Source organism: Apium graveolens, unplaced genomic scaffold (genome assembly GCF_009905375.1).
Source record: "Apium graveolens cultivar Ventura unplaced genomic scaffold, ASM990537v1 ctg8071, whole genome shotgun sequence".
NCBI classification, from domain to species: domain Eukaryota; kingdom Viridiplantae; phylum Streptophyta; class Magnoliopsida; order Apiales; family Apiaceae; genus Apium; species Apium graveolens.
The window spans coordinates 39,349-111,437 of NW_027420864.1; the positions used below are offsets into that span (position 1 = coordinate 39,349).

General features: G+C 32.6%; 5 protein-coding genes across 5 annotated transcripts; all 5 read right to left on the reverse strand.

Annotated features, from left to right (window-relative positions):
* Positions 1-4,862: 4,862 nt before the first annotated feature.
* LOC141704637 (cyclin-D2-1-like) lies at positions 4,863-5,406 on the reverse strand. The gene is made up of 3 exons (XM_074507842.1): positions 5,400-5,406; positions 5,181-5,302; positions 4,863-5,093 (listed from the first exon to the last, which is right to left on the reverse strand). Exons 1-3 carry the CDS (start codon positions 5,404-5,406, stop codon positions 4,863-4,865), a joined length of 360 nt encoding a protein of 119 aa, XP_074363943.1.
* A 9,685-nt stretch (positions 5,407-15,091) lies between these two features.
* On the reverse strand, positions 15,092-16,948 carry LOC141704638 (cyclin-D2-1-like). Its single transcript, XM_074507844.1, has 6 exons — positions 16,652-16,948; positions 16,219-16,305; positions 16,011-16,109; positions 15,629-15,848; positions 15,410-15,531; positions 15,092-15,322 (listed from the first exon to the last, which is right to left on the reverse strand). The coding sequence occupies exons 1-6, from the start codon at positions 16,946-16,948 to the stop codon at positions 15,092-15,094; spliced, it is 1,056 nt and encodes a 351-aa protein (XP_074363945.1).
* A 15,143-nt stretch (positions 16,949-32,091) lies between these two features.
* LOC141704639 (cyclin-D2-1-like) lies at positions 32,092-33,942 on the reverse strand. The gene is made up of 6 exons (XM_074507845.1): positions 33,652-33,942; positions 33,219-33,305; positions 33,011-33,109; positions 32,629-32,848; positions 32,410-32,531; positions 32,092-32,322 (listed from the first exon to the last, which is right to left on the reverse strand). The coding sequence occupies exons 1-6, from the start codon at positions 33,940-33,942 to the stop codon at positions 32,092-32,094; spliced, it is 1,050 nt and encodes a 349-aa protein (XP_074363946.1).
* A 9,708-nt stretch (positions 33,943-43,650) lies between these two features.
* Positions 43,651-51,722, reverse strand: LOC141704640 (uncharacterized). Its single transcript, XM_074507846.1, has 3 exons — positions 51,426-51,722; positions 50,785-50,883; positions 43,651-43,881 (listed from the first exon to the last, which is right to left on the reverse strand). The coding sequence occupies exons 1-3, from the start codon at positions 51,720-51,722 to the stop codon at positions 43,651-43,653; spliced, it is 627 nt and encodes a 208-aa protein (XP_074363947.1).
* A 13,702-nt stretch (positions 51,723-65,424) lies between these two features.
* LOC141704641 (cyclin-D2-1-like) lies at positions 65,425-67,194 on the reverse strand. The gene is made up of 6 exons (XM_074507847.1): positions 67,027-67,194; positions 66,552-66,638; positions 66,344-66,442; positions 65,962-66,181; positions 65,743-65,864; positions 65,425-65,655 (listed from the first exon to the last, which is right to left on the reverse strand). Exons 1-6 carry the CDS (start codon positions 67,192-67,194, stop codon positions 65,425-65,427), a joined length of 927 nt encoding a protein of 308 aa, XP_074363948.1.
* Positions 67,195-72,089: the final 4,895 nt, after the last annotated feature.

Genomic DNA, 72,089 nt, shown 5'->3' on the forward strand with positions numbered 1-72,089 from the left:
TGCTAAAAAAAACGAGAGAATGTCAAAAAATTTCTCACACTTCCGGTGCCACTTCCTTTTAGCGTGTGGTTGGGTATGACAACTTACATTTAAACTTGTTAATTTAATATGACATTAAGATATCAACAGTGAATTTATTTTGTATATGCTTTCATCTTGAATTTGTACTCGATAGGATATAGAAGAAAAAACTTGCATGGAACCAAAATTAATTGACCTCTTTGTTCACTTGCACACCAAGGATAAGGAGAATAAGGAATTCACATCGGAGGTTGTTCGTTTATTAGTGGTATATTTTTATATTGTTCCGTGCTTCGGTTTCTTATATTTTTAGTTTTGAACCTCGTTCTGACAGTTTATTTTAAAAACGTATTTGTCTATAAAATTGTATATGTACACATGGGTAATATTTGGTATTTGGCAGGTTAAAAATTCAACCTTTATACTTTATAAAATCATATGTTCCTTGTTTTTTTATTTAGCATTAATCTGAACTCTTTTTTTATGGTTTTATTTTTTTTCCATTTTAGAAATTTTGTTTACAGATAATGCCTTTTTTATTTCCAGTTTAATTTGACTTTACATTTTTATTGTTTGTAATTTTTTACACATGCATCTAGGAACACTATCTAGTAAAGTGTGGAGAGCACAACGAGAATCCTTTGGAAGCACCAATTGATACATGAGTAGAAGTTGTGGGTGTTCGAAAAAATGCCATCATCGATATTCCACGCACGAGTGCTTCCAAACTTATACGTATGTTTATTAATTATATAATATGCACTGCATTTGTATTCTTATCATTCTATTTATATCGTTCATTATGTCATTTTTTTCTAATCTACTTATATATATGTATTTGTTTGTGTGTGCCCGTGTAGCTCTTTCTCCTGAATCTGGTAAAAGGAGTCGTCGACGATATGTTGATGATGAGTCAGGTGCTTCCACTGGAAGATTTTTTGTTGAGCACATGGCAGACAATCTTGTCATGCAAGAAGTGGACCGCATTGTAGCATTTGCACGTACACATTCTGATTAATTTGACCTCGCACCAGAGCAAGTCAATATTTTGACACAATCTGTGGTGGCGAGATTAAGTGACCTCCCATCGGACCACCCAATCGACAATTATGAGGGAACTTGTGCAGGCGATGGTGTCAGTGTTAAACGATGTCCAGAAAAGTAACCCTGCTACTAGAAACTGCCAAAAGGTATATTGTGGTCCAATCATTTCGTAAACATTATATTTTGTTTATTGTTCTAATATTATTCAGAAAAAGCAAAAAAAAAGACAATTAAATGAGAGTCACTATTTTAAGTTATCTAGAAATTAGTAACTTGGGTAAGACGAGATGCACCAAATTGAGAGATAAATAAAAATCGGTAATTATGGGGTAAGAGTCACCAATTTTAGTTGTCAAGCTATACTAGTGACTTATATTTAAATATTTTGGTTTACTGAGGTACGACATAATATGTTAGTAAACTGAAATTTGTCAAAGGAGATAAATTATATAAAATAGCACCAAAACTGGCCAGGTCATATTCGTGGACCCTGGACAGTCTATAGGTTGTAGCTACTAATCACTTTCACCCTTTCTGCCATCTTGTTATTTATGGGCAAGTCTAGCAGGCTCAAGTATGGTTCAGACCGTATTTAGAACATCAATTACTCTATAATATTTATATAGAATGCCTCAAGTTAATATTTCAGTTAGGTGTATTGTGATCGAAATCTACTATACTCTAGTTCTTATTCTTAATTAAGTTGGTCTGTTATAAATTTTAGTGCGAGATAAGTTAATTACAAATATTAGACACATGTGGAATTTTGTATATATATTCATGCAACTTTTTTATTTTATATCCTAACTACTATCAGAACAATATAGTTGGTAACTTCGTAACAGTCTTTCACTTTATCATTTATCATTTCACATCCTGGTCATCCTTAGTGTAAAGTTTACTTTATGTCTAATTCTGTTGGGGGTTTGAGGAAATCAAATTTATATAACTTTTTTTAATATTGCAGGGTAAGAGGATCGCTCTTGAGACTGAGTATCATTCTGATGAAGATGATAATGGAAATCAATCACGTTCTCCACGTCAAAGTCGTAGTCGAAGTGGTAACTCTAATGGGATTTGGATCAGTTTGGAGATTGACATACCAGTTGGGTTCCAGTTATAGGGCTGGTTTATGTTAACTTCGAATATATTAGTTTAGTGGCTAACTTTTGCAGCTTGGGGGCGACTTATGCCTTCTTTTGGATATTAGCTGACTAATGGGTTTAGGCAGAATTATGCTTTCATTTGCTATAACTCTGTGACATATGCCTTAAGTGTGACATATATTTGAGGACAATGGTAAAAACATAGGTATACTATAAACTAGCCACAGAATCTTTCACAACATGTGATTAAAACGATGAATTCCGTCGTAGTACTGAGCTTATTTGAGAATTTTAGGTCGGATTTCGTCGCTACCGTAGGCATATGAGCGTACTTACTGGGCATATTTATGTTGGTACCTGTCACAAAAAAGGGGACTATATGACGGATTTCGTCATAATTTCTGTGCAATTTTATGACCGATTGTGTCACAATTCTAAAAATTATGCGATGGATAATGTCGTAATTCTGGGAATAGTTATGACGAATTACGCCACAAATTTAAAAACAATTATGACTGATTTCGTCGCACTTTGTGTTTTTTTCTTTTTTTAATGATTGTTTTTATTTAGTATAAGACCCACAAATAACTTGCGACTGAATAAGATAGTACGACAGAATAAGAACTTATGACACATGTATTTATGACAGTTTTTTTCCGTCACAAAGTCGGTCAATTGCGACAGATTCTTTGTATTTATTCTATCGCAAAACCCCTTCCTCTTGTAGTGTGAACTCAATGTTCCCATGGTTCCAACATTTAGGGATGTTTATGCATGCTAATCTTGGAGTAAAGATAAAAACATTATGTATGTGCATATAAGAATGTAAACATTTATCGTAAATAAATTTTAATGAATCTATAATACAAATTCCAAACTTCACATATGAGATAGAGTGATACAAGAAATTCAAACAAAATGATAATATATGTAGTACATATTTCCTGAGGAAAAAAGATCAATAAAATCTTCTCAGGTGAAGCCTAGTTAATTGGATGGTGGTGGTGAGAAGAAAGGAATTGAAGGAATTGCGGGCATAGTAGTTGGTTTAGAAGTAGGGATGGAAGGAAGATGAGGTAGTGTTAGTTTTGGGAGGGTCGGCATCGTGGGGATTGGCATAGATGGAACCTGTGCGCTTGGCAAAGTTGGGATCGTAGGCATCGAAACAGCGGGAAGAGGTGGAAATGCGACCTTGGGTAGCGTAGGCATGGCTGGTAACGGAGGTAATGCAGTATTGGGTGGGGACGAGATTGTAATCATTGGGGGAAAGGTAGCGGAGGGACTATTCTGCAAGAGATGCCTTGTTCCTAGACTTTATGGAGAGACTTATATTTTAGAGGAAGTTATGATGAACTTTGCACTTCAGTTGGTTTATAAAAGGGAAAATATTGATTTGATGACAGGTTGTTGAACAAACTATAAAGATTGCATGAGTTTATTTAGCTTTCTAATTGACTGATCAATTTTTTTGACAGCATAAATTGTCAAAACATAAAATTGGATACGGCTGACTACCTACCAACTCACACAAAGTATTCAATTATACACACATGACCGCTAAAGGGCTTCAAATTGGGGCTATAGACTGTAATTCGTGTCCGGCAATGCTGCTCGCAAGCACCTCTAACTCGAATTTGCGAGCACCTTGAACTCGGACTCTTTTAACTGAACTCAACTTGACTCGAACTTCTATACAAGTCGGTCTATACATTCACATTTATTTAGTTAAAATGAGTCACAATGAGTGCATACCAAGTGTGACTAGAACTCGACTCGAATTTGAGAACTCGGCTCCATTCTAACTCGAACTCAATATCTAGTAATATCTCAATAAAAAATTGAACATATATGATAATATATATATCTGTATAAAATTTAAAATCATGGTATTTAATTTAATTGTTTAAAATATTTTTGTTATGAAAAAATTATATTAATATGGTTTAATTGTTTTTCTATTTCAAGGACTATTAATATAAATTTAAATTTTAAGATAAAAAATTTATACTTCAAAAAATACGTTGAAGTGAATTTTTCGGAAGAGGAGTGCATAAGTAAATTAATTATTCAATTTAATTTCAAAAAATTTGAAATACTAATATCTGCTCTTTATTCAAAAAATATAAGTAAATTCAATAATAAATATAAATATTTATTTAGAAAACGAATTAAAATATTATCTAAAAATATTAATGATATCTAGATTCGGATTCCAATATTTTCTTTTATGTTAGGTCAGGAAAGAATCTTTTGATCTCACACAACACTGTAAGCTTCAAAATGGTTAATTATTTTAAATTTTGATATATATTCTAAAATATGCGTTTGAATAACACAATCTATATGAAATAATTTTTTTCATAACTTTTAGTATCTTAAAAACTAAATATAACTTCCAGTATCTTATAGATCAAATAGAAGTAATATTCAAAAGACCACGCAGTTTATAGCAAAATGCTTCCGTAAAACATTAAAACAATTGTCTGAATCACAACTAAGAAATAAAAAGAATAACTAACAATCCTATTCATATCCTAACATGTAACTCCTATTCTGTCATCTGTGTTTATATATTTCTATGCGGGCACTTGCATGAAGCCAGCCACACCAAAACCACGATTCAATCGAAACTGTTGGGACTTGAGTAATGCATCAGAGGTCCATATTAAATGACTTGATCTCTTGAAATGATCAATCAAGCCTTCTCCTTTTCGGATCTTGATTAGCAGCGTTTGATGAACTAGGATCTGAAACAACTGTTCTCCCGTAGATTCTATAGCTCAAGAATGCTGCATCCAACACCCCATCAGGACTCCCGGACCCTGCTCGAGCTGCTACTGATACAGTACCATCAGGTAGATCAGTACTCGCTGCTATCTCTGTCAAATCTTCAATCATTTGAACACACTTCAGCAGCCTATCCTGCAAAGTCCAACAAATCATATGTTTAAGAAAAATACAAGAAGGTTTGTCCTGTCTTTTATTACAGTGGACACCGCAATTGTTTACCTTCTCAAAATGCATGACACCAGATATTGCCTTGTCAATCTCTGATTCCTGTGTTTCTCTCGTAACACAGATTGCAACAGCAGCTGAGATTTCCGAGGGCCTAAATTCTAGGAAATCAACACCTGCATTTTATTCCACCAAAATCTGTATCAAACACTTGGAACATCATAGTACCAAAATCAGTTAAGAAACTTTATTTGAATATTTTAACTGTGAGACCTTTCATTGTGTTCACAATGAACTGGCATGATTTATAGATCAATGATCCATACATCAGAGACTCTGATGGAATCATATCTTCACTTTTGAGCTTTCTAATGAATAAATCTATATACGAAAACGGAGTACACGCATGCATCTGTTAGAAGTCAAACTCTCTCTAGAAGATATCACAACAGCTGGTTCGAATAAATATTTTAAATATCTAACATGATAGGAAGTCAAACATCAATATCAGCAGCTAGCTAAACCCATGATAAATGGTGGGCAAAATAAATGTTACAGTATGCAAGATTGATGGTCAAATATGTGTAAGCACAAATGGAAAAGGTGTCACCCTTAGAAGTGTACACGCAGTAGCTAAATAAATATGATGGCGTAGAACATGGTAGGCTGGCAGATTACAAGACTTCATCTAGGTTTGAAGTAATACAATGTTAGCTTAAAGTCCTCATGTATTAACTAGACAGTAAATGTCAAAGAAAGCATGCATGCAGCTGGCTAAGTTTCACGCGGTATCATCAAGTAGTATAAATATAGGTTAAGTATTTGTTTGTAAGAAAACACACCTGAAAAGAAAAAAACAGAGAATAGTTGTTAACAAAGCTGAAGCTCTTTGTTGAGAAAAATAGCCAGCAGCCTTGTGTTTATGTCAAGAGTGAAAAAGTTGTAGCTTATTATTGTTATTAATATATACAATTGTGTGTTTGGTTTATTATCAAAAATATAAATATTTGTGAGGTCCATTTTTTCGTTTCCAACAAGTGGTATCCGAGCCAAGGTTACGTTCGTGAAAAATGGCAAATATGGTGCAACCCAACATTCCAAAATTGACGTCCACAAATTACGGGAACTGGAGTATTCAAATGAAGGTATTACTCGGTTCCTACGATAATTGGGATATTGTCGAAAGCGGGTATGACGAGCCCACAGATGCAGCCGCTGAAGCAGCCCTGTCAAATGCTGAGAAGATGATTTTGAAAGAGACCCGGAAAAAAGATAAAAAGGCGTTATATACAATTATTCAAGGAGTTGACGAATCAACCTTTGAAAAAATTTCAAATGCAAAAACGGCGAAAGACGCGTGGGAGATTCTGCAGAAATCATTCCAGGGTGTCGAGAAAGTCAAAAAGGTTCGTCTCCAAGTACTACGTGGGGAGTTCGAAAATTTGAAGATGAAGAGTTCTGAAAATATTGGTGAATTTGTTACGCGTTTAAAAACGGTGACAAATGAGATGAAAAGAAATGGTGAAAGTCTCGACGATGTTCGGGTCATAGAAAAGTTGCTCCGTTCATTAACAAGAAAATTTGATTATGTTGTTACTTCTATCGAAGAATCAAAAGACTTGTCCACGATTTCTATTGATGAGCTCGTAGGTTCTCTTCAAGCCCACGAGCAGCGAATGAACCAGTATGATGATGTAAGCCATTTGGAAAAGGCGTTGCAAAGTAAGGTGTCCATTGGTGACAGTTCTGGCAGTAGCAGTTATGCACGTGGCAGAGGTGGCTTTAGAGGTGGCTACCGTGGTGGACGAGGACGAGGAAGGCAGTCTTTCAATAGAGGCCAGACATCTGAAGGATATCATCCATCTGGTCATAGTCAAAATTTTAGAGGCCAAGGACGAGGCGGATATCAACAACGAGGTGATAAGTCTCAATATCAGTGCTATAACTGTAATAAATATGGTCATTTCAGTTATGAGTGTAGAGCACCAAAGGTGGAAGAAAGAAGCCATTTTGCAGCAACAAAAGAAGACAAAGATGTTGGCACTGCTATGTTCCTCACTTACAAAGGAGACGAGGAAAGCAAGAAGAATGTTTGGTATCTTGACTCAGGGGCTAGTAATCACATGACTGGTCACAAGGAATTATTCACGGAGATTGACGATACCATCAGCGGAGAAGTTACTTTTGGTGACTCGTCAAAGATTCCGGTGAAAGGAAAAGGTACTGTCACGATCATGTCAAAGAAAGGTGAAAAGAAATATATAAATGATGTTTATTATATTCCTGCATTGAAAAATAATATTATCAGTCTTGGCCAACTTGTGGAGAAAGGATATAATATACAGATGCAGGACAATTCCCTCATCATCAGAAATCAAGTTGAGGAATTGATTGCAAATGTGGAGATGTCAAAGAATCGATTGTTTACGCTTGATATGCAAACGAATATGCAGAAGTGCTTAAAGTCGGTCATTAAAAATGACTCGTGGTTGTGGCATTTGAGATATGGTGATCTTGGATTTTCTGGCCTGAAATTATTGTTAAAAACAAAAATGGTGGACGGTTTGCCAGAAATCAATGAACCAGAAAATTTGTGTGAAGCATGTGTAAAGGGAAAACAACATCGACAAAGTTTTCCTGTTGGAAAATCATGGAGAGCCAGGAGGCCATTGGAGATTGTTCACACAGATATTGCTGGTCCATTTGATATCTCATCACTTGGAGGTAATAGATATTACCTAACATTTATCGATGATTTTAGCAGGAAAAGTTGGGTGTATATCATCAAAGAAAAGTCAGAAGCTCTTGATAAATTCAAGGAGTTCAAAGCACTGGCAGAAAAGCAAAGTGGTCATTATTTGAAGGTACTCAGATCAGATAGAGGAGGCGAGTATACTTCTAATCTGTTCAGAAGCTTTTGTAGAGCATATGGAATCAATCATCAGTTAACAACGGCCTATACTCCTCAACAAAATGGCGTTGCAGAAAGAAAGAATCGCACTATTCTTGACATGGCAAGGAGCATGGTGAAAGCAAAGCACATGCCAAGAACTTTCTGGGCGGAAGCCGTTCAATGTGCTGTTTATTTGTTGAATCGTTGTCCAACAAAAAGTGTCAGAAACAAAACTCCGAATGAAGCATGGAGTGGTAGCAAACCATCAGTTGGACATCTCAGAATTTTTGGATGTATTGCATATGCCCATGTTCCTGATCAGAAAAGAAAGAAGTTGGATGATAAATGCGAGAAATGCATCTTTACCGGATATGACAAAAGAAGCAAGGCATACAGACTCTACAATCCCCTAACGAAAAAATTAATCATTTCTCGAGATGTTGAGTTCGATGAATCAGATTACTGGAGATGGAGCGAAGAAGAAAGAAAAGTTGTCGGCTTATTCTTTAATGGTGATGATGATGACGGTGACAACCTCAATAATGAAGATGACGGAGATGATGATCAAACTCCTCCCCCAAGTCCAAATCAACAAACACCTAGATCGACACCATCCACGGGAGGAAGCAGCAGTTCAGGGGGAGCACCGAGAAAGATGCGGAGTCTGGATAATATTTATGAAGCAACAAGTCCGGTACAAACAACCTTTGATTATTCCTTATTTTGCTTAATGGCTGAATGTGACCCAGTTACATTTGAGGAAGCTTCTGAAGAAAGCAAATGGAACAAAGCCATGGATGAGGAAATTGGCGCAATCAAGAAAAATGATACATGGAAGCTCACAGATCTTCCAGAAGGACATAAAGCAATTGGCGTCAAGTGGGTCTACAAGACAAAGACAAATCAGGACGGTGAAGTGGAAAAGCACAAGGCGAGGCTAGTGGCTAAAGGCTACAAGCAGCGATATGGCATTGACTATGATGAGGTGTTTGCTCCAGTTGCACGAGTTGACACCATCAGACTTCTTACAGCAATTGCCGGTCAAAATCAATGGAAGATTATTCAGATGGACATGAAGTCGGCATTTCTGAATGGTTATCTTGAAGAAGAAGTCTATATTGAGCAGCCTCCCGGATATGTTCATAAAGGCAAGGAAGATAAAGTCTATCGGCTGAAAAAAGCATTATATGGTTTGAAGCAAGCTCCGCGAGCATGGAATACAAGGGTTGATGAATATTTTCAGAAAAATGGTTTCGTGAAGAGTCCATACGAGCATGCCCTCTATACAAAGACAAATTCAGGGGGAGATATTATGATCGTGTGCTTGTACGTGGATGACATGATCTTTACAGGAGACAACCCTGGTATGTTTGATGATTTTAAGAAAGTTATGACTAACGAATTTGAGATGACAGATATTGGTCAAATGTCATACTTTCTTGGAGTCGAGGTGAAGCAAAAGAAAGATGGGATTTTTATGTCTCAGAAAAAATATGCGGAGCAAATTTTAAAGAAGTTCAAAATGGAGGAATACAAGCCAGTAAGCACGCCAGCAGAACCGAGCATAAAGCTCAGAGTTGATTCAACAAGGGATTCGGTAAATCCGACGTTGTTCAAAAGTTTGGTTGGAAGTCTGAGGTACCTAACTTTTACTCGTCCAGATATAATGTATGCAGTTGGATTGGTCAGTAGGTACATGGAAAAGCCGAAACAAGATCACTTCATGGCAGCTAAAAGGATTTTGAGGTACATAAAAGGTACACTTGATCAAGGTCTGTTTTACACGCATTCTCAAAATTCAAAATTAGTTAGCTACTCAGACAGTGACTATGGCGGTGACTTGGATGACGGGAAAAGCACTTCAGGCTATGTTTTTCATATTGGTTCAGCGATATTTTCGTGGTCATCAAAAAAGCAGCAGACAGTTGCCCTCTCAACATGTGAGGCGGAGTACATGGCAGCAACAGCATGCGCATGTCAGGCTATGTGGCTAGGCTACATATTGGGCGAGTTAAATATTGCGAAGGAAGGTCCGGTTCAAATTTATGTGGATAATAAATCCACTATTTCTCTCGCGAAAAATCCAGTGCCACACAGTCGCAGCAAACACATCAACATAAAATATCATTTTCTTCGCGAACAAGTAAATGATAAAATTGTGGAACTGGTACACTGCAAGATCGAAGAAAATTTAGCGGATATCTTTACGAAGCCATTAAAGCCGGACGTGTTTGCAAAAGTAAAAGAAAAGCTCGGGATGGAAAGTCGAGTTTGAGGGGGAGTGTTAGAAGTCAAACTCTCTCTAGAAGATATCACAACAGCTGGTTCGAATAAATATTTTAAATATCTAACATGATAGGAAGTCAAGCATCAATATCAGCAGCTAGCTAAACCCATGATAAATGGTGGGCAAAATAAATGTTACAGTATGCAAGATTGATGGTCAAATATGTGAAAGCACAAATAAAAAAGGTGTCACCCTTAGAAGTGTACACGCAGTAGCTAAATAAATATGATGGCGTAGAACATGGTAGGCTGGCAGATTACAAGACTTCATCTAGGTTTGAAGTAATACAATGTTAGCTTAAAGTCCTCATGTATTAACTAGACAGTAAATGTCAAAGAAAGCATGCATGCAACTGGCTAAGTTTCACGTGGTATCATCAAGTAGTATAAATATAGGTTAAGTATTTGTTTGTAAAAAAACACACCTGAAAAGAAAAAAACACACAATAGTTGTTAACAAAGCTGAAGCTCTTTGTTGAGAAAAATAGCCAGCAGCCTTGTGTTTATGTCAAGAGTGAAAAAGTTGTAGCTTATTATTGTTATTAATATATACAATTGTGTGTTTGGTTTATTATCAAAAATATAAATATTTGTGAGGTCCATTTTTTCGTTTCCAACAGCATCCTCCATTTCAAGCTGGCCAACACATTAAGCTCCATCGATTTTAATGACTGATATTCAAAAATAAAGCTAGGATCTGCCACCTGAATTAAAAAAAATGACATCTTCTTATAACTATCAAAGATTCGGACCAAGCTTTGATCATTAAATTAAAGCAGAGTATGTCACACAGGCCACAGCTAGCATTAACATCACATGCACACACGATACAGGCATGTCATAATCTTTAGAAGAATTTCGCTTGCCTGCAAATCAACAGTAGATGGCACTCCAACATCTTCCAATTTTGCTGCTAACAATAAGCAGGCCACAGCTACCAATTGAACACTCCAAAATTTTTCAACCTATGCAATGCATATAAAGAAGAGACAATTAGCAATTTAGCATGTTAATACACACAGAAAAACTAAATTACGCTAAAAGCATTGACTTTAATTAATTTCATAGACTTACTAGATGTTCATAAACAGAAAGATAGTGATTCAAGTAATTAATCGCTAAGCAAATAGTCGGCGCTCCAGAACAAAAATGCCCATGAGCCTATTAATAAAAAACACAAAAACCCGAATCAGAAATTCCACATTGGCATCACTTCTAATTAGGCATCATTCACAAGGGCATAAGCAAAAAATGCAATAAAGATTATAAATTCATGTAAAGCATTTATCAAACAACAATGGTGACTGAAGGGGTATAAAATCCACCACTTTTTTCTCTCAAACACAAAAAATTTAACAAAAATCGAAGAATGTCCTTTACTCAATTTAAAAAAACAACAAAACTCAAGAAAGACACAAAGACAACCTTATACATCCAATCAACAGCTTCTTCTAATATCACATAATTCAAGTTCCTCATTAGCCAATCTTTCTAAATAATCACTAGCTGGGAGAAAATCTTTTTCTTTGTCAAACAAAGAACACACAACTTGTTCACTCTGCATTGGAATAAGACCAATTAACGGCTCTGATCCATTGTCCACGAGATTATTAGAATCTACAAGATGGTTAAGATCATCAATGGCCTCAAGGTCATCAAAATGCAGGCTATCAGTTTCAGTACAAAGCAGGTTTTCAAGACTAAAAGGGTCTGAGGCCGCCATTAAAACAAACAACAAAGGAGATTTTTAAAACAATTAAAATAAAGAATGAATGATTAAAGAGCTGATGATACAGAAAGAAATTAAATGAGCTCCGAGAGATAGAGAAGTGAGCTGGGGTATATATAGGTATTGTGGTAGGGTGAGGGTCCAAGTGAGACCTGTGTACTAGTGCATTTTGATAAAAAAACGGCTGAAAAGAAAAATATCTGAGATATTATTTTTTTTTCTTATAAATATATGAGATATTACTTTAATCCTATAAATATATTCTTTTGATACATATATTTTAATTTTTTAAAAAAAGATTGAATATATTTTATTTTTTGAAGAAAAATAAAACAACATATATTTAATCTTTTTTATTAAAAAGGAAGAAAACTAAGTCAAGTTTAATTTATACTAATAATAATAACATATAGTGATGATTGTGTATAATTTTTTCCTAAAGAAATATTTCGGTTAATTTTCATAGTTTATCAGTAAAAGGATTTTCGAAAAAGGTATATAATTTGACTTTCACTACGAGCAAATTCAACGATGAATTTAATTACACTTTCATATAATTATGACAAACACTTTTTAGATCGAACCTACTTTTTTGTCATTTACTTAACAATTTATGAAAAAATAACGTATCTTGTATTCATATTTTTTTTGAAATATTCATATTTGCTTTTTGAAGTTTAATATTTTTTTTTAATTTTTCATCTCTCACTTTAAGATTTGGCCCATACGGATCTAGGGTATAAATATTGATAATTTTAACACTCTTGTTAAATAAAATTAAATGAATGATTTGATAGATTTAAATTTCCGCGTACACAATATTAAAATAATTTACCTAATATCACATTCCAACAATAAATATAAATTTAAATGTTCAATATAGTAACTCGTGCTAAAAATGTAAAGAATTTGAAATATATGTTTAATTTAATTCATAAAAAGTGTGAAAAAAAAACTGGGCTAACTCATAACCTAGACACGGCGTATTTATTAATAAAATCGTAACCATATAGACGAAAACAGGAAAGCTCAAATTTAACTTCGATTTTAAAAAAATTAGAATCTTAGTCATCGTACATGATGTCCATCTACTTCTAATTTTATTCGTTTTTCTTTGTTCAAAACTCGGAAAATCATAAGTTATGAATAAAGTCTATATAATATGAATAAAGTCTTACATAGAACCCATAAGTCTCAATATATTATAAAAAAATTAGAAATATGTTTTTTAATTTTTTACAAAATGTTAAAAAATTAATGTTATAATATCGATTAGTTGTTGCATACTTAATATATATATTTATTTATAACTAATTATTATAGAGATACATAATACATCATATAATACATAAGCTACTTAGTAATACCGATTAGTTATTGCATACTTAATATATATATACATAACTAATTATTATATAAATACATGCACGCATGCATGTATCCATATATACATACATACATACATATATCTATACAAACATATGTACATATGATACGTACATGTGTATATATATAACAATTTAGTCACAGATGTTAAAGTTTCAGAGCATGTTCTTAATTATCAGAGCAAAAAAATAAAAATATTATATTACCCTGAGTTTGTTTTTCTATTTGGCATGTGGCAGTCATGTCTTATCCTTTTTATTTGCTTAGAAAATTAAAAACCTAATATTCAAATGAAATTTCTCTTTTAGTTAATGATTCAATTTTTTTTTGTCTACAAAAAATAAAATTGTACTTATTTTTAACGTAAGTTAAATTCTAAAGACGAGAATACATAAATTATTAATTATCAAATTATAATATAAATAAGTGAATTTTAAATATAAAGTAAAAATAATTATTAATAGTAATAGTAATAATTTTAAATTTTATTAAAAAATAAAAAATATTTAATTTGAATAGCAGGTCTATAAAACATATATATTAAAAATTCTAATAATAATAATAATAATTATTTTTATTATAGTAATAATAATAATAATTATTATTATTAATATTATTATTATAAAAAAATAAACAATATTAATACATGAGAAACTTGAGTACAAAATTATGTTATTTATAAAAAAAGTGGTAGTACATTTAAATTATAAAAAAATTTATTTTTACAAAATATTATTGTTCGTCGTTAATCTTAATGACAAAAAATATATAGATAAAAAGATATGCGAAAATCGTACAAAATCTTACTATTAAAATAAAATTTATTTATTTATATTAATTGGTCAAACATGAGTAAAGAATACTTCGTCTCTCTTCGCCCGTCCCCGAAAAACAGCACAGCCCCATTCGCTTCGCACCCCAATTACGACATCCCTCCTCTCCCACTTCACACCCACCTTTAATCACAGTTGACTGGCATATACCATATTTATCACATTGTAGTCTACTACAAATATTTGTGAATTAAATATTAAAAATAAATCAACTAGAGAAACTTATATATTAAATATGATTATGTGGATCACAACCATTTATACCTCTAACTGAATAAATATTTATATTTAATCATGTCATAATTTAAGTGTTATATTCTTATATTTACACAAAAAAATTAAATTCAGGACTTTCATATATATATATATATATATAGACACACACACATATATGTATATATAATATATATACATATATATATATATATATATATTCTTATATTTACACAAAAAAATTAAATTCAAGACTTTCATATATATATATAGACACACACATATATATGTATATATAATATATATATATATATATGTTAATTTATGCAAAAAACCTTTAACTAAGAAATAGAAGTAATATTCAAAAGACCACACAGTTTATAGCAAAATGCTTCGGTAAAACATTAAAACAATTGTCTGAATCACAACTAAGAAATAAAAAGAATAACTAACAATCCTATTCATATCCTAACATGTAACTCCTATTCTGTCATCTGTGTTTATATATTTCTATGCGGGCACTTGCATGAAGCCAGCCACACCAAAACCACGATTCAATCGAAACTGTTGGGACTTGAGTAATGCATCAGAGGTCCATATTAAATGACTTGATCTCTTGAAATGATCAATCAAGCCTTCTCCTTTTCGGATCTTGATTAGCAGCGTTTGATGAACTAGGATCTGAAACAACTGTTCTCCCGTAGATTCTATAGCTCAAGAATGCTGCATCCAACACCCCATCAGGACTCCCGGACCCTGCTCGAGCTGCTACTGATACAGTACCATCAGGTAGATCAGTACTCGCTGCTATCTCTGTCAAATCTTCAATCATTTGAACACACTTCAGCAGCCTATCCTGCAAAGTCCAACAAATCATATGTTTAAGAAAAATACAAGAAGGTTTGTCCTGTCTTTTATTACAGTGGACACCGCAATTGTTTACCTTCTCAAAATGCATGACACCAGATATTGCCTTGTCAATCTCTGATTCCTGTGTTTCTCTCGTAACACAGATTGCAACAGCAGCTGAGATTTCCGAGGGCCTAAATTCTAGGAAATCAACACCTGCATTTTATTCCACCAAAATCTGTATCAAACACTTGGAACATCATAGTACCAAAATCAGTTAAGAAACTTTATTTTAATATTTTAACTGTGAGACCTTTCATTGTGTTCACAATGAACTGGCATGATTTATAGATCAATGATCCATACATCAGAGACTCTGATGGAATCATATCTTCACTTTTGAGCTTTCTAATGAAGAAATCTATATACGAAAACCGAGTACAAGCATACATCCTCCATTTCAAGCTGGCCAACACATTAAGCTCCATCGATTTTAATGACTGATATTCAAAAATAAAGCTAGGATCTGCCACCTGAATTAAAAAAAATGACATCTTCTTATAACTATCAAAGATTCGGACCAAGCTTTGATCATTAAATTAAAGCAGAGTATGTCACACAGGCCACAGCTAGCATAAACATCACATGCACACACGATACAGGCATGTCATAATCTTTAGAAGAATTTCGCTTGCCTGCAAATCAACAGTAGATGGCACTCCAACATCTTCCAATTTTGCTGCTAACAATAAGCAGGCCACAGCTACCAATTGAACACTCCAAAATTTTTCAACCTATGCAATGCATATAAAGAAGAGACAATTAGCAATTTAGCATGTTAATACACACAGAAAAACTAAATTACGCTAAAAGCATCGACTTCAATTAATTTCATGGACTTACTAGACGTTCATAAACAGAAAGATAGCGATTCAAGTAATTAATCGCTAAGTAAATAGTCGGCGCTCCAAAACAAAAATGCCCATGAGCCTATTAATCAAAAACACAAAAACCCGAATCAGAAATTCCACATCGGCATCACTTCTAATTAGGCATCATTCACAAGGGCATACGCAAAAAATGCAATAAAGATTATAAATTCATGTAAAGCATTTATCAAACAACAATGGTGACTAAAGGGGTATAAACTGATACCCCGTTAACTTTGATGATTAAACTGATATATGGCGTTCAGTTGAGTGACCACTTTGATATTTAACCGGTATAAAATCCACCACTTTTTTCTCCCAAACACCAAAAAATTTAACAAAAATCGAAGAATGTCCTTTACTCAATTTAAAAAAACAACAAAACTCAAGAAAGACACAAAGACAACCTTATACATCCAATCAACAGCTTCTTCTAATATCACAAATTCAAGTTCCTCATTAGCCAATCTTTCTAAATAATCACTAGCTGGGAGAAAATCTTTTTCTTTGTCAAACAAAGAACACACAACTTGATCACTCTGCATTGGAATAAGACCAATTAACGGCTCTGATCCATTGTCCACGAGATTATTAGAATCTACAAGATGGTTAAGATCATCAATGGCCTCAAGGTCATCAAAATGCAGGGTATCAGTTTCAGTACAAAGCAGGTTTTCAAGACTAAAAGGGTCTGAGGCCGCCATTAAAACAAACAACAAAGGAGATTTTTAAAACAATTAAAATAAAGAATGAATGATTAAAGAGCTGATGATACAGAAAGAAATTAAGGAAAAAATGACAAAAATAGTCGATTTTTGAAAAATTTAACAAAAATAGCCATTCTGAAAAAAGTGGCCACTTTTGGCTGATTGAATACTCCACTGTCAGTTGGGTATCCCAATTTGTATAAGATACTCCACTGGTAGTTGGGTATTTCATATATGGGATACTCCACTGCCAGTTGGGTATTTTGTATAAAGTGGATACTCCACTGACAGTTGGTATCCCATCGGCTAAAGTTGGCCAACTTTTCAGAAATTCGTTATTTTTGTCAATTTTCGGTAAAAATAGGCTAAATTTGTCCTTCACCCGAAATTAAATGAGCTCCGAGAGATAGAGAAGTGAGCTGGGGTATATATAGGTATTGTGGTAGGGTGAGGGTCCAAGTGAGACCTGTGTACTAGTGCATTTTGATAAAAAACGGCTGAAAAGAAAAATATCTGTGATACTATTTTTTTTTGTTATAAATATATGAGATATTACTTTAATCCTATAAATATATTCTTTTGATACATATATTTTAATTTTCTAAAAAAAGATTGAATATGTTTTATTTTTTGAAGAAAAATAAAACAACATATATTTAATCTTTTTTATTAAAAAGGAAGAAAACTAAGTCAAGTTTGATTTATACTAATAATAATAACATATACTGATGATGGTGTATAATTTTTTTCTAAAGAAATATTTCGGTTAATTTTCATAGTTTATCATTAAAAGGATTTCAGAAAAAGGTATATAATTTGACTTTCACTACGAGCAAATTCAACGATGAATTTAATTACACTTTCATATAATTATGACAAACACTTTTTAGATCGAACCTACTTTTTTGTCATTTACTTAACAATTTATGAAAAAATAAGGTATCTCGTATTCATATTTTTTTTTGAAATATTCATATTTGCTTTTTGAAGTTTAATATATTTTTTTTAATTTTTGATCTCTGACTTTAAGATTTGGCCCATGCGGATCTAGGGTATAAATATCGATAATTCAACACTCTTGTATAAATAAAATTAAACCAATGATTCGTTAGATTGAAATTTTCGCGTGCAAAATATTAAAATAATTTACCTAATATTGCATTCCAACAATAAATGTAATTTTAAATACTAAATATAGTAATTTGTGCTAAAAATGTAAAGAATTCAAAAGATATGTTTAATTCAACTGAGAAAAAGTGTGACCGAGAAAAAACTCGGCTCAACTTGTAGTAACATACACACGACGTATTTATTAATAAAATCCTAATCACATAAATGAAACCATAAAAGCTCGAATTTAACCTTGATTTAAAAAAATCAGAATCTTAGTCAGCGATGTCCATCTACTTCAAATTTTATTTGTTTTTCTTAAAAAAAATACTTTTAAAACTCGAAAAATCATAAGTTATGAATAAAGTCTGTAAAATTTGAATAAAGTCTTATATAGAACTTAAAAGTTTTAATATATTATAAAAAATTAGAAATATGTTTTTTATTTTTTACAATATTTTTAAAAATTAATTTTATAATTGTGAAGAAAGTATGCCAAGACTGTTATAAACATTACTCTTTAATTTTAAATTTAAACAATATTTTTAAAAAACTGATCAAAATATGTCATACATCTATTAGTGGTGGTAATTTTTCAACAAAATAGTTAAATTAACAAAATCACTTAGTATTGTTAGAAAAGGTTATTGAGTCACAATGGTAGACCAAATATTAAACAGATTATACTAACTTAACATTTATACGAGAAAGAAAAATAATGCCAAAGTCGGAGATTATAAATTAACAAAAAGATAAAATATTTTTTAAATGTTCAAAAAATCAATATGTTCGAGATCTCGACCTTATATCTTAAAAAGTATAAAGCTAAAACTCTTATTCATGTGGTCAATATCATAAACATTCTTCATCGAATGATAAAAGTAATAATAACGAAAGAATCGATGATAACAAATAAAAATTAGGATTATTTATCTGAATAAAAGTCGTGGCGTGAAATTAATCACTGCGCTAAAGTTGAATTTGCCCCACTATGTACACACGAACTCATGACAATCAACCTACAGCGTTACACGACATCCGCCTCATTGGTGTAGTACAGGGAGATATATAGACAACACCTTTTGATCATTACCCAAAGTATGTGTATATAGTATGAGAATATAATTTTTGTTTGTCTATCAAAAAAGAGAGGTATCGATCTCCTTTTATACGAATGAAAATTTGTAACTCCAAGATAGTAAGAAGGTCATAGGTCTCAAATAATGATGAGGGGGAGATGAAATCTAGAAGGTCTTAAAGAAAAATGTCTAAAAAACAAAAGGTCATACAAGTGAAAAGTCTTAAATAAAAAGACTCACATTTAAAAAGATTAGTTTTCTTTCGAAGCAAACAAATATTGAAATAAATGATAATATTAATTCTAACAATCCCTCACATGATGCAAAAGAAAATATAGTTTGTGTAATAGGAGAAGTTTTATGGACAATGGATAATCAGTTTTGTAAGTATTAATGTCTTGTGGACTTGAATTGATACCCCGTGCAAACATATATGTCATACAACAATATTAGGTGAAAATAAAAATTCTTGAACCTTTCTTGGCAGTTAGTGAAGATATATATGCGCACTAAAACCTTTCTCATATAAAAAGGTGTTCTTGCATGACATTAACCTTGATAATGTCTTTAACAATTTGTGTTATAAAATGCCCCACATTTTTAGCTGGATATTTATGAATGCTCCAGAGTCCTTAGCCTACAAGATCTCATAAGGAGTTGGGCGTAGCTCACATATTCATATAGGTAAGTTCATCAAGTTTGTATTGTCTTAAACCACCTATTACAAGGCTATGAACTTATTAAAAGCATTAACTCAACCTAACACATATGACAACAAAAAAATACTACACTTTTTCATTAAATTGGAATGGTGGTAGTAAAACATGAGTTCTTTTATGATTTAGTTTGACCCATTGAAATTTCTAAGATGGATATCCATCACAATTCACTCTACATAGGCTTTATAACCATTCCAATTGTGCTAACTCTTAGCACCATCCAAAGTCATAATGAGCACTTTTGTGATTTAACACAATTTACTCCAAGATAGGGTTTAAACGTGTTTCATGCCAACTCTAGCAACAATATTTGACAAAGACCTTTGTAAAGAGGATCTGCAATATTCCCCTTTAACTTTACATACTCGAGTGATATCACATTACTACATATCAAATTTACACACTATGACATGCCTTAGGTGTCTATATTCTCTTTCTAATAAACATAGACTATTATCAACCTCAATTCACATGGCCTAACTCTTTTCTTCAAGTATATTCTTAGTGCTTGCGATCAATTATAAATATAATTTCTCTCCAACAATATGCATGTAACTCGGTCATTCTGATTAACAAAGTTATTATATTGTAGATGCATCTACAAAGTGAAAAATATAAATATTAACGAACTATTCTTCTCATTCTCAAGTAGCAACTTACTTTACAGAAGGAAAAAACTTTCAAACTAATTGGAGAGTTATAAAACACGTAACCTCATTATGTGGTAGCTTTTTAATATCAAAGTATTCATCCTGATATATATCAACCATCAATTTTATGTCACATTAATTCATGAAAACACAATAAATTTGACATGATAAAATTTATAAAAAAATGCCTTTATATTTATTTAGTAAAATTTAGGTCACACACCACACAGGAGATACTTGCTGCAATAATGACAAGTAGTATAAATTCATAAGATTTTTCTACATAATTAGAGTGATGAGAAACCAATCATGTATAATGTTCCTTACATTACTCCCTCAAGAATACACTAGTCTTTCATGTATTTATTATTTAAAAAAAATTCATGTTCAAGCATCTCCATCGTCCATCTAACGCAAATGACTATTACATGAGACACGAAAATGATTGCTCAATTAACTAATATTGACATATTTGTCAACCCCCACATTGAATAAACTGGTCATCAAAATTATAAACTCTAAAAAAAAAAATTTTGATTAAAAATCTCTTACTCTTATTATCTTACCACAAAAAAAGATATATATATTTTTAACATTTTTATTATTATTTACAAGATATATTACTCATGTAACTGTCTAGCATATATATTCTCATTTAAAAATCAAATAAGCATGAAGTTTGTGCAATACATCACAATATTGTGAACAAATACAAGACTAATATACTATTATATACATCATTAACAGTTTTTGTTCACTACTACTCCTTAAAAAAATAGAGCCACGAAATTTTCAATACTAGGCCTCAAATATTTAATCAAGCATGTCTGAATATACCGAAAAATCACATATAACTTTAAAATATATATTGCAAGTGTATCGTAAAAAGATGACATATAAATAAATAAAAGTCAAAAACTACACACTTAAGTTAAGAGCGTAATTCTAGCAAGATGTCCAACCCTTCTCGGGCATATTATCAAACAAGCATATTATTTAAACTATCATATTATTGATATCATATAAATCGTCTTAACAAAATAATATTTATTGCAACTCAATCTCGATATATTGGTATAAATCCGTTTAACAAACACAAGTTCAACTTTAGAATATTAGAAAACGTTATTGAGTCACAACGGTAGACCAAATATTAAACAAATTATACTAACTTAACATTTATATGAGAAAACAAAATAATGCCTAAGTCAGAGTTTATAAATTAACAAATAGATAAAATATTTTTTAAATGTTCAAAAAATCAATATGTTCGAGATCTCGACCTTATATATTAAGAAGTATAAAGCTAAAACTCTTATTCATATGGTCAATATCATAAACATTTTTTATCGAATGATAAAAGTAATAATAACGAAAGAATCTATGATAACAAATATAAATTAGGATTACTTATCTGAATACAAATTCGTGGCGTGAAATTAATTACTGCGCTAAAGTTGAATTTTCCCTGCTACGTACACACAGACTCATGACAATCAACTTCCAGCATTACACAACATCCGCTTCACTGCTGTAGTACAGGGAGACACATAGACCACACCTTTTGATCATTGCCCAAAGTATGTGTATATAGTATGAGAATACGATTTTTGGTTGTCTATCTAAAAAGAGAGGTATAGATCTCCTTTTATAAGAGTGAAAATTTATAACTCCAAGATAGTTAGAAGGTCATAGGTCATAAATAATGATGATGCGGAGATGAAGGAAGGTAACTGTCTCAAAAACAAAAGGTCATACAAGTGAAAAGTCTTAAATAAAAAGACTCACAATTAAAAAGATTAGTTTTGTTTTGAAGCAAACAAATATTGGAATAAATAATAATATTAATTTCAACAATCCCCCACATGATGCAAAAAATTGAAAATTTCTTGATTTTAGCCGAATTCAATTTTTTATAGTAAAAAATATTAATTAATATATCAAAATTCTTTAAAATTTATAAAATGTAATGGATCATATTCAAATTCAAAATGAGTATATTTGTATTATACATAAGAAAATATTTTAAAATATAAATTAAATATGTCTAAACTTTAAATAATATTTTACAATTCAAGATGAATATCACCGTATAGTACTGAATTTCTTAAAATCTTATTTAAATATGTAATTTATAATACCCCACCTATTTTTTAAAAATAATTATAGACATCGGTTGATAAAGATACTGATGTCTTACAACACCTTTAACATCGGTTTTTAAAGCGACCGATGTTAAAGCTGCTTTTAACATCGGTGACATTTCTAACCGATGTTAAAGGGGTGATGTCGTAGGCACTATTTCCTGGCTAGAGAGGGAAGGAAAAATACATTCCGAGGAAGATTTTGAGATATTTTCCACTTACATCGCGGTTGCAACGATTGTACATGTCATCTCGTATTGATGAGAGTATGAGGTATCACAAGAATAGAGAGGTTACTGAGGGGATTATGACACACCCAGCGGACGGGGAAGAGTGGAAAAGTTTTGACATGAATTATCCATATGTTTCGCATGATATTCGAAATATTAGACTTGGGCTTGCTGCAGATGGATTCTCTCCCTACAGTAACAAATCTTCCAGGACTTAATCAGCATGGCCCGTTATTATGGTTGTGTACAATCTCCCGCCTTCTTTGTGCATGAAGGATCCATTCTTGTTCAAGACACTACTCATACCCGGGGATAAAGATCCCATTAGAGACATCAATGTCTACTTGAGACCACTTATTGATGAGCTGAGACAGTTGTAGAGTGTTGGTGTACAAACATATGACAAACTAATTTTAATTTGAGAGCAGCACTGCTGTGGACAGTCAATGACTTCCTGGCATTGGCAATATTGAGCGGTTGGTCAACAAAAGGAAAACTAACTTGTCTAGTTTGTATGAGGAATGCTAGGGCCTCACAACTTCCTCAAGTCTAGTTTCTGGGAAACAGTAAAGAAATTTAGAAGACTGGGCCATCATCATACGCGGCAAATAGGATGGCAAGTTCGTAATAAATGTGTGCAAATTGCTTTTCGACCACATGGGAAAGGTTATGCAAAGTCTAGGGCTGATGGATTTGGTGTGACTCAAAATTTTACACATTACTCCATTTTATTTGAGCTTTCATATTGGGACTCGCTACGTCTACGTCATTGCATTGATGTCATGCATGCTGAGAAGAATGTCTTTGATAATTTCTTTCACACAATAATGGGTAGTAAAAAAGTCCAAGGATACTAATAATGCAAGAAAAGATTTCAAAGCATTTGGTATTAGAGAAGAGTTATGGATGCGAGGGAAAAAAAAGCCCAAGCACCATACACTTTCTTGAGAGCAGCAACTTCAAGTTTATACATGGATTAGTAGTCTAAAAATGCCAGATGGTTGTGCATCAAATATTGCGAGATGTAGCAAGTTAGAGAAGAAGAAGTTGAGTGAAATGATTACATTATAAATTAATTTCATATAACAATATATTGTTAATTAAATAATTATAAAAATATTTATAATTATTACATCTAACTTGTTTTATTTCCTATTACTATTGTATGTTTATTATCTATATGCATCTCTTATTTGGCTCTTTTGTGCAGGCCTACTCTACCTTTGACCCAAAATATGGGACAAAAAATGATGCCCATGAGACTGTTAATAGGCATATGCACAGAAATATGCACAAAACTTTGTGTAACGAGCAAACATGTATCAAGATGATCATTGCTTGATAATTGGAATTCACCCAAATTTCAGAACAAATCAGATGCTGCTAAAAAAAACGAGAGAATGTCAAAAAATTCCTCACACTTCCGGTGCCACTTCCTTTTAGCGTCGTGGTTGGGTATGACAACTTACATTTAAACTTGTTAATTTAATATTACATTAAGATATCTACAGTGAATTTATTTTGTATATGCTTTCATCTTGCATTTGTACTCGATAGGATATAGAAGAAAAAACTTGCATGGAACCAAAATTAATTGACCTCTTTGTTCACTTGCACACCAAGGATAAGGAGAATAAGGAATTCACATCGGAGGTTGTTCGTTTATTAGTGGTACGTTTTTATATTGTTCCGTGCTTCGGTTTCTTATATTTTTAGTTTTAAACCTCGTTCTGACAGTTTATTTTAAAAACGTATTTGTCTATAAAATTGTATATGTACACATGGGTAATATTTGGTATTTGGCAGGCTAAAAATTCAACCTTTATGCTTTATAAAATCATATGTTCCTTGTTTTTTTTATTTAGCATTAATCTGAACTCTTTTTTTATGGTTTTATTTTTTTTTTCATTTTAGGAATTTTGTTTACAGATAATGCCTTTTTTATTTCCAGTTTAATTTGACTTTACATTTTTATTGTTTGTAATTTTTTACACATGCATCTAGGAACACTATTGGAGAGCACAACGAGAATCCTTTGGAAGCACCAATTGATACATGGGTAGAAGTTGTGGGTGTTCGAAAAAATGCCATCATCGATATTCCACGCACGAGTGCTTCCAAACTTATACGTATGTTTATTAATTATATAATATGCACTGCATTTGTATTCTTATCATTCTATTTATATCGTTCATTATGTCATTTTTTTCTAATCTACTTATATATATGTATTTGTTTGTGTGTGCCCGTGTAGCTCTTTCTCCTGAATCTGGTAAAAGGAGTCGTCGACGATATGTTGATGATGAGTCAGGTGCTTCCACTGGAAGAGTTTTTGTTGAGCACATGACAGACAATCTTGTCATGCAAGAAGTGGACCGCATTGTAGCATTTGCACGTACACATTCTGATTAATTTAACCTTGCACTAGAGCAAGTCAATATTTTGGCACAGTCTGTGGTGGCGAGATTAAGTGACCTGCCATCGGACCACCCAATCGACAACTATGAGGGAACTTGTGCAGACGATGGTGTCAGTGTTAAACGATGTCTAGAAAAGTAACCCTGCTACTAGAAACTGCAAAAGGTATATTGTGGTCCAATCATTTCGTAAACATTATATTTTGTTTATTGTTCTAATATTATTCAGAAAAAGCAAAAAAAAAGACAATTAAATGAGAGTCACTATTTTAAGTTATCTAGAAACTAGTAACTTGGGTAAGACGAGATGCACCAAATTGAGAGATAAATAAAAATCGGTAATTGTGGGGTAAGAGTCACCAATTTTAGTTGTCAAGCTACTAGTGACTTATGTTCAAATATTTTGGTTTAGTGAGGTACGACATAATATGTTAGTAAACTGAAATTTGTCAAAGGAGATAAATTATATAAAATAGCACCAAAACTGGCCAGGTCATATTCGTGGACCCTGGACAATCTATAGGCTGTGGACAATCTATAGGCTGTAGCTACTAATCACTTTCACCCTTTCTGCCATCTTGTTATTTATGGGCAAGTCTAGCAGCCTCAAGTATGGTTCAGACCGTATTTAGAACATCAATTACTCTATAATATTTATATAGAATGCCTCAAGTTAATATTTCAGTTAGGTGTATTGTGATCGAAATCTATTATACTCTAATTCTTATTCTTAATTAAGTTGGTTTGTTATAAATTTTAGTGCGAGATAAGTTAATTACAAATATTAGACACATGTGGAATTGTGTATATATATTCATGCAACTTTATCATTTATCATTTCACATCCTGGTCATCCTTAGTGTAAAGTTTACTTTATGTCTAATTCTGTTGGGTGTTTGAGGAAATCAAATTTATATAACTTTTTTTAATATTGCAGGGTAAGGGGATCGCTCGTGAGACTGAGTATCATTCTGATGAAGATGATAATGGAAATCAATCACGTTCTCCACGTCAAAGTTGTAGTTGAAGTGGTAACTCTAACGGGATCTGGATCAGTTTGGAGATTGACATACCAGTTGGGTTCCAGTTATAGGGCTAGTTTATGTTAACTTCGAATATATTAGTTTAGTGGCTAACTTTTGCAGCTTGGGGGCGACTTATGCCTTCTTTTGGATATTAGCTGACTAATGGGTTTAGGCAGAATTATGCTTTCATTTGCTATAACTCTGTGACATATGCCTTAAGTGTGACATATGCTTGTCTTATAACTATGCGACATATGTCTGTCTTATAACTGTGCGACATATGTTTGTCGGATTTGGGATGTTTCTCTTTTTTCCTGATGCTTAATATGGATTTGACTACTTGATTAATTTTTCTAAACGTGTTATAATATTTTGTATGGGTTATTAGTTTGTATGTGTTGAGAAATCTGTGAATGAATCACTGGTTCAATTACACAATTTGAGGACAATGGTAAAAACATAGGTATACTATAAACTAGCCACGAAATCTTTCACAACATGTGATTAAAACGATGAATTCCGTCGTAGTACTGAGCTTATTTGAGAATTTTAGGTCGGATTTCGTCGCTACCGTAGGCATATGAGCGTACTTACTGGGATTTCTTTTTTTAATGATTGTTTTTATTTAGTATGAGACCCACAAATAACTTGCGACTGAATAAGATAGTACGACAGAATAAGAACTTATGACACATGTATTTATGACAGTTTTTTTCCATCACAAAGTCGGTCAATTGCGACAGATTCTTTGTATTTATTCTATCGCAAAACCCCTTCCTCTTGTAGTGTGAACTCAATGTTCCCGTGGTTCCAACATTTAGGGATGTCTATGCATGCTAATCTTGGAGTAAAGCTAAAAACATTATGTATGTGCATATAAGAATGTAAACATTTATCGTAAATAAATTTTAATGAATCTACAATACAAATTCCAAACTTCACATATGAGACAGAGTGATACAAGAAATTCAAAAAAAATGCTAATATATGTAGTACATATTTCTTGAGGAAAAAAGATCAATTAAATCTTCTCAGGTGAAGCCTAGTTAATTGGATGGTGGTGGTGAGAAGAAAGGAATTGAAGGAATTGCATGCATAGTAGTTGGTTTAGAAGTAGGGATGGAAGGAAGATGAGGTAGTGTTAGTTTTGGGAGGGTCGGCATCGTGGGGATTGGCATAGATGGAACCTGTGCGCTTGGCAAAGCTGGGATCGTAGGCATCGAAATAGCGGGAAGAGGTGGAAATGCGACCTTGGTAGCGTAGGCATGGCTGGTAACGGAGGTAATGCAGTATTGGGCAGGGACGAGATTGTAGTCATTGGGGGCAAGGTAGCGGAGGGACTATTCTGCAAGAGATGCCTTGCTCCAAGACTCATACAAATTATTCTATTATACACACATGACCACTAAAGGGCTTCAAATTGGGGCTATAGACTGTAATTCGTGTCCGGCAAGGCTGCTCGCAAGCACCTCTAACTCGAACTTGCGAGCACCTCGAACTCGAACTCTTTTAACTGAACTCAACTTGACTCGAACTTCTATACAAGTCGGTCTATACATTCACATTTATTTAGTTAAAATGAGTCACAATGAGTGCATACCAAGTGTGACTAGAACTCGACTCGAATTTGAGAACTCGGCTCGATTCTAACTCGAACTCAAATTCATGTAAAATTAATAGATGAATTTTTTTTCCGAATTTTTTATTATTATTTATAAACTAAATTTTAGTTAAGTTTTATTTTTTAATTATTAAGTTCACGAGAAACTTGGCTTGTTTAACTCAGAAGTAAACTTAACTCTACCCGTCTGTTAAACAAGTGTTTCGACTAAATAAGTATTTCAAAAATTTGAGCTTGCTTAATTTAAACTTAAAAATATCCAATTTCAAACTCTTTTTGACATCATCACTCAAACGGTTGCAAGTATCAGAGTTTGGTTTTGCATTATCGAATATGGTGAAACTTTTTCTTGTTGGTGGGTTAATCGGAGTTAAAATTATCAATCTCAAAAATTATGTTTCATTCAACTTTATTTAATAAACGAGTTAAATTGAACTAGTTTATCGATTATTTTTTGTTGAGTTTGTGAACTTATCAATTCTTTTAAATATATCGAAATTTGACATCATTTCACGAAAAATTATTTAATTATGTACTTACCTTTAAAAATTTTAACTATAAAAGATTTTTAGTCCTACCAATCATGGCAAACAATTTTAAAAATAAGCTCACGGTAAAGATTTTAAAATGTCCGAAACCCAAAATTCGATCCGATCAGATCCGGAAAAATTCTGATCCGGAAAAAAACTCGGCCCCACAAGCGTTAAACGAGTCATTTTTAATTCTTGAAAATTCGGTCATGCTCGAACCCGAAAAATTCAGATAAAAATTTCAGAGTTAGAAAAACCCAGATTTTAAAAAATCAGAATAAAAGCTTTCGGCCTAGATTAAATTCTAGGCTTTTTAAAAAATCCTGACAAGATCTGATTTTTTCTATATTAAATTCATTCTTAATAACAATTGTTAGAGTTGAAAGTTAATAATTATTTTTATAAGATATATATGTTTGTACGAGTTTTTCTTGGAAATTGTTAAATAAAAAAAATAAAAGAATATCTTTTTTTCCTGATATTTAGCCTATTTCTTTCTACTCTTCAAAATATAATTTGTAGTGTCCAAAATACAATCTCTTACAATTTAAAATATTTATTATTTTCCGATATGTAAGCCACTAACATATATCAATAAAGTAGTGGATGAAAGTTTAAAAAATGAGTAAAGCAGGGAGACCGATTACTATTATATGTATAAAGTCGCTATAGTGGAGAGAAGTAGTGTATGTGGTTACCTTTCATACTATAAATTTTTTATTATTTTTGAATTTTTTTGAAATGTAAACAATTGGAAATGACATTATTTGCTATGAATGTGTTTTTATTACCCATCGAAATCACCAAAGAAATTGAAAAGATGCTTGCTAATTTTTGGTGGAGTTCGACTGATTCTGGTGGCCGTACGATCAACTGGATGGCCTGGGATCGTATGACTAAACACAAACATTCTGGAGGCTTGGGATTTAGAAGTTTTCGTGACTTTAATCTTGCAATGTTGGGAAAACAATGTTGGAGGCTGATCACGAACCCAAATAGTCTTACAGCTCAAATTTACAAAGCCAGATATTTTAAGGACACGTCGTTCTTGGAAGCCAGCTTGGGTTCTAGTCCGAGCTTCATTTGGAGAAGTCTGTTAGAAGCAAAGAATGTCATCTTAACTGGTTCAAGCTGGAGAGTTGGTACAGGAAATGATATTAATATTATTGGCCAGCCATGGTTGGGAAACAAGGAGAATGCATTTGTCATGACAGTATCTCCATCAATTGTCAATCAAAAAGTCAGCTCCTTAATGTGCACAGGAACAAGGAATTGGGATTGGGAAGTGATTGCAGATATCTTCAATAATAGGGATCAGGAAAGTATACAAGCAACTATCATTGAAGAAGAGTTGGATTCTGATATGCTACAATGGGATTGGGATATCACTGGTCAGTACACGGTGAAAAGTGCATATAACTTATTGCAGGTTCAAAAAGGAGCATGGACAGTTCATGATGATGATAGCTCTTGGAAAGCTCTCTGGAAAATTAAAGCTCCCAAGAAGGCTCTAAGTGTGCTATGGCGAGCCTTGACTCATTGTTTACCTACTAAAATGCAGCTTATCCAAAAAAGAGTTCAAGTTGACTCTTTGTGTGAAATTTGTAAGTCTGGTGTTGAAAATACAGCTCATATTTTTCTCCACTGCCCTTTTGCAGCTAGTTGCTGGGAGGTTTTGCAGGTTTCACCAGTGTGGGACTCGACTTGGGAATTTGCGAATTGGTTTGAGCAGTGTTTACTACATGAATCAAAGGAAAACAAAGTCAAGATGATTATGCTCTGCTGGTCTTTATGGCGGTATAGAAATGATGTGGTGTGGAACAAAAAAGTTTCGAGGCCAGAGCGTGTAGTTGCAGCTACTTTAGAATATCTCTCACAATGGAAGATAGCCCAAAATAGATTCTATAAGGTCCCTCTCCAACCGTCGATGCCTGGGGATGGGGCAGAAATTTGGGTAAAACCTCAACAGTACACAGTGAAGATTTCAGTAGATGCAGCCACATTCAATGACAGACATGCCACAGGGATGGGAATGGTGGCCAGAGACTATACAGGTGGTCTTGTGAGCGCGAAAACAAAACTTCTGCAGGAGCTTTTGCAACCCAGTATGGCAGAAGCTGTAGCAATCAAAGAAGTTTTGAGCTGGATAAAAGAAATGAAATGGGACAAGACTGTAGTGGAATCTGACTGCCTAGTGGCGATCCAGAGCATTCGAAGTTCAGTCCACATGCGCTCAAGGTTTGGACGCACTATTGAGGATTGCAGGAGGATAATCAAAGGGTTAAACAACATGGAGTTGTATTTCATTAAACGGTCTGCGAATAGGTCGGCACACGAGCTTGCTCGATTGTCACATATGTATCCTGATCGTATATTTGACGGAAGCTCTATTCCGGTCATAGTTAAAGATTGTATTGTGCTTGATTCAGTTGAGAAATAAAACTTCTGCATTTTGGTCAAAAAAAAAAAACAAATGAGAGGGATATATATATATATATATATATATATAATGGAAGAAATATGTTTCAGGCCACGCGTGGGCTCATATTTTGAGAAAGCTGGCCTATACAAGTTCAATTTTCAAAAATACTCGTTTCAATAACTTTCGAAAGAAATTAATAGAATTTTTTGTGCATTTCTGTGCAATGAAATATTTAATATCTGTTTAATATTTCTATTCTCATTTTTGAATAATATTCATATGTATTTTAAAAAATAGAATACAAATATCAATGTCTAGTAATATCTCAATACAAAATTGAACATATATGATAATATATATATATATATGTATAAAATTTAAAATGATGGTATTTAGTTTAATTGTTTAAAATATTTTTGTTATGAAAAAATTATATTAATATGTTTTAATTGTTTTTCTATTTCAAGGACTATTAATATAAATTTAAATTTTAAGATAAAAAATTTATACTTCAAAAAATACGTTGAAGTGAATTTTTCGGAAGAGGAGTGCATAAGTAAATTAATTATTTAATTTAATTTCAAAAAATTTGAAATACTAATATCTGCTCTTTATTCAATAAATATAAGTAAATTTAATAATAAATATAAATATTTATTTAGAAAACGAATTATAATATTATCTAAAAATATTAATGATATCTAGATTCGGATTCCAATATTTTCTTTTATGTTAGGTCAAGAAAGAATTTTTTGATCTAACACAACAATGTAAGCTTCAAAAGGGTTAATTATTTTAAATTTTGATATATATTCCAAAATATGCGTTTGAATAACACAATCTATATGAAATAATTTTTTTCATAACTTTTAGTATCTTAAAAACTAAATATAACTTCCAGTATCTTATAGATCAAATAGAAGTAATATTCAAAAGACCACGCAGTTTATAGCAAAATGCTTCCGTAAAACATTAAAACAATTGTCTGAATTACAACTAAGAAATAAAAAGAATAACTAACAATCCTATTCATTTCCTAACATGTAACTCCTATTCTGTCATCTGTGTTTATATATTTCTATGCGGGCACTTGCATGAAGCCAGCCACACCAAAACCACGATTCAATCGAAACTGTTGGGACTTGAGTAATGCATCAGAGGTCCATATTAAATGACTTGATCTCTTGAAATGATCAATCAAGCCTTCTCCTTTTCGGATCTTGATTAGCAGCATTTGATGAACTAGGATCTGAAACAACTGTTCTCCCGTAGATTCTATAGCTCAAGAATGCTGCATCCAACACCCCAACAGGACTCCCGGACCCTGCTCGAGCTGCTACTGATACAGTACCATCAGGTAGATCAGTACTCGCTGCTATCTCTGTCAAATCTTCAATCATTTGAACACACTTCAGCAGCCTATCCTGCAAAGTCCAACAAATCATATGTTTAAGAAAAATACAAGAAGGTTTGTCCTGTCTTTTATTACAGTGGACACCGCAATTGTTTACCTTCTCAAAATGCATGACACCAGATATTGCCTTGTCAATCTCTGATTCCTGTGTTTCTCTCGTAACACAGATTGCAACAGCAGCTGAGATTTCCGAGGGCCTAAATTCTAGGAAATCAACACCTGCATTTTATTCCACCAAAATCTGTATCAAACACTTGGAACATCATAGTACCAAAATCAGTTAAGAAACTTTATTTTAATATTTTAACTGTGAGACCTTCAATTGTGTTCACTATGAACTGGCATGATTTATAGATCAATGATCCATACATCAGAGACTCTGATGGAATCATATCTTCACTTTTGAGCTTTCTAATGAAGAAATCTATATACGAAAACGGAGTACAAGCATACATCCTCCATTTCAAGCTGGCCAACACATTAAGCTCCATCGATTTTAATGACTGATATTCAAAAATAAAGCTAGGATCTGCCACCTGAATTAAAAAAAATGACATCTTCTTATAACTATCAAAGATTCGGACCAAGCTTTGATCATTAAATTAAAGCAGAGTATGTCACACAGGCCACAGCTAGCATAAACATCACATGCACACACGATACAGGCATGTCATAATTTTTAGAAGAATTTCGCTTGCCTGCAAATCAACAGTAGATGGCACTCCAACATCTTCCAATTTTGCTGCTAACAATAAGCAGGCCACAGCTACCAATTGAACACTCCAAAATTTTTCAACCTATGCAATGCATATAAAGAAGAGACAATTAGCAATTTAGCATGTTAATACACACAGAAAAACTAAATTACGCTAAAAGCATCGACTTTAATTAATTTCATGGACTTACTAGATGTTCATAAACAGAAAGATAGCGATTCAAGTAATTAATCGCTAAGTAAATAGTCGGCGCTCCAAAACAAAAATGCCCATGAGCCTATTAATCAAAAACACAAAAACCCGAATCAGAAATTCCAAATCGGCATCACTTCTAATTAGGCATCATTCACAAGGGCATACGCAAAAAATGCAATAAAGATTATAAATTCATGTAAAGCATTTATCAAACAACAATGGTGACTAAAGGGGTATAAACTGATACCCCGTTAACTTTGATGATTAAACTGATATATGGCGTTCAGTTGAGTGACCACTTTGATATTTAACCGGTATAAAATCCACCACTTTTTTCTCCCAAACACCAAAAAATTTAACAAAAATCGAAGAATGTCCTTTACTCAATTTAAAAAAACAACAAAACTCAAGAAAGACACAAAGACAACCTTATACATCCAATCAACAGCTTCTTCTAATATCACAAATTCAAGTTCCTCATTAGCCAATCTTTCTAAATAATCACTAGCTGGGAGAAAATCTTTTTCTTTGTCAAACAAAGAACACACAACTTGATCACTCTGCATTGGAATAAGACCAATTAACGGCTCTGATCCATTGTCCACGAGATTATTAGAATCTATAAGATGGTTAAGATCATCAATGGCCTCAAGGTCATCAAAATGCAGACTATCAGTACAAAGCAGGTTTTCAAGACTAAAAGGGTCTGAGGCTGCCATTAAAACAAACAACAAAGGAGATTTTTAAAACAATTAAAATAAAGAATGAATGATTAAAGAGCTGATGATACAGAAAGAAATTAAATGAACTCCTAGAGATAGAGAAGTGAGCTGGGGTATATATAGGTATTGTGGTAGGGTGAGGGTCCAAGTGAGACCTGTGTACTAGTGCATTTTGATAAAAAACGGCTGAAAAGAAAAATATCTGTGATACTATTTTTTTTTGTTATAAATATATGAGATATTACTTTAATCCTATAAATATATTCTTTTGATACATATATTTTAATTTTCTAAAAAAAGATTGAATATGTTTTATTTTTTGAAGAAAAATAAAACAACATATATTTAATCTTTTTTATTAAAAAGGAAGAAAATTAAGTCAAGTTTAATTTATACCAATAATAATAACATATACTGATGATTGTGTATAATTTTTTCCTAAAGAAATATTTCTGTTAATTTTCATCAGTAAAAAGATTTTCGAAAAAGGTATATAATTTGACTTTCACTACGAGCAAATTCAACGATGAATTTAATTACATTTTCATATAATTATGACAAACACTTTTTAGATCGAACCTACTTTTTTGTCATTTACTTAACAATTAATGAAAAAATAACGTATCTCGTATTCATATTTTTTTTGAAATATTCATATTTGCTTTTTGAAGTTTAATATTTTTTTTTAATTTTTGATCTCTCACTTTAAGATTTGGCCCATGCGGATCTAGGGTATAAATATCGATAATTCAACACTCTTGTATAAATAAAATTAAACCAATTATTCGTTAGTTTGAAATTTTCGCGTGCAAAATATTAAAATAATTTACCTAAAATAATTTACCTAATATCGCATTCCAACAATAAATGTAATTTTAAATACTAAATATAGTAATTCGTGCTAAAAATGTAAAGAATTCAAAAGATATGTTTAATTCAACTGAGAAAAAGTGTGACCGAGAAAAAATTCGGCTCAACTTGTAGTAACATAGACACGACGTATTTATTAATAAAATCCTAATCACATAAATGAAACCATAAAAGCTCGAATTTAACCTTGATTTAAAAAAATCAGAATCTTAGTCAGCGATGTCCATCTACTTCAAATTTTATTTGTTTTTCTTAAAAAAGATACTTTCAAAACTCGGAAAATCATAAGTTATGAATAAAGTCTGTAAAATTTGAATAAAGTCTTATATAGAACTTAACAGTTTTAATATATTATAAAAAATTAGAAATATGTTTTTTATTTTTTACAATAGTTTTAAAAATTAATTTTATAATTGTGAAGAAAGTATGCCAAGACTGTTATAAACATTACTCTTTAATTTTAAATTTAAACAATATTTTTAAAAAACTGATCAAAATATGTCATACATCTATTAGTGGTGGTAATTTTCCAACAAAATAGTTAAATTAACAAAATCACTTATTATTGTTAGAAAAGGTTATTGAGTCACAATGGTAGACCAAATATTAAACAGATTATACTAACTTAACATTTATACGAGAAAGAAAAATAATGCCAAAGTCGGAGATTATAAATTAATAAAAAGATAAAATATTTTTTAAATGTTCAAAAAATCAATATGTTCGAGATCTCGACCTTATATCTTAAGAAGTATAAAGCTAAAACTCTTATTCATGCGGTCAATATCATAAACATTCTTCATCGAATGATAAAAGTAATAATAACGAAAGAATCGATGATAACAAATAAAAATTAGGATTATTTATGAATAAAAGTCGTGGCGTGAAATTAATCACTGCGCTAAAGTTGAATTTGCCCCACTATGTACACACGAACTCATGACAATCAACCTACAGCGTTACACGACATCCGCCCATTGGTGTAGTACAGGGAGACAGATAGACAACACCTTTTGATCATTACCCAAAGTATGTGTATATAGTATGAGAATACAATTTTTGTTTGTCTATCAAAAAAGAGAGGTATCGATCTCCTTTTATAGGAATGAAAATTTATAACTCCAAGATAGTAAGAAGGTCATAGGTCACAAATAATGATGAGGGGGAGATGAAATCTAGAAGGTCTTAAAGAGAAATGTCTAAAAAACAAAAGGTCATACAAGTGAAAAGTCTTAAATAAAAAGACTCACATTTAAAAAGATTAGTTTTCTTTCGAAGCAAACAAATATTGAAATAAATGATAATAATAATTCTAACAATCCCTCACATGATGCAAAAGAAAATGTAGCTTGTGTAATAGGAGAAGTTTTATGGACAACGGATAATCAGTTTTGTAAGTATTAATGTCTTGTGGACTTGAATTGATACCCCGTGCAAACATATATGTCATACAACCATATTAGGTGAAAATAAAAATTCTTGAACCTTTCTTGGCAGTAAGTGAAGATATATATGCGCACTAAAACCTTTCTCATATCAAAAGGTGTTCTTGCATGACATTAACCTTGATAATGCCTTTAACAATTTGTGTTATAAGATGCCCTACATTTTTATGTGGATATTTATGAATGCTCCAGAGTCCTTAGCCTACACGATCTCATAGGGAGTTGGGCGTAGCTCACATATTCATATAGGTAAGTTCATCAAGTTTGTATTGTCTTAAACCACCTATTACAAGGCTATGAACTTATTAAGAGCATTAACTCAACCTAACACATATGACAACAAAAAAATACTACAATTTTTCATTAAATTGGAATGGTGGTAGTAAAACATGAGTTCTTTTATGATTTAGTTTGACCCATTGAAATTTCTAAGATGGGTATCCATCATAATTCACTCTACATAGGCTTTAAAACCATTCCAATTGTGCTAACTCTTAGCACCATCCAAAGTCATAATGAGCACTTTTGTGATTTAACACAATTTACTCCACGATAGGGTTTAAACGTGTTTTATGCCAACTCTGGCAACAATATTTGATAAAGACCTTTGTAAAGAGGATCTGCAATATTCCCCTTTAACTTTACATACTCGAGTGATATCACATTACTACTGATCAAATTTACACACTATGGCATGTCTTAGGTGTCTATATTCTCTTTCTAATAAACATAGACTATTATCAACCTCAATTCACATGGCCTAACTCTTTTCTTCAAGTATATTCTTAGTGCTTGCGATCAATTATAAATATAATTTCTCTCCAACAATATGCATGTAACTCGGTCATTCTGATTAACAAAGTTATTATATTGTAGATGCATCTACAAAGTGAAAAATATAAATATTAACGAACTATTCTTCTCATTCTCAAGTAGCAACTTACTTTACAGAAGGAAAAAACTTTCAAACTAATCGGAGAGTTATAAAACACGTAACCTCATTATGTGGTAGCTTTTTAATATCAAAGTATTCATCCTGATATATATCAACCATCAATTTTATGTCACATTAATTCATGAAAACACAATAAATTTGACATGATAAAATTTATAAAAAAATGCCTTTATATTTATTTAGTAAAATTTAGGTCACACACCACACATGAGATACTTGCTGCAATAATGACAAGTAGTACAAATTCATTTGATTTTTCTACATAATTAGAGTGATGAGAAACCAATCATGTATAATGTTCCTTACATTACTCCCTCAAGAATACACTAGTCTTTCATGTATTTATTATTTAAAAAAAATTCATGTTCAAGCATCTCAATCGTCCATCTAACGCAAATGACTATTACATGAGACACGAAAATGATTGCTCAATTAACTAATATTGACATATTTTTTAACCCCCACAGTGAATTAACTGGGCATCAAAATTATAAACTCTAAAAAAAATAAATTTTGATTAAAAATCTCATTCTCTTATTATCTTACCACAAAAAAGATATATATATTTTTAACATTTTTATTATTATTTACAAGATATATTACTCATGTAACTGTCTAGCAAATATATTCTCATTTAAAAATCAAATAAGCATGAAGTTTATGCAATACATCACAATATTGTGAACAAATACAAGACTAATATACTATTATATACATCATTAACAGTTTTTGTTCACTACTACTCCTTAAAAAATAGAGCCACGAAATTTTCAATACTACGCCTCAAATATTTAATCAAGTATGTCTGAATATACCAAAAAATCACATATAACTTTACAATATATATTGCAAGTGTATCGTAAAAAGATGACATATAAATAAATAGAAGTCAAAAACTACACACTTAAGTTAAGAGCTTAATTCTAGCAAGATGTCCCACCCTTCTCGGGCATATTATCAAACAAGCATATTATTTAAACTATCATATTATTGATATCATATAAATCGTCTTAACAAAATAATATTCATTGCAACTCAATCTCGATATATTGGTATAAATCCGTTTAACAAACACAAGTTCAACTTTAGAATGTTAGAAAAGGTTATTGAGTCACAACGGTAGACCAAATATTAAACAAATTATACTAACTTAACATTTATACGAGAAAAAATAATAATGCCTAAGTCGGAGTTTATAAATTAACAAATAGATAAAATATTTTTTAAATGTTCAAAAAATCAATATGTTCGAGATCTCGACCTTATATATTAAGAAGTATAAAGCTAAAACTCTTATTCATGTGGTCAATATCATAAACATTCTTCATCGAATGATAAAAGTAATAATAACGAAAGAATCGATGATAACAAATAAAAATTAGGATTATTTATGAATAAAAGTCGTGGCGTGAAATTAATCACTGCGCTAAAGTTGAATTTGCCCCACTATGTACACGAACTCATGACAATCAACCTACAGCGTTACACGACATCCGCCCATTGGTGTAGTACAGGGAGACAGATAGACAACACCTTTTGATCATTACCCAAAGTATGTGTATATAGTATGAGAATACAATTTTTGTTTGTCTATCAAAAAAGAGAGGTATCGATCTCCTTTTATAGGAATGAAAATTTATAACTCCAAGATAGTAAGAAGGTCATAGGTCACAAATAATAATGAGGGGGAGATGAAATCTAGAAGGTCTTAAAGAGAAATGTCTAAAAAACAAAAGGTCATATAAGTGAAAAGTCTTAAATAAAAAGACTCACATTTAAAAAGATTAGTTTTCTTTCGAAGCAAACAAATATTGAAATAAATGATAATAATAATTCTAACAATCCCTCACATGAGGCAAAAGAAAATGTAGCTTGTGTAATAGGAGAAGTTTTATGGACAACGGATAATCAGTTTTGTAAGTATTAATGTCTTGTGGACTTGAATTGATACCCCGTGCAAACATATATCAACTGATTAATTTAATATACAGAAACTGAAATGTGGTTGGGTATGACAACTTACATTTAAACTTGTTAATTTAATATGACATTAAGATATCAACAGTGAATTTATTTTGTATATGCTTTCATCTTGAATTTGTACTCGATAGGATATAGAAGAAAAAACTTGCATGGAACCAAAATTAATTGACCTCTTTGTTCACTTGCACACCAAGGATAAGGAGAATAAGGAATTCACATCGGAGGTTGTTCGTTTATTAGTGGTATATTTTTATATTGTTCCGTGCTTCGGTTTCTTATATTTTTAGTTTTGAACCTCGTTCTGACAGTTTATTTTAAAAACGTATTTGTCTATAAAATTGTATATGTACACATGGGTAATATTTGGTATTTGGCAGGTTAAAAATTCAACCTTTATACTTTATAAAATCATATGTTCCTTGTTTTTTTATTTAGCATTAATCTGAACTCTTTTTTTATGGTTTTATTTTTTTTCCATTTTAGAAATTTTGTTTACAGATAATGCCTTTTTTATTTCCAGTTTAATTTGACTTTACATTTTTATTGTTTGTAATTTTTTACACATGCATCTAGGAACACTATCTAGTAAAGTGTGGAGAGCACAACGAGAATCCTTTGGAAGCACCAATTGATACATGAGTAGAAGTTGTGGGTGTTCGAAAAAATGCCATCATCGATATTCCACGCACGAGTGCTTCCAAACTTATACGTATGTTTATTAATTATATAATATGCACTGCATTTGTATTCTTATCATTCTATTTATATCGTTCATTATGTCATTTTTTTCTAATCTACTTATATATATGTATTTGTTTGTGTGTGCCCGTGTAGCTCTTTCTCCTGAATCTGGTAAAAGGAGTCGTCGACGATATGTTGATGATGAGTCAGGTGCTTCCACTGGAAGATTTTTTGTTGAGCACATGGCAGACAATCTTGTCATGCAAGAAGTGGACCGCATTGTAGCATTTGCACGTACACATTCTGATTAATTTGACCTCGCACCAGAGCAAGTCAATATTTTGACACAATCTGTGGTGGCGAGATTAAGTGACCTCCCATCGGACCACCCAATCGACAATTATGAGGGAACTTGTGCAGGCGATGGTGTCAGTGTTAAACGATGTCCAGAAAAGTAACCCTGCTACTAGAAACTGCCAAAAGGTATATTGTGGTCCAATCATTTCGTAAACATTATATTTTGTTTATTGTTCTAATATTATTCAGAAAAAGCAAAAAAAAAGACAATTAAATGAGAGTCACTATTTTAAGTTATCTAGAAATTAGTAACTTGGGTAAGACGAGATGCACCAAATTGAGAGATAAATAAAAATCGGTAATTATGGGGTAAGAGTCACCAATTTTAGTTGTCAAGCTATACTAGTGACTTATATTTAAATATTTTGGTTTACTGAGGTACGACATAATATGTTAGTAAACTGAAATTTGTCAAAGGAGATAAATTATATAAAATAGCACCAAAACTGGCCAGGTCATATTCGTGGACCCTGGACAGTCTATAGGTTGTAGCTACTAATCACTTTCACCCTTTCTGCCATCTTGTTATTTATGGGCAAGTCTAGCAGGCTCAAGTATGGTTCAGACCGTATTTAGAACATCAATTACTCTATAATATTTATATAGAATGCCTCAAGTTAATATTTCAGTTAGGTGTATTGTGATCGAAATCTACTATACTCTAGTTCTTATTCTTAATTAAGTTGGTCTGTTATAAATTTTAGTGCGAGATAAGTTAATTACAAATATTAGACACATGTGGAATTTTGTATATATATTCATGCAACTTTTTTATTTTATATCCTAACTACTATCAGAACAATATAGTTGGTAACTTCGTAACAGTCTTTCACTTTATCATTTATCATTTCACATCCTGGTCATCCTTAGTGTAAAGTTTACTTTATGTCTAATTCTGTTGGGGGTTTGAGGAAATCAAATTTATATAACTTTTTTTAATATTGCAGGGTAAGAGGATCGCTCTTGAGACTGAGTATCATTCTGATGAAGATGATAATGGAAATCAATCACGTTCTCCACGTCAAAGTCGTAGTCGAAGTGGTAACTCTAATGGGATTTGGATCAGTTTGGAGATTGACATACCAGTTGGGTTCCAGTTATAGGGCTGGTTTATGTTAACTTCGAATATATTAGTTTAGTGGCTAACTTTTGCAGCTTGGGGGCGACTTATGCCTTCTTTTGGATATTAGCTGACTAATGGGTTTAGGCAGAATTATGCTTTCATTTGCTATAACTCTGTGACATATGCCTTAAGTGTGACATATATTTGAGGACAATGGTAAAAACATAGGTATACTATAAACTAGCCACAGAATCTTTCACAACATGTGATTAAAACGATGAATTCCGTCGTAGTACTGAGCTTATTTGAGAATTTTAGGTCGGATTTCGTCGCTACCGTAGGCATATGAGCGTACTTACTGGGCATATTTATGTTGGTACCTGTCACAAAAAAGGGGACTATATGACGGATTTCGTCATAATTTCTGTGCAATTTTATGACCGATTGTGTCACAATTCTAAAAATTATGCGATGGATAATGTCGTAATTCTGGGAATAGTTATGACGAATTACGCCACAAATTTAAAAACAATTATGACTGATTTCGTCGCACTTTGTGTTTTTTTCTTTTTTTAATGATTGTTTTTATTTAGTATAAGACCCACAAATAACTTGCGACTGAATAAGATAGTACGACAGAATAAGAACTTATGACACATGTATTTATGACAGTTTTTTTCCGTCACAAAGTCGGTCAATTGCGACAGATTCTTTGTATTTATTCTATCGCAAAACCCCTTCCTCTTGTAGTGTGAACTCAATGTTCCCATGGTTCCAACATTTAGGGATGTTTATGCATGCTAATCTTGGAGTAAAGATAAAAACATTATGTATGTGCATATAAGAATGTAAACATTTATCGTAAATAAATTTTAATGAATCTATAATACAAATTCCAAACTTCACATATGAGATAGAGTGATACAAGAAATTCAAACAAAATGATAATATATGTAGTACATATTTCCTGAGGAAAAAAGATCAATAAAATCTTCTCAGGTGAAGCCTAGTTAATTGGATGGTGGTGGTGAGAAGAAAGGAATTGAAGGAATTGCGGGCATAGTAGTTGGTTTAGAAGTAGGGATGGAAGGAAGATGAGGTAGTGTTAGTTTTGGGAGGGTCGGCATCGTGGGGATTGGCATAGATGGAACCTGTGCGCTTGGCAAAGTTGGGATCGTAGGCATCGAAACAGCGGGAAGAGGTGGAAATGCGACCTTGGGTAGCGTAGGCATGGCTGGTAACGGAGGTAATGCAGTATTGGGTGGGGACGAGATTGTAATCATTGGGGGAAAGGTAGCGGAGGGACTATTCTGCAAGAGATGCCTTGTTCCTAGACTTTATGGAGAGACTTATATTTTAGAGGAAGTTATGATGAACTTTGCACTTCAGTTGGTTTATAAAAGGGAAAATATTGATTTGATGACAGGTTGTTGAACAAACTATAAAGATTGCATGAGTTTATTTAGCTTTCTAATTGACTGATCAATTTTTTTGACAGCATAAATTGTCAAAACATAAAATTGGATACGGCTGACTACCTACCAACTCACACAAAGTATTCAATTATACACACATGACCGCTAAAGGGCTTCAAATTGGGGCTATAGACTGTAATTCGTGTCCGGCAATGCTGCTCGCAAGCACCTCTAACTCGAATTTGCGAGCACCTTGAACTCGGACTCTTTTAACTGAACTCAACTTGACTCGAACTTCTATACAAGTCGGTCTATACATTCACATTTATTTAGTTAAAATGAGTCACAATGAGTGCATACCAAGTGTGACTAGAACTCGACTCGAATTTGAGAACTCGGCTCCATTCTAACTCGAACTCAATATCTAGTAATATCTCAATAAAAAAATTAAATTCAGGACTTTCATATATATATATATATATAGACACACACATATATGTATATATAATATATATACATATATATATTCTTATATTTACACAAAAAAATTAAATTCAAGACTTTCATATATATATATATAGACACACACATATATATGTATATATAGTATATATATATATATATATGTTAATTTATGCAAAAAAACCTTTAACTAAGAAATAGAAGTAATATTCAAAAGACCACACAGTTTATAGCAAAATGCTTCGGTAAAACATTAAAACAATTGTCTGAATCACAACTAAGAAATAAAAAGAATAACTAACAATCCTATTCATATCCTAACATGTAACTCCTATTCTGTCATCTGTGTTTATATATTTCTATGCGGGCACTTGCATGAAGCCAGCCACACCAAAACCACGATTCAATCGAAGCTGTTGGGACTTGAGTAATGCATCAGAGGTCCATATTAAATGACTTGATCTCTTGAAATGATCAATCAAGCCTTCTCCTTTTCGGATCTTGATTAGCAGCGTTTGATGAACTAGGATCTGAAACAACTGTTCTCCCGTAAATTCTATAGCTCAAGAATGCTGCATCCAACACCCCAACAGGACTCCCGGACCCTGCTCGAGCTGCTACTGATACAGTACCATCAGGTAGATCAGTACTGGCTGCTATCTCTGTCAAATCTTCAATCATTTGAACACACTTCAGCAGCCTATCCTGCAAAGTCCAACAAATCATATGTTTAAGAAAAATACAAGAAGGTTTGTCCTGTCTTTTATTACAGTGGACACCGCAATTGTTTACCTTCTCAAAATGCATGACACCAGATATTGCCTAGTCAATCTCTGATTCCTGTGTTTCTCTCGTAACACAGATTGCAACAGCAGCTGAGATTTCCGAGGGCCTAAATTCTAGGAAATCAACACCTGCATTTTATTCCACCAAAATCTGTATCAAACACTTGGAACATCATAGTACCAAAATCAGTTAAGAAACTTTATTTTAATATTTTAACTGTGAGACCTTGTTGGAAAATATGGGTATAAGTCCCATATTGGTAAGTCATATTTTTGAGCATTATGACTAAAAGATGTGTGAGATATGATGATATTCTCTTAATAATGGAAATTATTATTTTCCATTAGAATTTGGCTCAAATATTATGGCATAAATTAATTTGATTTTGTTTCAGATTAATTGATATGGTGTATGTCTTGATCTGATTCTGTTTCAGATTATTTATGGAATAGAGTAGCTTGCAAGTATTACACCGATTCCATAATTAATGATATTTAATTATGGAAAAGAGTAGCGCACAAGTCTATCTACACCTATATAAACACCTCTAAGGCGTTAGGGTTAGACACACCAAAACATATTTGCCTCTAAACACAAATCTCTCTCTCGGTGATAGTTTCATGCTCGTTCAAGCTCGCTGAAGGTGCTCGTTATCCGTAACGCCGCCGCTACCTCGTTTTATCCTGGGAGGCTATCGACTCGCACATACGGTGAGAGGCGAAATAGCTTTAAGGAGACAGTTTCAACTGGACTCGAGGATCTCTCTTCTGTTTATATCTTTTCTTCCTCCGTTTGATCTCGTTTACTCACGCACACACTTGTTTGATTATTTGTATTAATCGCAGATTGTTTTAACAATCTTAAAGCTATTTTTTTTATATACATCTGTGACTGATACATCTGTATCTGCTTGTTTTGTTGAGTAACAGATCGATGGAGAACCAAACTGTGAACGATTCGATGAACATGACGGCTGATCCCAACGCACAGATCACTGGATCTGATGGGGTTCACCAGCAGCCGATTAACCCTAACGCACGGATCGTACGGTCTGATGGGGGTCAAACGCCTGTTGGACATGTGCCTTCGGAACATGTGCCTGTGGGACACACTGTCATTGGACAGTTTAGTGTTCCTCTTGGACAGATATCGGCAGGATTCACTCCTCCGATCATACCTGCGGTGCCTACTGGTGTGCATACACCTGTAGTACAGACGCACGTACCATCTGTTCCACCCGTGGTGCCTGCTGCACCTGTTATGCCAACTGTGCCTGCTGCACATGCTGAAAAACCTGAGAAGTTCAACGGAACGAACTTCAAACGTTGGCAACAAAAGATGCACTTTTATCTGACCACGTTGCATATGGATCGCTTCCTTAAGGAAGAACCACCGTTGCTCACTGCTGAGAGTAACATGCAGACTGTGTATGCTGCTGATGCTTGGAAGCACTCCGACTACATCTGTCGGAACTATGTGTTAAATTGTTTGTCTGACTCGTTGTATAACGTATACAGCGCGAAGCCAACAGCTAAGGTCTTATGGGAGTCACTTGACCATAAGTATAAAATCGAGGACGCTGGGGCAAAGAAGTGGATTGTTGGCCGCTTTCTTGATTATAAGATGGCAGACTCTAAGACTGTGGTCAGTCAGGTGCAGGAACTGCAGGTGATCATTCATGACATTCATGCTGAGGGAATGGTCATAAGTGAGTCTTTCCAAGTTGCTGCTGTTATTGAAAAGCTTCCACCTGGATGGAAAGATTTCAAGAACTACCTTAAGCACAAGAGAAAGGAGATGTCTATGGAGGATCTTATTGTTAGACTTCGTATTGAAGAAGACAACAGAGGGTCCGAGAAGAAAGTTAATGTTGCCACTGAGAAGGCAAACATGGTGGAGCATGCTCAAAGCTCCAAGCCCAAGAAGGCTAATTCTGGTAAAGGGGCAAAGCTGGCACCCAAGGGAGGGATTTCGAAGTCGAAATTTCAAGGGAAGTGCTACAACTGTGATAAAGTTGGTCATAGGTCTTCTGACTGCAAGAAGCCCAAGAAGCCCAACACGAAGAAAGAAGCAAACATGGTAGAGAATATCTCCAAGGAGATGGGTGACATAGACCTCTGTGCTACGGTCTCTGAAGTGAACCTGGTCGGTTCTAATCCACGTGAATGGTGGATTGATACTGGTGCTACTAGGCATGTTTGCTCAGACAAGGCGGTTTTCTCTAGCCTCAAAGCTTCCGATGCTGGTGAGAAGCTCTACATGGGGAATTCAGCAACTTCTACCATTGAGGGTGAAGGCACGGTGATCCTGAAGATGACCTCTGGGAAGAATCTGACTTTGAAGAATGTACTTTATGTGCCTGATATTCGCAAGAACCTTGTGTCTGGTTCTCTGTTGAATAAGCATGGCTTTCGCATTGTAATAGAGTCAGATAAAGTTATTTTGTCTAAGAGTGGTATGTTTGTAGGCAAGGGTTATTTAACTGATGGGCTTTTTAAGCTCAATGTAATGTCCGTTAAGGACGATAATGAAATGAAGAATTCTTCTGCTTACTTGCTTGAGTCTCCTAATTTATGGCATGCTAGATTAGGACATGTAAATTATGACACTTTACGACGTTTAAGTGCAAAAGAATACATACCTAAACTTACTATCGATTCAAAACATAAGTGTGAGACTTGTGTTGAGGCAAAATTAACGAGATCATCATTTAAACGTATGGAAAGGAACACCAAAGTGCTAGACCTAATACATAGCGACATATGTGATTTAAAATTCGCTCCAACAAGAGGAGGAAACAAGTATTTTATTACATTCATTGATGATTGTACAAAATACTGCTATGTATATTTGTTGAAAAGCAAAGACGAAGCTATAGATAAATTTAAAATCTATAAGGAAGAAGTTGAGACACAACAAACTGAGAAAATTAAAACGATACGAAGTGATCGTGGAGGTGAATATGTTGAACCGTTTGGGGAATTCTGTTCACAACATGGTATAATCCATGAGGTCACTGCACCATACTCCCCTCAGTCAAATGGTGTGGCTGAAAGGAAGAATCGCACTCTGAAAGAGATGATGAATGCGATGTTGTTAAGCTCTGGGCTCCCACAATCGATGTGGGGAGAAGCCATCTTAAGCGCAAATAATATTTTAAATATTACGATGCGCAAGAATAAGGATGTAAGTCCTTATGAAATGTGGAAGAAAAAGAAACCAAGTTATCAACACCTGAAAGTGTGGGGGTGCCTTGCAAAGGTACTGATCCCTACACCGAAGAAGGTGAAGATAGGTCCTAAGACTGTGGATTGTGTCTTCATTGGATATCCTCCACACAGCACTGCATATCGGTTTCTTGTTCATGAATCCAAGATTCCTGATATTCAAAAGAATACCATTATGGAATCAAGGAATGCCTCATTTTTTGAGACGATGTTTCCCTGTAATCCAGGAAACCAACAACCTACGACGTCTAAACGATCTCATGAGTCTGTAGATGACGATAATGGGAGTGACGAAAGTGAAGACGAAAATGTGGGGGTAGTGAGAAGGAGCAAAAGACAACGAACGGAGAAATCCTATGGGTCTGATTTTATGACCTATTTGCTCGAAGAAGGTGACCCAAAAACTTATAAGGAGGCGGTTACCTCACCTGATGGGCCTATGTGGAAAGAGGCCATCAAGAATGAAGTTGATTCAATTATGCAAAATCATACTTGGGAATTAGTGGACTTGCCAACTGGTTGCAAACCATTAAGTAGCAAGTGGGTTTTCAAGAAGAAGTTGAAAACTGATGGCACTATTGATAAGTATAAGGCCAGACTTGTAATTAAAGGATACAAGCAACAAAAAGGCCTTGATTACTTTGATACATATTCTCCTGTAACGAGAATAACGTCCATAAGGATGATGTTTGCTATTGCTGCAATGCGTAATCTAACTGTACATCAAATGGATGTGAAAACAGCTTTCCTAAATGGAGACATAGATGAAGAAATCTATATGGAACAACCTGAAGGGTTTGTTGTCCCAGGACAAGAAAGGAAAGTGTGTAGATTGGTGAAATCATTGTATGGTTTAAAACAAGCGCCTATGAAATGGCATGAAAAATTTGATGAGGTCGTGCTGGCCAATGGTTTCAAAATCAATGAATGTGATAGCTGTGCCTATTACAAGGATAACGAGAACAACTATGTCAAGGAGAATGACAATGGCTATGTCATGATGACACTATATGTAGATGATGTACTTATTGCTGGAAGCAATGATAAAGTTATCAAATCTACAAAGGACATGTTGAAATCAAGGTTCGACATGAAAGATATGGGACTAGCAAATGTAATTCTGGGAATTCAAATTTCTAGAACATCAGAGGGTCTCGCATTAAGTCAACCACATTATGTTGACAAGTTCCTTGAGAAGTTTCTTAAGGATGACTTTGAGAAAGCTAGGACACCTGTGGATATGACTTTGCACCTATCCAAGAACAAAGGTGTAGCTGTTTCCCAATTGGAATACTCGAGGATAATTGGTAGTCTGATGTACCTCATGAGTTGTACAAGACCAGACATTGCATACTCAATTAGCAAGTTGAGTAGGTTTACGAGTAATCCGGGAGCTGATCACTGGAAAGCGATTATAAGGGTACTAAGGTACTTGAGGGGAACTCGAGACTATGGACTGCACTATGGCAGATACCCAGCAGTATTAGAAGGATATACTGACGCAAATTGGATATCTAGCAAGAAAGCACTTAAGTCTACGAGCGGCTATGTGTTTACATTAGCTGGAGCGGCAATATCATGGAAATCCTCAAAACAAACGGTGATAACTCATTCCACGATGGAAGCTGAGTTTGTGGCACTAGATAAATGCGCCGAAGAGGCTGAATATCTACGTCAGTTTCTGGAGGATATTCCAAGATGGCCAAAGCCTGTAACTGCGATAGGGATTCATTGTGATAGTCAATCCGCTATTGGCAGAGCGCAGAGCACGATGTATAATGGAAAGTCTCGTCATATACGACGACGACACAGTTCCATTAGACAATTGATCTCAACCGGAATTATCACTATTGACTATATACCGTCAAAAGATAATATCGCGGATCCACTAACCAAAGGGTTATCAAAAGAAGTGGTTGAGAAATCATCGAGAGGGATGGGCCTTAAGCCTATTGCTTAACGGCATCATGGTGGACACCCAACCATTGCTGACTGGAGATCCCAAGAACTTGGTTCAATGGGACAACTAAATCATGATGACCAAATCACTGTGGGGGTAACCCCTGGCCTGTTCCTATGATGAGGAAACAGTGAGACCCGTAAGGTACGAGGTTAAGCTTTGAGCTTTTAATGATCTTTGATGAATACATGGAGCTCAGGAGTGAACGCATGGAATTCAGTTGAGTAAACGCGGGTTACTCTATAAGATAAAGATCACCTATGTGGGAGAGAAGTGGGGCCGCTTCAAAGGAGAATTGCGAGGCACAATTCTTTAGAAACTTCTGCAGAACCAGGACGATGTTCCATGGCCAAAATGGACATACTCATGAGAGCTGAATGAGTCAGAAACGATATAGTGATAAGTATATCATCGTTTACATAAACGGTCGAACAGTTCAAGGACAAGCACGTTTACTGTCTACCAGTAAAGTCGGTATGCTTACTCGAGCGAAGGTTCAAGGAGCATTCTCTACCTATCGTATGCTATATCTGATCGAAGAAACTATCACCAAGTCAAACTCCGTGTCTGTCTGTCTGTCTAGTGTGTGCTACTAAGATCACCAATCTCACCCATGTGGGGGATTGTTGGAAAATATGGGTATAAGTCCCATATTGGTAAGTCATATTTTTGAGCATTATGACTAAAAGATGTGTGAGATATGATGATATTCTCTTAATAATGGAAATTATTATTTTCCATTAGAATTTGGCTCAAATATTATGGCATAAATTAATTTGATTTTGTTTCAGATTAATTGATATGGTGTATGTCTTGATCTGATTCTGTTTCAGATTATTTATGGAATAGAGTAGCTTGCAAGTATTACACCGATTCCATAATTAATGATATTTAATTATGGAAAAGAGTAGCGCACAAGTCTATCTACACCTATATAAACACCTCTAAGGTGTTAGGGTTAGACACACCAAAACATATTTGCCTCTAAACACAAATCTCTCTCTCGGTGATAGTTTCGTGCTCGTTCAAGCTCGCTGAAGGTGCTCGTTATCCGTAACGCCGCCGCTACCTCGTTTTATCCTGGGAGGCTATCGACTCGCACATACGGTGAGAGGCGAAATAGCTTTAAGGAGACAGTTTCAACTGGACTCGAGGATCTCTCTTCTGTTTATATCTTTTCTTCCTCCGTTTGATCTCGTTTACTCACGCACACACTTGTTTGATTATTTGTATTAATCGCAGATTGTTTTAACAGACCTTTCATTGTGTTCACAATGAACTGGCATGATTTATAGATCAATGATCCATACATCAGAGACTCTGATGGAATCATATCTTCACTTTTGAGCTTTCTAATGAAGAAATCTATATACGAAAACGGAGTACAAGCATGCATCCTCCATTTCAAGCTGGCCAACACATTAAGCTCCATCGATTTTAATGACTGATATTCAAAAATAAAGCTAGGATCTGCCACCTGAATTAAAAAAAATGACATCTTCTTATAACTATCAAAGATTCGGACCAAGCTTTGATCATTAAATTAAAGCAGAGTATGTCACACAGGCCACAGCTAGCATAAACATCACATGCACACACGATACATGTCATAATCTTTAGAAGAATTTCGCTTGCCTGCAAATCAACAGTAGATGGCACTCCAATATCTTCCAATTTTGCTGCTAACAATAAGCAGGCCACAGCTACCAATTGAACACTCCAAAATTTTTCAACCTATGCAATGCATATAAAGAAGTGACAATTAGCAATTTAGCATGTTAATACACACAGAAAAACTAAATTACGCTAAAAGCATCGACTTTAATTAATTTCATGGACTTACTAGATGTTTATAAACAGAAAGATAGCGATTCAAGTAATTAATCGCTAAGTAAATAGTCGGCGCTCCAAAACAAAAATGCCCATGAGCCTATTAATCAAAAACACAAAAACCCGAATCAGAAATTCCACATCGGCATCACTTCTAATTAGGCATCATTCACAAGGGCATACGCAAAAAATGCAATAAAGATTATAAATTCATGTAAAGCATTTATCAAACAACAATGGTGACTAAAGGGGTATAAACTGATACCCCGTTAACTTTGATGATTAAACTGATATATGGCGTTCAGTTGAGTGACCACTTTGATATTTAACCGGTATAAAATCCACCACTTTTTTCTCCCAAACACCAAAAAATTTAACAAAAATCGAAGAATGACCTTTACTCAATTTAAAAAAACAACAAAACTCAAGAAAGACACAAAGACAACCTTATACATCCAATCAACAACTTCTTCTAATATCACAAATTCAAGTTCCTCATTAGCCAATCTTTCTAAATAATCACTAGCTGGGAGAAAATCTTTTTCTTTGTCAAACAAAGAACACACAACTTGATCACTCTGCATTGGAATAAGACCAATTAACGGCTCTGATCCATTGTCCACCAGATTATTAGAATCTATAAGATGGTTAAGATCATCAATGGCCTCAAGGTCATCAAAATACAGACTATCAGTTTCAGTACAAAGCAGGTTTTCAAGACTAAAAGGGTCTGAGGCTGCCATTAAAACAAACAACAAAGGAGATTTTTAAAACAATTAAAATAAAGAATGAATGATTAAAGAGCTGATGATACAGAAAGAAATTAAGGAAAAAATGTCAAAAATAGTCGATTTTTGAAAAATTTTAACAAAAATAGCCATTCTGAAAAAAGTGGCCAATTTTGGCCGATTGAATACTCCACTGTCAGTTGGGTATCCCAATTTGTATAAGATACTCCACTGGTAGTTGGGTATTTCATATATGGGATACTCCACTGCCAGTTGGGTATTTTGTATAAAGTGGATACTCCACAGTTGGTATCCCATCGGCTAAAGTTGACCAACTTTTCAGAAATTGGTTATTTTTCTCAATTTTCTGTAAAAATAGGCTAAATTTGTCCTTCATCCGAAATTAAATGAGCTCCGAGAGATAGAGAAGTGAGCTGGGGTATATATAGGTATTGTGGTAGGGTGAGGGTCCAAGTGAGACCTGTGTACTAGTGCATTTTGATAAAAAACGACTGAAAAGAAAAATATTTGTGATACTATTTTTTTTTGTTATAAATATATGAGATATTACTTTAATCCTATAAATATATTCTTTTGATACATATATTTTAATTTTCTAAAAAAAGATTGAATATGTTTTATTTTTTGAAGAAAAATAAAACAACATATATTTAATCTTTTTTATTAAAAAGGAAGAAAACTAAGTCAAGTTTGATTTATTCTAATAATAATAACATATACTGATGATTGTGTATAATTTTTTTCTAAAGAAATATTTCGGTTAATTTTCATAGTTTATCATTAAAAGGATTTTCGAAAAAGGTATATAATTTGACTTTCACTACGAGCAAATTCAACGATGAATTTAATTACACTTTCATATAATTATGACAAACACTTTTTAGATCGAACCTACTTTTTTGTCATTTACTTAACAATTTATGAAAAAATAAGGTATCTCGTATTCATATTTTTTTTGAAATATTCATATTTGCTTTTGAAGTTTAATATATTTTTTTTAATTTTTGATCTCTGACTTTAAGATTTGGCCCATGCGGATCTAAGGTATAAATATCGATAATTCAACACTCTTGTATAAATAAAATTAAACCAATGATTCGTTAGATTGAAATTTTCGCGTGCAAAATATTAAAATAATTTACCTAATATCGCATTCCAACAATAAATGTAAATTTAAATACTAAATATAGTAATTCGTGCTAAAAATGTAAAGAATTCAAAAGATATGTTTAATTCAACTGAGAAAAAGTGTGACCGAGAAAAAACTCGGCTCAACTTGTAGTAACATACACACGACGTATTTATTAATAAAATCCTAATCACATAAATGAAACCATAAAAGCTCGAATTTAACCTTGATTTAAAAAATCAGAATCTTAGTCAGCGATGTCCATCTACTTCAAATTTTATTTGTTTTTCTTAAAAAAATACTTTTAAAACTCGAAAAATCATAAGTTATGAATAAAGTCTGTAAAATTTGAATAAAGTCTTATATAGAACTTAAAAATTTTAATATATTATAAAAAATTAGAAATATGTTTTTTATTTTTTACAATATTTTTAAAAATTAATTTTATAATTGTGAAGAAAGTATGCCAAGACTGTTATAAACATTACTCTTTAATTTTAAATTTAAACAATATTTTTAAAAAACTGATCAAAATATGTCATACATCTATTAGTGGTGGTAATTTTCCAACAAAATAGTTAAATTAACAAAATCACTTAGTATTGTTAGAAAAGGTCATTGAGTCACAATGGTAGACCAAATATTAAACAGATTATACAAACTTAACATTTATACGAGAAAGAAAAATAATGCCAAAGTCGGAGATTATAAATTAACAAAAAGATAAAATATTTTTTAAATGTTCAAAAAATCAATATGTTCGAGATCTCGACCTTATATCTTAAGAAGTATAAAGCTAAAACTCTTATTCATGTGGTCAATATCATAAACATTCTTCATCGAATGATAAAAGTAATAATAACGAAAGAATCGATGATAACAAATAAAAATTAGGATTATTTATCTGAATAAAAGTCGTGGCATGAAATTAATCACTGCGCTAAAGTTGAATTTGCCCCACTATGTACACACGAACTCATGACAATCAACCTACAGCGTTACACGACATCCGCCTCATTGGTGTAGTACAGGGAGACATATAGACAACACCTTTTGATCATTACCCAAAGTATGTGTGTATAGTATGAGAATATAATTTTTGTTTGTCTATCAAAAAAGAGAGGTATCGATCTCCTTTTATAGGAATGAAAATTTGTAACTCCAAGATAGTAAGAAGGTCATAGGTCTCAAATAATGATGAGGGGGAGATGAAATCTAGAAGGTCTTAAAGAGAAATGTCTAAAAAACAAAAGGTCATACAAGTGAAAAGTCTTAAATAAAAACACTCACATTTAAAAAGATTAGTTTTCTTTCGAAGCAAACAAATATTGAAATAAATGATAATATTAATTCTAACAATCCCTCACATGATGCAAAAGAAAATGTAGTTTGTGTAATAGGAGAAGTTTTATGGACAACGGATAATCAGTTTTGTAAGTATTAATATCTTGTGGACTTGAATTGATACCCCGTGCAAACATATATGTCATACAACAATATTAGGTGAAAATAAAAATTCTTGAACCTTTCTTGGCAGTTAGTGAAGATATATATGCGCACTAAAACCTTTCTCATATAAAAAGGTGTTCTTGCATGACATTAACCTTGATAATGCCTTTAACAATTTGTGTTATAAAATGCCCCACATTTTTAGCTGGATATTTATGAATGCTCCAGAGTCCTTAGCCTACAGGATCTCATAAGGAGTTGGGCGTAGCTCACATATTCATATAGGTAAGTTCATCAAGTTTGTATTGTCTTAAACCACCTATTACAAGGCTATGAACTTATTAAGAGCATTAACTCAACCTAACACATATGACAACAAAAAAATACTACACTTTTTCATTAAATTGGAATGGTGGTAGTAAAACATGAGTTCTTTTATGATTTAGTTTGACCCATTGAAATTTCTAAGATGGATATCCATCACAATTCACTCTACATAGGCTTTATAACCATTCCAATTGTGCTAACTCTTAGCACCATCCAAAGTCATAATGAGCACTTTTGTGATTTAACACAATTTACTCCAAGATAGGGTTTAAACGTGTTTCATGCCAACTCTAGCAACAATATTTGACAAAGACCTTTGTAAAGAGGATCTGCAATATTCCCCTTTAACTTTACATACTCGAGTGATATCACATTACTACATATCAAATTTACACAGTATGACATGCCTTAGGTGTCTATATTCTCTTTCTAATAAACATAGACTATTATCAACCTCAATTCACATGGCCTAACTCTTTTCTTTAAGTATATTCTTAGTGCTTGCGATCAATTATAAATATAATTTCTCTCCAACAATATGCATGTAACTCGGTCATTCTGATTAACAAAGTTATTATATTGTAGATGCATCTACAAAGTGAAAAATATAAATATTAACGAACTATTCTTCTCATTCTCAAGTAGCAACTTACTTTACAGAAGGAAAAAACTTTCAAACTAATTGGAGAGTTATAAAACACGTAACCTCATTATGTGGTAGCTTTTTAATATCAAAGTATTCATCCTGATATATATCAACCATCAATTTTATGTCACATTAATTCATGAAAACACAATAAATTTGACATGATAAAATTTATAAAAAAATGCCTTTATATTTATTTAGTAAAATTTAGGTCACACACCACACAGGAGATACTTGCTGCAATAATGACAAGTAGTATAAATTCATAAGATTTTTCTACATAATTAGAGTGATGAGAAACCAATCATGTATAATGTTCCTTACATTACTCCCTCAAGAATACACTAGTCTTTCATGTATTTATTATTTAAAAAAAATTCATGTTCAAGCATCTCAATCGTCCATCTAACGCAAATGACTATTACATGAGACACGAAAATGATTGCTCAATTAACTAATATTGACATATTTGTCAACCCCCACAGTGAATAAACTGGTCATCAAAATTATAAACTCAAAAAAAAATAAATTTTGATTAAAAATCTCATACTCTTATTATCTTACCACAAAAAAGATATATATATTTTTAACATTTTTATTATTATTTACAAGATATATTACTCATGTAACTGTCTAGCATATATATTCTCATTTAAAAATCAAATAAGCATGAAGTTTGTGCAATACATCACAATATTGTGAACAAATACAAGACTAATATACTATTATATACATCATTAACAGTTTTTGTTCACTACTACTCCTTAAAAAAATAGAGCCACGAAATTTTCAATACTACGCCTCAAATATTTAATCAAGCATGTCTGAATATACCGAAAAATCACATATAACTTTAAAATATATATTGCAAGTGTATCGTAAAAAGATGACATATAAATAAATAAAAGTCAAAAACTACACACTCAAGTTAAGAGCGTAATTCTAGCAAGATGTCCAACCCTTCTCGGGCATATTATCAAACAAGCATATTATTTAAACTATCATATTATTGATATCATATAAATCGTCTTAACAAAATAATATTCATTGCAACTCAATCTCGATATATTGGTATAAATCCGTTTAACAAACACAAGTTCAACTTTAGAAAATTAGAAAACGTTATTGAGTCACAACGGTAGACCAAATATTAAACAAATTATACTAACTTAACATTTATATGAGAAAACAAAATAATGCCTAAGTCAGAGTTTATAAATTAACAAATAGATAAAATATTTTTTAAATGTTCAAAAAATCAATATGTTCGAGATCTCGACCTTATATATTAAGAAGTATAAAGCTAAAACTCTTATTCATGTGATCAATATCATAAACATTCTTTATCGAATGATAAAAGTAATAATAACGAAAGAATCTATGATAACAAATATAAATTAGGATTACTTATCTGAATAAAAATTCGTGGCGTGAAATTAATTACTGTGCTAAAGTTGAATTTTCCCTGCTACGTACACACAGACTCATGACAATCAACTTCCAGCATTACACAACATCCGCTTCACTGCTTTAGTACAGGGAGACACATAGACCACACCTTTTGATCATTGCCCAAAGTATGTGTATATAGTATGAGAATACGATTTTTGGTTGTCTATCTAAAAAGAGAGGTATAGATCTCCTTTTATAAGAGTGAAAATTTATAACTCCAAGATAGTTAGAAGGTCATAGGTCACAAATAATGATGATGCGGAGATGAAGGAAGGTAACTGTCTCAAAAACAAAAGGTCATACAAGTGAAAAGTCTTAAATAAAAAGACTCACAATTAAAAAGATTAGTTTTGTTTTGAAGCAAACAAATATTGTAATAAATAATAATATTAATTTCAACAATCCCCCACATGATGCAAAAAATTGAAAATTTCTTGATTTTAGCCGAATTTAATTTTTTATAGTAAAAAATATTAATTAATATATCAAAATTCTTTAAAATTTATAAAATGTAATGGATCATATTCAAATTCAAAATGAGTATATTTGTATTATACATAAGAAAATATTTTAAAATATAAATTAAATATGTCTAAACTTTAAATAATATTTTACAATTCAAGATGAATATCACCGTATAGTACTGAATTTCTTAAAATCTTATTTAAATATGTAATTTATAATACCCCAACTATTTTTTAAAAATGATTATAGACATCGGTTGATAAAGATACTGATGTCTTACAACACCTTTAACATCGGTTTTTAAAGCGACCGATGTTAAAACTGCTTTTAACATCGGTGACATTTCTAACCGATGTTAAAGGGGTGATGTCGTAGGCACTATTTCCTGGCTAGAGAGGGAAGGAAAAAATACATTCCGAGGAAGATTTTGAGATATTTTCCACTTACATCGCGGTTGCAACGATTGTACATGTCATCTCGTATTGATGAGAGTATGAGGTATCACAAGAATAGAGAGGTTACTGAGGGGATTATGACACACCCAGCGGACGGGGAAGAGTGGAAAAGTTTTGACATGAATTATCCATATGTTTCGCATGATATTCGAAATATTAGACTTGGGCTTGCTGCAGATGGATTCTCTCCCTATAGTAACAAATCTTCCAGGACTTAATCAGCATGGCCCGTTATTATGTTTGTGTACAATCTCCCGCCTTCTTTGTGCATGAAGGATCCATTCTTGTTCAAGACACTACTCATACCCGGGGATAAAGATCCCATTAGAGACATCAATGTCTACTTGAGACCACTTATTGATGAGCTGAGACAGTTGTAGAGTGTTGGTGTACAAACATATGACAAACTAATTTTAATTTGAGAGCAGCACTGCTGTGGACAGTCAATGACTTCCTGGTATTGGCAATATTGAGCGGTTGGTCAACAAAAGGAAAACTAGCTTGTCTAGTTTGTATGAGGAATGCCAGGGCCTCACAACTTCCTCAATCTAGTTTCTGGGAAACAATAAAGAAATTTAGAAGACTGGGCCATCATCATACGCGGCAAATAGGATGGCAAGTTCGTAATAAATGTGTGCAAATTGCTTTTCGACCACATGGGAAAGGTTATGCAAAGTCTAGGGCTGATGGATTTGGTGTGACTCAAAATTTTACACATTGCTCCATTTTATTTGAGCTTTCATATTGGGACTCGCTACGTCTACGTCATTGCATTGATGTCATGCATGCTGAGAAGAATGTCTTTGATAATTTCTTTCACACAATAATGGGTAGTAAAAAAGTCCAAGAATACTAATAATGCAAGAAAAGATTTCAAAGCATTTGGTATTAGAGAAGAGTTATGGATGCTGAGGGAAAAAAAAAGCCCAAGCACCATACACTTTCTTGAGAGCAGCAACTTCAAGTTTATACATGGATTAGTAGTCTAAAAATGCCAGATGGTTGTGCATCAAATATTGCGAGATGTAGCAAGTTAGAGAAGAAGAAGTTGAGTGAAATGATTACATTATAAATTAATTTCATATAACAATATATTGTTAATTAAATAATTATAAAAATATTTATAATTATTACATCTAACTTGTTTTATTTCCTATTACTATTGTATGTTTATTATCTATATGCATCTCTTATTTGGCTCTTTTGTGCAGGCCTACTCTACCTTTGACCCAAAATATGGGACAAAAAATGATGCCCATGAGACTGTTAATAGGCATATGCACAGAAATATGCACAAAACTTTGTGTAACGAGCAAACATGTATCAAGATGATCATTGCTTGATAATTGGAATTCACCCAAATTTCAGAAAAAATCAGATGCTGCTAAAAAAAAACGAGAGAATGTCAAAAAATTCCTCACACTTCCGGTGCCACTTCCTTTTAGCGTCGTGGTTGGGTATGACAACTTACATTTAAACTTGTTAATTTAATATTACATTAAGATATCTACAGTGAATTTATTTTGTATATGCTTTCATCTTGCATTTGTACTCGATAGGATATAGAAGAAAAAACTTGCATGGAACCAAAATTAATTGACCTCTTTGTTCACTTGCACACCAAGGATAAGGAGAATAAGGAATTCACATCGGAGGTTGTTCGTTTATTAGTGGTACGTTTTTATATTGTTCCGTGCTTCGGTTTCTTATATTTTTAGTTTTAAACCTCGTTCTGACAGTTTATTTTAAAAACGTATTTGTCTATAAAATTGTATATGTACACATGGGTAATATTTGGTATTTGGCAGGCTAAAATTCAACCTTTATGCTTTATAAAATCATATGTTCCTTGTTTTTTTTATTTAGCATTAATCTGAACTCTTTTTTTATGGTTTTATTTTTTTTTTCATTTTAGGAATTTTGTTTACAGATAATGCCTTTTTTATTTCCAGTTTAATTTGACTTTACATTTTATTGTTTGTAATTTTTTACACATGCATCTAGGAACACTATTGGAGAGCACAACGAGAATCCTTTGGAAGCACCAATTGATACATGGGTAGAAGTTGTGGGTGTTCGAAAAAATGCCATCATCGATATTCCACGCACGAGTGCTTCCAAACTTATACGTATGTTTATTAATTATATAATATGCACTGCATTTGTATTCTTATCATTCTATTTATATCGTTCATTATGTCATTTTTTTCTAATCTACTTATATATATGTATTTGTTTGTGTGTGCCCGTGTAGCTCTTTCTCCTGAATCTGGTAAAAGGAGTCGTCGACGATATGTTGATGATGAGTCAGGTGCTTCCACTGGAAGATTTTTTGTTGAGCACATGACAGACAATCTTGTCATGCAAGAAGTGGACCGCATTGTAGCATTTGCACGTACACATTCTGATTAATTTAACCTCGCACTAGAGCAAGTCAATATTTTGGCACAGTCTGTGGTGGCGAGATTAAGTGACCTGCCATCGGACCACCCAATCGACAACTATGAGGGAACTTGTGCAGGCGATGGTGTCAGTGTTAAATGATGTCTAGAAAAGTAACCCTGCTACTAGAAACTGCAAAGGTATATTGTGGTCCAATCATTTCGTAAACATTATATTTTGTTTATTGTTCTAATATTATTCAGAAAAAGCAAAAAAAAAGACAATTAAATGAGAGTCACTATTTTAAGTTATCTAGAAACTAGTAACTTGGGTAAGACGAGATGCACCAAATTGAGAGATAAATAAAAATCGGTAATTGTGGGGTAAGAGTCACCAATTTTAGTTGTCAAGCTACTAGTGACTTATGTTCAAATATTTTGGTTTACTGAGGTACGACATAATATGTTAGTAAACTGAAATTTGTCAAAGGAGATAAATTATATAAAATAGCACCAAAACTGGCCAGGTCATATTCGTGGACCCTGGACAATCTATAGGCTGTAGCTACTAATCACTTTCACCCTTTCTGCCATCTTGTTATTTATGGGCAAGTCTAGCAGCCTCAAGTATGGTTCAGACCGTATTTAGAACATCAATTACTCTATAATATTTATATAGAATGCCTCAAGTTAATATTTCAGTTAGGTGTATTGTGATCGAAATCTATTATACTCTAATTCTTATTCTTAATTAAGTTGGTCTGTTATAAATTTTAGTGCGAGATAAGTTAATTACAAATATTAGACACATGTTGAATTGTGTATATATATTTATGCAACTTTTTTATTTTATATCCTAACTACTATCAGAACAATATAGTTGGTAACTTCGTAACAGTCTTTCACTTTATCATTTATCATTTCACATCCTGGTCATCCTTAGTGTAAAGTTTACTTTATGTCTAATTCTGTTGGGTGTTTGAGGAAATCAAATTTATATAACTTTTTTTAATATTGCAGGGTAAGGGGATCGCTCGTGAGACTGAGTATCATTCTGATGAAGATGATAATGGAAATCAATCACGTTCTCCACGTCAAAGTTGTAGTTGAAGTGGTAACTCTAACGGGATCTGGATCAGTTTGGAGATTGACATACCAGTTGGGTTCCAGTTATAGGGCTAGTTTATGTTAACTTCGAATATATTAGTTTAGTGGCTAACTTTTGCAGCTTGGGGGCGACTTATGCCTTCTTTTGGATATTAGCTGACTAATGGGTTTAGGCAGAATTATGCTTTCATTTGCTATAACTCTGTGACATATGCCTTAAGTGTGACATATGCTTGTCTTATAACTATGCGACATATGTCTGTCTTATAACTGTGCGACATATGTTTGTCGGATTTGGGATGTTTCTCTTTTTTCCTGATGCTTAATATGGGTTTGACTACTTGATTAATTTTTCTAAACGTCTTATAATATTTTGTATGAGTTATTAGTTTGTATGTGTTGAGAAATCTGTGAATGAATCACTGGTTCAATTACACAATTTGAGGACAATGGTAAAAACATAGGTATACTATAAACTAGCCACGAAATCTTTCACAACATGTGATTAAAACGATGAATTCCGTCGTAGTACTGAGCTTATTTGAGAATTTTAGGTCGGATTTCGTCGCTACCGTAGGCATATGAGCGTACTTACTGGGCATATTTATGTTGGTACCTGTCACAAAAAAGGGGACTATATGATGGATTTCGTCATAATTTCTGTGCAATTTTATGACGGATTGTGTCACAATTCTAAAAATTATGCGATGGATAATGTCGTAATTCTGGGAATAGTTATGACGAATTACGCCACAAATTTGAAAACAATTATGACTGATTTCGTCGCACTTTGTGTTTTTTTCTTTTTTTAATGATTGTTTTTATTTAGTATGAGACCCACAAATAACTTGCGACTGAATAAGATAGTACGACAGAATAAGAACTTATGACACATGTATTTATGACAGTTTTTTTCCATCACAAAGTCGGTCAATTGCGACAGATTCTTTGTATTTATTCTATCGCAAAACCCCTTCCTCTTGTAGTGTGAACTCAATGTTCCCGTGGTTCCAACATTTAGGGATGTCTATGCATGCTAATCTTGGAGTAAAGCTAAAAACATTATGTATGTGCATATAAGAATGTAAACATTTATCGTAAATAAATTTTAATGAATCTACAATACAAATTCCAAACTTCACATATGAGACAGAGTGATACAAGAAATTCAAAAAAAATGCTAATATATGTAGTACATATTTCTTGAGGAAAAAAGATCAATTAAATCTTCTCAGGTGAAGCCTAGTTAATTGGATGGTGGTGGTGAGAAGAAAGGAATTGAAGGAATTGCATGCATAGTAGTTGGTTTAGAAGTAGGGATGGAAGGAAGATGAGGTAGTGTTAGTTTTGGGAGGGTCGGCATCGTGGGGATTGGCATAGATGGAACCTGTGCGCTTGGCAAAGCTGGGATCGTAGGCATCGAAATAGCGGGAAGAGGTGGAAATGCGACCTTGGGTAGCGTAGGCATGGCTGGTAACGGAGGTAATGCAGTATTGGGCAGGGACGAGATTGTAGTCATTGGGGGCAAGGTAGCGGAGGGACTATTCTGCAAGAGATGCCTTGCTCCAAGACTCATACAAATTATTCTATTATACACACATGACCACTAAAGGGCTTCAAATTGGGGCTATAGACTGTAATTCGTGTCCGGCAAGGCTGCTCGCAAGCACCTCTAACTCGAACTTGCGAGCACCTCGAACTCGAACTCTTTTAACTGAACTCAACTTGACTCGAACTTCTATACAAGTCGGTCTATACATTTACATTTATTTAGTTAAAATGAGTCACAATGAGTGCATACCAAGTGTGACTAGAACTCGACTCGAATTTGAGAACTCGGCTCGATTCTAACTCGAACTCAAATTCATGTAAAATTAATAGATGAATTTTTTTTCCGAATTTTTTATTATTATTTATAAACTGAATTTTAGTTAAGTTTTATAATTATTTAGTTCACGAGAAACTTGGCTTGTTTAACTCAGAAGTAAACTTAACTCTACCCGTCTGTTAAACAAGTGTTTCGACTAAATAAGTATTTCAAAAATTTGAGCTTGCTTAATTTAAACTTAAAAATATCCAATTTCAAACTCTTTTTGACATCATCACTCAAACGGTTGCAAGTATCAGAGTTTGGTTTTGCATTATCGAATATGGTGAAACTTTTTCTTGTTGGTGGGTTAATCGGAGTTAAAATTATCAATCTCAAAAATTATGTTTCATTCAACTTTATTTAATAAACGAGTTAAATTGAACTAGTTTATCGATTCTTTTTTGTTGAGTTTGTGAACTTACCAATTCTTTTAAATATATCGAAATTTGACATCATTTCACGAAAAATTATTTAATTATGTACTTACCTTTAAAAATTTTAACTATAAAAGATTTTAGTCCTACCAATCATGGCAAACAATTTTAAAAATAAGCTCACGGTAAAGATTTTAAAATGTCCGAAACCCAAAATTCGATCCGATCAGATCCGGAAAAATTCTGATCCGGAAAAAAACTCGGCCCCACAAGCGTTAAACGAGTCATTTTTAATTCTTGAAAATTCGGTCATGCTCGAACCCGAAAAATTCAGATAAAAATTTCAGAGTTAGAAAAACCCAGATTTTAAAAAATCAGAATAAAAGCTTTCGGCCTAGATTAAATTCTAGGCTTTTTAAAAAATCCTGACAAGATCTGATTTTTTCTATATTAAATTCATTCTTAATAACAATTGTTAGAGTTGAAAGTTAATAATTATTTTTATAAGATATATATGTTTGTACGAGTTTTTCTTGGAAATTGTTAAATAAAAAAAAAATAAAAGAATATCTTTTTTTTCCTGATATTTAGCCTATTTCTTTCTACTCTTCGAAATATAATTTGTAGTGTCCAAAATACAATCTCTTACAATTTAAAATATTTATTATTTTCCGATATGTAAGCCACTAACATATATCAATAAAGTAGTGGATGAAAGTTTAAAAAGTGAGTAAAGCAGGGAGACCGATTAATATTATATGTATAAAGTCGCTATAGTGAGAGAAGTAGTGTATGTGGTTACCTTTCATACTATAAATTTTTTATTATTTTTGAATTTTTTTGAAATATAAACAATTGTAAATGACATCCAACAAAAGAATGTTTAAACAAATGAGAGGGATATATATATATATATATATATATATATATATATATATATAATGGAAGAAATATGTTTCAGGTCACGCGTGGGCTCATATTTTGAGAAAACTGGCCTATACAGGTTCAATTTTCAAAAATACTCGTTTCAATAACTTTCGAAAGAAATTAATAGAATTTTTTGTGCATTTCTGTGCAATGAAATATTTAATATCTGTTTAATATTCCTATTCTCATTTTTGAATAATATTCATATGTATTTTAAAAATAGAATACAAATATCAATGTCTAGTAATATCTCAATACAAAATTGAACATATATGATAATATATATATATGTATAAAATTTAAAATCATGGTATTTAGTTTAATTGTTTAAAATATTTTTGTTATGAAAAAATTATATTAATATGTTTTAATTGTTTTTCTATTTCAAGGACTATTTATATAAATTTAAATTTTAAGATAAAAAATTTATACTTCAAAAAATACGTTGAAGTGAATTTTTCGGAAGAGGAGTGCATAAGTAAATTAATTATTTAATTTAATTTCAAAAAATTTGAAATACTAATATCTGCTCTTTATTCAAAAAATATAAGTAAATTTAATAATAAATATAAATATTTATTTAGAAAACGAATTATAATATTATCTAAAAATATTAATGATATCTAGATTCGGATTCCAATATTTTCTTTTATGTTAGGTTAAGAAAGAATTTTTTGATCTAACACAACAATGTAAGCTTCAAAAGGGTTAATTATTTTAAATTTTGATATATATTCCAAAATATGGTTTGAATAACACAATCTATATGAAATAATTTTTTTCATAACTTTTAGTATCTTAAAAACTAAATATAACTTCCAGTATCTTATAGATCAAATAGAAGTAATATTCAAAAGACCACTCAGTTTATAGCAAAATGCTTCCGTAAAACATTAAAACAATTGTCTGAATCACAACTAAGAAATAAAAAGAATAACTAACAATCCTATTCATATCCTAACATGTAACTCCTATTCTGTCATCTGTGTTTATATATTTCTATGCGGGCACTTGCATGAAGCCAGCCACACCAAAACCACGATTCAATCGAAACTGTTGGGACTTGAGTAATGCATCAGAGGTCCATATTAAATGACTTGATCTCTTGAAATGATCAATCAAGCCTTCTCCTTTTCGGATCTTGATTAGCAGCGTTTGATGAACTAGGATCTGAAACAACTGTTCTCCCGTAGATTCTATAGCTCAAGAATGCTGCATCCAACACCCCAACAGGACTCCCGGACCCTGCTCGAGCTGCTACTGATACAGTACCATCAGGTAGATCAGTACTCGCTGCTATCTCTGTCAAATCTTCAATCATTTGAACACACTTCAGCAGCCTATCCTGCAAAGTCCAACAAATCATATGTTTAAGAAAAATACAAGAAGGTTTGTCCTGTCTTTTATTACAGTGGACACCGCAATTGTTTACCTTCTCAAAATGCATGACACCAGATATTGCCTTGTCAATCTCTGATTCCTGTGTTTCTCTCGTAACACAGATTGCAACAGCAGCTGAGATTTCCGAGGGCCTAAATTCTAGGAAATCAACACCTGCATTTTATTCCACCAAAATCTGTATCAAACACTTGGAACATCATAGTACCAAAATCAGTTAAGAAACTTTATTTTAATATTTTAACTGTGAGACCTTTCATTGTGTTCACTATGAACTGGCATGATTTATAGATCAATGATCCATACATCAGAGACTCTGATGGAATCATATCTTCACTTTTGAGCTTTCTAATGAAGAAATCTATATACGAAAACGGAGTACAAGCATACATCCTCCATTTCAAGCTGGCCAACACATTAAGCTCCATCGATTTTAATGACTGATATTCAAAAATAAAGCTAGGATCTGCCACCTGAATTAAAAAAAATGACATCTTCTTATAACTATCAAAGATTCGGACCAAGCTTTGATCATTAAATTAAAGCAGAGTATGTCACACAGGCCACAGCTAGCATAAACATCACATGCACACACGATACAGGCATGTCATAATCTTTAGAAGAATTTCGCTTGCCTGCAAATCAACAGTAGATGGCACTCCAACATCTTCCAATTTTGCTGCTAACAATAAGCAGGCCACAGCTACCAATTGAACACTCCAAAATTTTTCAACCTATGCAATGCATATAAAGAAGAGACAATTAGCAATTTAGCATGTTAATACACACAGAAAAACTAAATTACGCTAAAAGCATTGACTTTAATTAATTTCATAGACTTACTAGATGTTCATAAACAGAAAGATAGCGATTCAAGTAATTAATCGCTAAGCAAATAGTCGGCGCTCCAGAACAAAAATGCCCATGAGCCTATTAATAAAAAACACAAAAACCCGAATCAGAAATTCCACATTGGCATCACTTCTAATTAGGCATCATTCACAAGGGCATAAGCAAAAAATGCAATAAAGATTATAAATTCATGTAATGCATTTATCAAACAACAATGGTGACTAAAGGGGTATAAAATCCACCACTTTTTTCTCTCAAACACAAAAAATTTAACAAAAATCGAAGAATGTCCTTTACTCAATTTAAAAAAACAACAAAACTCAAGAAAGACACAAAGACAACCTTATACATCCAATCAACAGCTTCTTCTAATATCACATAATTCAAGTTCCTCATTAGCCAATCTTTCTAAATAATCACTAGCTGGGAGAAAATCTTTTTCTTTGTCAAACAAAGAACACACAACTTGATCACTCTGCATTGGAATAAGACCAATTAACGGCTCTGATCCATTGTCCACGAGATTATTAGAATCTATAAGATGGTTAAGATCATCAATGGCCTCAAGGTCATCAAAATGCAGACTATCAGTACAAAGCAGGTTTTCAAGACTAAAAGGGTCTGAGGCTGCCATTAAAACAAACAACAAAGGAGATTTTTAAAACAATTAAAATAAAGAATGAATGATTAAAGAGCTGATGATACAGAAAGAAATTAAATGAGCTCCTAGAGATAGAGAAGTGAGCTGGGGTATATATAGGTATTGTGGTAGGGTGAGGGTCCAAGTGAGACCTGTGTACTAGTGCATTTTGATAAAAAACGGCTGAAAAGAAAAATATCTGTGATACTATTTTTTTTTGTTATAAATATATGAGATATTACTTTAATCCTATAAATATATTCTTTTGATACATATATTTTAATTTTCTAAAAAAAGATTGAATATGTTTTATTTTTTGAAGAAAAATAAAACAACATATATTTAATCTTTTTTATTAAAAAGGAAGAAAATTAAGTCAAGTTTAATTTATACCAATAATAATAACATATACTGATGATTGTGTATAATTTTTTCCTAAAGAAATATTTCGGTTAATTTTCATAGTTTATCAGTAAAAAGATTTTCGAAAAAGGTATATAATTTGACTTTCACTACGAGCAAATTCAACGATGAATTTAATTACATTTTCATATAATTATGACAAACACTTTTTAGATCGAACCTACTTTTTTGTCATTTACTTAACAATTAATGAAAAAAACAACGTATCTCGTATTCATATTTTTTTTTTGAAATATTCATATTTGCTTTTTGAAGTTTAATATTTTTTTTTTAATTTTTGATCTCTCACTTTAAGATTTGGCCCATGCGGATCTAGGGTATAAATATCGATAATTCAACACTCTTGTATAAATAAAATTAAACCAATTATTCGTTAGTTTGAAATTTTCGCGTGCAAAATATTAAAATAATTTACCTAATATCGCATTCCAACAATAAATGTAATTTTAAATACTAAATATAGTAATTCGTGCTAAAAATGTAAAGAATTCAAAAGATATGTTTAATTCAACTGAGAAAAAGTGTGACCGAGAAAAAATTCGGCTCAACTTGTAGTAACATAGACACGACGTATTTATTAATAAAATCCTAATCACATAAATGAAACCATAAAAGCTCGAATTTAACCTTGATTTAAAAAAATCAGAATCTTAGTCAGCGATGTCCATCTACTTCAAATTTTATTTGTTTTTCTTAAAAAAAATACTTTCAAAACTCGGAAAATCATAAGTTATGAATAAAGTCTGTAAAATTTGAATAAAGTCTTATATAGAACTTAAAAGTTTTAATATATTATAAAAAATTAGAAATATGTTTTTTATTTTTTACAATAGTTTTAAAAATTAATTTATAATTGTGAAGAAAGTATGCCAAGACTGTTATAAACATTACTCTTTAATTTTAAATTTAAACAATATTTTTAAAAAACTGATCAAAATATGTCATACATCTATTAGTGGTGGTAATTTTCCAACAAAATAGTTAAATTAACAAAATCACTTATTATTGTTAGAAAAGGTTATTGAGTCACAATGGTAGACCAAATATTAAACAGATTATACTAACTTAACATTTATACGAGAAAGAAAAATAATGCCAAAGTCGGAGATTATAAATTAATAAAAAGATAAAATATTTTTTAAATGTTCAAAAAATCAATATGTTCGAGATCTCGACCTTATATCTTAAGAAGTATAAAGCTAAAACTCTTATTCATGTGGTCAATATCATAAACATTCTTCATCGAATGATAAAAGTAATAATAACGAAAGAATCGATGATAACAAATAAAAATTAGGATTATTTATGAATAAAAGTCGTGGCGTGAAATTAATCACTGCGCTAAAGTTGAATTTGCCCCACTATGTACACACGAACTCATGACAATCAACCTACAGCGTTACACGACATCCGCCCATTGGTGTAGTACAGGGAGACAGATAGACAACACCTTTTGATCATTACCCAAAGTATGTGTATATAGTATGAGAATACAATTTTTGTTTGTCTATCAAAAAAGAGAGGTATCGATCTCCTTTTATAGGAATGCAAATTTATAACTCCAAGATAGTAAGAAGGTCATAGGTCACAAATAATGATGAGGGGGAGATGAAATCTAGAAGGTCTTAAAGAGAAATGTCTAAAAAACAAAAGGTCATACAAGTGAAAAGTCTTAAATAAAAAGACTCACATTTAAAAAGATTAGTTTTCTTTCGAAGCAAACAAATATTGAAATAAATGATAATAATAATTCTAACAATCCCTCACATGATGCAAAAAAAAATGTAGCTTGTGTAATAGGAGAAGTTTTATGGACAACGGATAATCAGTTTTGTAAGTATTAATGTCTTGTGGACTTGAATTGATACCCCGTGCAAACATATATGTCATACAACCATATTAGGTGAAAATAAAAATTCTTGAACCTTTCTTGGCAGTAAGTGAAGATATATATGCGCACTAAAACCTTTCTCATATCAAAAGGTGTTCTTGCATGACATTAACCTTGATAATGCCTTTAACAATTTGTGTTATAAGATGCCCTACATTTTTATGTGGATATTTATGAATGCTCCAGAGTCCTTAGCCTACACGATCTCATAGGGAGTTGGCGTAGCTCACATATTCATATAGGTAAGTTCATCAAGTTTGTATTGTCTTAAACCACCTATTACAAGGCTATGAACTTATTAAGAGCATTAACTCAACCTAACACATATGACAACAAAAAAATACTACACTTTTTCATTAAATTGGAATGGTGGTAGTAAAACATGAGTTCTTTTATGATTTAGTTTGACCCATTGAAATTTCTAAGATGGGTATCCATCACAATTCACTCTATATAGGCTTTAAAACCATTCCAATTGTGCTAACTCTTAGCACCATCTAAAGTCATAATGAGCACTTTTGTGATTTAACACAATTTACTCCACGATAGGGTTTAAACGTGTTTTATGCCAACTCTGGCAACAATATTTGATAAAGACCTTTGTAAAGAGGATCTGCAATATTCCCCTTTAACTTTACATACTCGAGTGATATCACATTACTACTGATCAAATTTACACACTATGGCATGTCTTAGGTGTCTATATTCTCTTTCTAATAAACATAGACTATTATCAACCTCAATTCACATGGCCTAACTCTTTTCTTCAAGTATATTCTTAGTGCTTGCGATCAATTATAAATATAATTTCTCTCCAACAATATGCATGTAACTCGGTCATTCTGATTAACAAAGTTATTATATTGTAGATGCATCTACAAAGTGAAAAATATAAATATTAACGAACTATTCTTCTCATTCTCAAGTAGCAACTTACTTTACAGAAGGAAAAAACTTTCAAACTAATCGGAGAGTTATAAAACACGTAACCTCATTATGTGGTAGCTTTTTAATATCAAAGTATTCATCCTGATATATATCAACCATCAATTTTATGTCACATTAATTCATGAAAACACAATAAATTTGACATGATAAAATTTATAAAAAAATGCCTTTATATTTATTTAGTAAAATTTAGGTCACACACCACACATGAGATACTTGCTGCAATAATGACAAGTAGTACAAATTCATTTGATTTTTCTACATAATTAGAGTGATGAGAAACCAATCATGTATAATGTTCCTTACATTACTCCCTCAAGAATACACTAGTCTTTCATGTATTTATTATTTAAAAAAATTCATGTTCAAGCATCTCAATCGTCCATCTAACGCAAATGACTATTACATGAGACACGAAAATGATTGCTCAATTAACTAATATTGACATATTTTTCAACCCCCACAGTGAATTAACTGGGCATCAAAATTATAAACTCTAAAAAAAATAAATTTTGATTAAAAATCTCATTCTCTTATTATCTTACCACAAAAAAGATATATATATTTTTAACATTTTTATTATTATTTACAAGATATATTACTCATGTAACTGTCTAGCAAATATATTCTCATTTAAAAATCAAATAAGCATGAAGTTTATGCAATACATCACAATATTGTGAACAAATACAAGACTAATATACTATTATATACATCATTAACAGTTTTTGTTCACTACTACTCCTTAAAAAATAGAGCCACAAAATTTTCAATACTACGCCTCAAATATTTAATCAAGTATGTCTGAATATACCGAAAAATCACATATAACTTTACAATATATATTGCAAGTGTATCGTAAAAAGATGACATATAAATAAATAGAAGTCAAAAACTACACACTCACTACTAGAAAAAGTAGAATAGACATCGCCTCTTAGACATCGGTTGCTCCTAGAGTCGATGTAAAAGGTTTTTTAGTCATCGTTTTTAATCAACCGATGTCTTTTGTTAATATAGACATCAACTTTTTAGCCCAACCGATGTTGTAAGTCTGTTTTAAAAAATGATTCAGCGCGCCTCTTCTATTTCCCCCTTAGCCAAATATTTCATTCCCTCTTAAAAATTCCCCCAATTTTTACTTCAAATTTTTTAAGTATCCAAATCTCCCCATCCCTTATCTAAAAACATAAAACAAAAATAAAAAACACTCATCATCCTCTCTCTCTCTCTCTCTCTCTCTCTCTCTCTTTCTCTTCTCTCTCTACTCTCTTGTCCGATGAACTCAGCTCTCTTCACTCAATTCTATTGACCGGAGAACTCGACTCTCTCCTTTCTCTCTCGATCTAATACCTCCCTCCCAAAACCAATTCTCCCCAACACCGCTCTCTTTTCTTCGGAGGTTGAAAAAGTCAAATACAAGTTTAAAAGACAAAGGTTTAAAAGTTCAGAAGAAGAGGCTTAAAGAAGTCAAAACTATAAGTACAAGTTGAAAGTGGCCAGAGCTTGAATTGGTAAGTTTTAAACACCAAGTTTCAAATTGGGAGTTTTATTTAGGAAACCCGAATTTTTTAATTAGTCAAGGATTTGATTTTAATTAGTTATAAATAGTTAATAAAGTTGATTA

Coding starts and splice junctions, on each gene's coding strand:
- LOC141704639 (XM_074507845.1), bottom strand. CDS start 33,942: ATGGCAGCCTCAGACCCTTTTAGTCTTGAAAACCTGCTTTGTACTGAT. Junction 32,849..33,010: donor CATCTACTGTTGATTTGCAG/GCAAGCGAAATT, acceptor TTTTTAATTCAG/GTGGCAGATCCTAGCTTTAT. Junction 32,532..32,628: donor CATAGTGAACACAATTGAAG/GTCTCACAGTTA, acceptor AATAAAATGCAG/GTGTTGATTTCCTAGAATTT.
- LOC141704641 (XM_074507847.1), bottom strand. CDS start 67,194: ATGGCAGCCTCAGACCCTTTTAGTCTTGAAAACCTGCTTTGTACTGAT. Junction 66,443..66,551: donor TTTCTGTTTATGAACATCTA/GTAAGTCTATGA, acceptor TGCATTGCATAG/GTTGAAAAATTTTGGAGTGT. Junction 66,182..66,343: donor CATCTACTGTTGATTTGCAG/GCAAGCGAAATT, acceptor TTTTTAATTCAG/GTGGCAGATCCTAGCTTTAT.
- LOC141704637 (XM_074507842.1), bottom strand. Junction 5,094..5,180: donor GTGTCATGCATTTTGAGAAG/GTAAACAATTGC, acceptor TGGACTTTGCAG/GATAGGCTGCTGAAGTGTGT.
- LOC141704638 (XM_074507844.1), bottom strand. CDS start 16,948: ATGGCGGCCTCAGACCCTTTTAGTCTTGAAAACCTGCTTTGTACTGAA. Junction 15,849..16,010: donor CATCTACTGTTGATTTGCAG/GCAAGCGAAATT, acceptor TTTTTAATTCAG/GTGGCAGATCCTAGCTTTAT. Junction 15,323..15,409: donor GTGTCATGCATTTTGAGAAG/GTAAACAATTGC, acceptor TGGACTTTGCAG/GATAGGCTGCTGAAGTGTGT.
- LOC141704640 (XM_074507846.1), bottom strand. CDS start 51,722: ATGGCAGCCTCAGACCCTTTTAGTCTTGAAAACCTGCTTTGTACTGAA. Junction 50,884..51,425: donor TTGTTGATTGGATGTATAAG/GTTGTCTTTGTG, acceptor TGCATTGCATAG/GTTGAAAAATTTTGGAGTGT. Junction 43,882..50,784: donor CATCTACTGTTGATTTGCAG/GCAAGCGAAATT, acceptor TGGACTTTGCAG/GATAGGCTGCTGAAGTGTGT.